Raw genomic sequence first — 72089 nt, 5'->3', positions numbered from 1 at the left:
GTGTAGCATATATGGATTTGTCCGAATGCAGTGATGCCTCCTTGAGCTACTGATACTGATACTGTCAACCTTGTGCAGAAAATCATACAAAATTCTAGCCACCTCTTCTGTACTGTACGTCCTGGCATCCATGTGGACACGCTTAACAGCTTTTCACTTCACTGAAAGCAGAAGAAGAAAAAAAAGGGGGGGGGGGGGGGGGGAACTGCATCAAAATCAAGCCCAAACTTGCTGAGATATTGCTTCGAACACTCATCAAGGCAGTCGCCATTACCAGTGAAGTAAGTGTATGCAAATGAGTGGTTGGAGACTTGATAATGCTGTTACCCCTCAACTGCAGATATATCCGTGATTGGAAGTGAACGGTTTAATGCAGTTGAACAGATGGGCAGTCCTGATATGGCTGTGTGTGGTTCACGGGTCTATAAGCAACAATAAATGATGAACAGTGTCCTAGCATTGCTCAGGCACAGGGTTGAAAGAGTTAATACCACTCTTCCAAATCATAATATCAGTCAAGCAGGAAGTAGGGAAGAGTATTGTTAATGAATGAGTATTAAAACGCAGACTGCATTTTAAAAAATCCTCTTTGCCTACACAGCCAGTGCAAACTACATACTACTTACCAGGCTTAAGCCAGGTATGTTGAAAAACTGGGTCAGGTGTGGACCAGAGTAAGTCCATGTTGTGAAGTAATGGAATAAAATCAATATATGAAAATGAAATTTAATTACACATACTTAACCATGACCCAACTAGTGCAGACTCCAGCAGGGGTCTGACATTCCTGTCCTGTGCAAACTACTATCCGCCTATGCGGACAAACGAAACTACAGCCGATAACCTCCCGGAAGTAGGTAACCTCCCCTTTGTCCCGCTGGCTAGCGCCCTCTTTTTCTGGCAGCCATTATGACTCCTGTTCCTGTGCTCTCCATACGGCTAAGTTTTTTTTCGTATTTTCTGTTTGTCTGTCGATTCTCTGGCGTTCTTGTTTTTTGTCAAATTTTGTCTTCAACCAGGTCACATAATTATATGGTTCGATTGGGAGATCGGGCTAAAATTAAGGCGCGATCGCAATCAATTCGCGGACACTCTGGGCCCTCTATTTCTGGCCCTCTCAACAACGCCAGTCTGCCGCCTCCTCCACTCCACTTCCTTTGCTCCCTCCGGTCAACTCCAGACCTCCACCACCTCCTACACCTTCTCCGGCGACTTCTAGGGGTACGTTACCCCATACTCAGGTCAGTGGTGCCATTGATGCTATTCTTTTCAATTCGCGAACGAAGTCGACGCGATCTGCGTTTCTCGGCCCTGCCAGTTGGCAGGACACCCGAGTCGATCTCCTCTATCACTTTTCCCATGCCAACAATGGAATGTGCCATAATCCCTTTGGAAAACAACACCATACACTGGCTTTGGATCCGCACGCTAGACTGGGCCCTATGTGCGATGCGTCCGTGGCGGCAGCCGTGACATTGGCTCACGCGCCCCCCACGCAGCATGCCTCTTCCGTCTCGGATCCTATGGCGACCGAGGCGCTTAGGGATGCCCTCCCCAGGGGTAGGGAGGAAGGTGGACCACTAGGGGACACGCTCGCCCATGTGCATGCATGCTCCCCATGTACCTATTTTCCGATCCAAGGGAGACAACTTCTGCTTCGGCACCCTTGCCGGTGAGCACCGCAGTTACTTCCCTTTACCAGGACGGCCCCTCGCCAACAGTGCGGGTGCGTGCATGGTCCCTTCAAGCTTTGCGGTGATGACCCCATCTGCCACACCGCCGGTTGCTGCTGTTTCCCATCCACTAATGGCGTCTCAGCAAGCTGCTCAACCAAACAACCAGCAACCCATTGTTAACTTGCTGCAGCAATTATGCACTGGTGCCACACCTAGCGCCTGCTCCGCCCCTTGCCCACAGAGCAGATGCGTGCACAGCCCATTGAACTTCGGCAGTGCCAGTTTTTTTTCTGCCCCACTGCATATCTCCACTGTTACCCAGACTAATATCGGCAATTCCACGTCGGAGTGCCTCTTGATAACTCGATCCTGCCACTCAGCAGGGCTCGAGCTGATCTTGTCTATCCCTTTATCTGTCAACACACAACAGTTGAAATTCGGTCCTCTCGCAGGAACTATTCGCGAGATTGGACCGCCGTTCACCTACAGGGGGATGCACATCCCACAGCAAGCCAACGGACTTGCCACCCCCTAGTCCACGACGCCCATAACACTGGCTTACGGTGCCGTCATGCCACATGTCCCGACCGTCTCGCGTCCGATGGCGACCGATTCGGGTAGGGATGCCCACGGCACTAAGGGACATTATAATTATTCCCCTTGCGGCCGTATTCACCTGTATTGGTTACGGTTGCATCGAACCACGGACTCTCAGACGCAGCATGACACTCCTCCCTCTACAGCGAGGAAACGTCACACCAGGGGATATGTGCTCTAAAGACACCATCCTTTTCGCCGAATATCGGCACCAAGGGAGGCAACTCCGCATTTGTAGCCGACACAGCACGTCACTCCTGCCCCCTGTGCTGTCCACCAACGATGTTTCTTCGATTTCTCATTGGGTCCTGATGCCCATTCATGGACTTTACACAACTTTGCACAGCAACTGCACCTTTCTTGCTGTTTCTCAGGCTATTGGCGACTGAACTTTTGTATTCTTCATCCCCCCACACAGACACACAGCCCTCTGCAGGCAACCAGTCCTATTACCATTCTCTTCTTGTTTTACACAATAACAGGAAATAAATCACAATATTTCCCCTTCTATTCTTTTTGATTTATTATCACAATCAACAACCACGAAACACACACACAAAATATATATATATATATATATACACAATATATATATATATATATATATATATATATATATGAGATGTCTTGCTACATTTTTACACATACACAGATTCCTTTCCATTACTGATTATGCACACTTACCTATTTACTTGGCTATATCTGTGCACGCTACATGTATGCTTATACAGCCGCTTATTCCTTGTGTCTCGATCTCTTGTCATTGGCATATTTCTGACATCATCACTTGAGTTCATGGAAGTTTATAATCCCTTTGCACATATATGTATTCATTTTCATATATTCATCCATACCTTGCTTTCAGAGGGCGACTGCACTCACAGACAAAACTGCCTCATTCACGCCTGAATGTATGCTCCTTCACATTTTAGTAGTGGCTGGTCTTTCGGGACCCACACACACCCCCTTCCCACCCACAGGGCTAAGAATGCCCTCTCTTGGTGCAAGGAGGGATAAGGCAACCCAACTCATTTGCTTGCAACAATCAACCATAGGGCTGGAGATGCCCTAACTTGGTACAAGGAGGGATGAGGCAGTCCAACTTAGAGGTGCCACTCCAGACACACATGCCCTTCATTCCTTCCAAGTTTGTAAGGCATCCCTTCTTCCTCCCCTTGCCTACAACAACCCTTGGTTTGCACCACTGTGGTTGTGACAACAGCTCCACACGGGCCCTACATCCTAGCCAGCCCTCCCATGAAGGGGTGTCTATCTTTGCCTTCCAAGTTTTAGCAGACCCAAAAACTGCCCGCTAGGCAGGAGACAATCACCCTAAGCCCATCTCTTCCACTCCTCTCTAGTAGCAGAAGGCCTGGGTCATAATTGTTTTCCTCTACATTTGGGAGAAAGGCATATTGATGAGGACGGATGCGTCTCAAAAAGCACAATGAACCATCCATTAGCCACAGGGGTGTACCTTACTGCCCACTCATACCAGCACGGCAGATGCCGCATTCAAGCCCATCAGTTCGCCCCATCACCTTGCTTGAACAGAGATCCAGCATCGACGTCTCAAACAATTGGCATTTGAAAGCACTTTCTGCACTTGGCCTTCTCTGCTCGATCCTTTCAGCTTCAACACACAACCACTGCTGTGGTTACAGATGGGCATTCCTTCTCAAGTACTGTCTTTCCAATGAGACACTTCCAGGGGTTTCTAGCCTAGGCAGGCTATCCCATCATGGAGCCCCAGCCTTCAGTCAAGGGCCTGTCAGAGGATGACTTTGTTGTCACTTCGGAAGCAAGCACCATGTCTTTCAGACACACGGTTGCACCACAAAACCCCATCAACTCCTTCCGGCTTCCTTACATTGCAACATAACCTGCATGGTGGACACCATCCCCTCAAGCACACAGCAGCTGTTTCCTAATTTACCCATGTCCTCCTAGGAACAATATATGAAAATCAGTTGTGTACGACAGTCACCATCAGAACAGCAAAGGAGGCAACTGCTGTCCCGACTATTTGGACTGGAATTCGATTATACAATTTATAGTAGAGAGTGTTTTGCCCAAGTTGCATCCCCAGTCCCTTGATCTAGAGGGCCTTAGGACTCATCATTGGGATGGATCCCAAAGGCTAGTTAGGCCCAAGGCTACAGCACTAAGTCCCAGTGCAATTTGATTTCTAATCTGAGAGACATAGTCATTCATGAAAGACTAAGCTGCAAATGATTTCCCTTTGCAATTAAGAAACCACTGATAATACAGCTGTCACTTTGCAGTTGGCCATACTGAAAACGTATGTCAGATCAGTGCTTTGATGTAAATAGCCAGTACAACACATCTTGAGCCACTCACCTCCCTGCCCCCGCCCCGCTCCATCCCAGACTCAGTGCGCACCACACACAGCCAGAGGCCTGTCATGGATCCGGTCCCCTTTCTCACTGAAGAACCTTCAGCAAAAATTTTCCCCATGGAAACCCTCTTCCATTAGGAATTCCACCACAGAATGAGACTCAGTGACCTGTGGGCACATGAAATGCACTTCCACAGCCTGATCCAACCCAGCCATTGACCCAACAACTTTCTGCAGGTTGCTCCAACATGCCACACTCAGGTAGAGAAGCCACCAAGCCTTCCGTAAGCCCCTTCGTGATGATACCTACCTGGGCAATTACACAACCCTGTCCCAGAGACACCAGGGACATCAAGTCTTTTGTTGCCAAATGTCTGCCATTCTGTGCATAGGCAACATACAAGTGCTGTCATTTTTTGGCAACGACAAAAAAGTGGTGGGGGGAGCGCCCATCGCCTGCCAGCTCACATGGAGGAGCTCTACAGATCTGGCTGTCACGCCTAAAGCAAACCCAACATGGTGGCCTACCTCTGTCTCGTGCCACAGTTTCCTTCAAACACATATATCACTTCCACTATTGGCCCACATCCGATGTGGAATCATCAGATCAAACCACATGTGCACCTCCTTGCGTTGACGCTCAACCGCGCTCAAATGTGACAACCCTATAAGGGTACGTGTTTCCTTCCCTTCCTTTGATTCGAAGGGCTCTCAGTAAAGTGTGGATTCAACCCACCGACCCGATTTTCTTTGCGCTACATTTATCAGCACAGCTGTGGTCCACAGACCTCCCCCACAATACAGCTGCGGACCTCTGTCTTCTTTGCCCGCACCAGTATCCTTAGGTGACACAGTACACTCTACTTTCGTCGAAGTCTACTTGAGGGACATCTATCACTTTAGGGATGATGGCTCATCGACTTCTACCAGAGACATCGCACGCCTGCGGGATGATGGCTCAAGAGGCATCGCTTCTGTGGTAGTTGCACAACAGGCCATCACAGCACACAGACAGTAGAACAGGCGAGCCCTCCACCTTGTCACGCTATTCTGCACTAGTTGGGTCACGGTTAAGTATGTGTAATTAAAAGGAAATTTTCTATCTAAAATTACGTTTAAATAACATACTTACCGTGACCCAAATTTAAGACCCTCCTGTCCTCCCCGCTTCCTGTTCTCCCTGCTCGCTGCGCTGGTGATGGCATATTGCCGTCAAAAGAGGGCACTAGCCAGCGGGACAAAGGGGAGGTTACCTACTTCCGGGAGGTTATTGGCCGTAGTTTCGTTTTCTCCGCATAGGCGGATAGTAGTTTGCACAGGACAGGAATGTCAGACCCCTGCCGGAGTCTGCACTAGTTGGGTCAGTTGGGTAAGTGTTATTTAAACGTTATTTTAGATAGAAAATTTCCTTTTAAACAAAAATCCAATGACTGTGAAATAGTATATTAAAAATGATAAAGGTTTACATGTTCTTACATCTTGTACAGAAAATCTTTTGAGAGGTTGGATGACATAATTCAGGTGATATGCGAATTGTCCAACAAAAGATTTATTTCAGTGATTGTATGTTTGATAAATTCATGCACCAGTGTGTATGGAAGTTTTGGAGAGTGGTGAAAATGATATGTTACAATGCTGTTTGCATAATTTTGCTGTTTATATCTGTAAATGAAATAAAAGGAAATATGTTTATAACGATCACAACTCTTACAGACATACAAGTGAATAACCATCCTGACAATGACAAAAAAATGTGGTAATTGGCTTCTGCATGCAGCACAGGGCAGGGAGTTGCTTCTGTTTATGTTTTAGAATGCAGTGTGACTCTGAAATGACTCTGAAGTTGAACTGAGTCATCACTCTAAAGAGAGCAATACATAGTACCATACTTTAAAAGTACCAGCAAAATGAGTTGAAGTTGTCTTGGGAATGTCATGTGATACAGAGGAACAGCCATGAGTGATCATCAGCTTTAATGCTGGATGTCCAGAAAGAATCCAGAAAATGACAGAATTGTCAAGTTTGCAATACTTCGGGAGCAAAGTAACATGTTTTGGAAAAGAAAAATGGTCTTCTCAAGGCTGTCAGAGCTCCTCAGCTGTTTGCCCTGTCAAGCGTTTCATTGGGTTTTTTAACACTGCTGACAAGATGTGCTTGTATTTATTCTGGTTGTTTTGTGTCCATGTCTTAAAGTTTGTTTAACCTTTTTTTTTCTTTTTTTCTTTTTTTTTTTGCCCAGTTTGTGTTTGTTTTTTAAAGTTCATTTTATGACTCTCTGTGCTCTCAAAGTTTCATTTCCTGCAAGAGAAAGTGAAGTCATTCTTGGTACTTGGCAGCATCTTACTTTTGTGAGGACATTATAATTAAACCATGTTGTCTGCTGTGAGATAGTGCTTTATTTATCTGTGATGATTCATGACATAAAGGATGACAGAAATCCAAAATTTTCCCTGTTTTTCGTGTTTACTTTTCCCCTCCTAGATTTGCGTTGCAGAAATCCTATGTTGCACACAGGGCACAATTGATGTCATATTAACAATGAAACACAGTGGATTGCTTCTTAGTTAATTTACAAAAAAAATCATGGTAAGTTGTGATGTCCATTGATTTAACCATATGAGGCCAAAGTATGAAACAAAATCTTTAGAATATGATAACATCAAAATAGGATAACATCAAATGAACAAATAAAACAGATTATATAGCCCAGATGGATTGACAATTTTCATCTTTATTGTTTTGAAAACATTCAATATATTTTGTAATAATATCGGGTAAGATTTATTTGTGTTCTTTTACAAATAAGCATACACACATGCTGCATACATACACATGCCCTACACAGTTACATAGCAGTGAAGAAGTATTTATTAAATAACTACAGTCTAGAGCTGGGAACGTTTTGTTTGTTTTTTTGTTGTTGTTGCCTCATGCATGTATGGACAGTCACCTGGTCATGCACAATGCATCTAAACACATATAAAAAATACATGTCTACATATTGAGCATTCATCCTTCTGAACTAAAAAGAATGATTTTTGAATGCTAAAGAATTTTTTTTTAATATTCCGTATTTTACTGTTACATTAGTCTTTGATAAAAAGTGTGAAACGTAAGTTTTAACAATAATAATAATAATAATGATAAGGATGGACATTCATATCGCATATTTCTCCAGAAATACTGCTCAAAGCACTTTACATTTTGTTCCCCACTCCCCACCTCCCCCATCAATACTCCTCTCCACCCCCACACACACATGGAAGCAAGTGCCAGAAAACTCTCGCGCAACTAAACATTGGAAACCACCCACCCACTCATGACACCCTCAAGAAACGCATCCGTGCAACACGCACTCAGGCACACACACACACACAAACGCATGGACACTCACCATCACCCAGCCACACATGCATGGCAAACAGCCTCTCCACAACCAAACGTACCTAAAACCAGATCACACCAAGATCAGGACCACACCAAAAAAAGAAAAGAAAAAGAATAATGATTTTTAGAGAGGCAAGGCCTTCAAATACTCACTTGTGATACACATTTAATCAAACAAGTGAATTGTGAGAAGAAGAAAAAAATATTGCAAAACAGATAATCTGGCAAAAAGACACACTTACAAAACATTGGTGTTCTAGCCTTAAACAAATCAATAAATTGTATACCATGTTGAATGAATATTGGATGAAAATCTAAAAGGTCTGTCATGCTTTTACATTTTCCCAATAGCTCATGTTGTGACTTTGACCTCTGACCCTGGTGTGTCAGAAAAAAGTATTTTATAATCAAATGCAAGAATTCTTGTACTCGGTTCACTGAGGATAGGACAATGGAATTGCTAGCAGAGGTTTATTTTGGATTATCTTTTAAGCCTTGAAGACAAGGCAAGCATAAACTTTCTGAAGTTTGGGAGATCCAGCCAGAGGTCGGAAACAGTAATCAAGGCAGGAAAGAATCCAGGAAATGATGATGGTTTTGTTTGTTTCAAGTGTGGGGACCTGTCAGACAGATCTTAGTCTGCTCTTACAAAGTTACGTTATTTTTGTTAGGATTCAACATTCTTTGTTATTACAACATTTCTGCTTTAAATTGTACTGAATAAATGTTGTTTCAGTGAAAATTACTTTTTATTTCTAATAGTTTCAATTTGCAGTTGTCAACTCCATTTGTTTTTAGTAATATTTTAAATTGTATAGGTTGTGCTCTGTCATTCAAATGATAGTATTATTTTAGAAATAGTGGCTGTAGATACAGACCCACCAATTTGCCACAGCAATGCTTTTTGTTGTTGTTGGTCAGACTTATATTTCTTTGCTATTTCTGGGTTTTTTTAGTCTTAGAACTCATTCATTTTTAGAAAGACACTTGGTAAATATTATCATGAGCTTAAAAAAAAAAGAAAAAAAAAGTGTGCATGAGTCTGTGTGTGTGTGTGTGTGTGTGTGTGTGTGCGTGTGTGTTTGTTTGCAGGATTTGAGGATGTGTACATGAAGTGTGCATGTACTGGTTGAAATGAGGGCAGTCATACATAAAATGTTGCATTACAGTTTTGTATGTAATATATATTGCAAGTCACAAAGACTGAAAGTACTTTATTTATACATTAGAAATTGACTTAATTTATTGTACAACCATTTATGTTTGTGTCTGAAATCTTGCATTGTACATTTTATCGAAGAGGGAATAAAACATGCATAGAACATTCAGTCATGGATGTATGTTTTTGTGTGTTTGAAGAAGTCTGTGTGCATGCAGGAAATGTACAGATTCTCTGTCAAAATGTGTGAACACAGATTTGAAAATCTTCATCTCTGATCCGATACCTTCTGCTCCTGCAGAGCAACTTATACTTTCTAAGAAAAGAATATAATTACTGCACCAAATGTGGTCTTGTAGAAGAAAAAAAAACATGTCCTGCTTGGAAGAAATTCCAAAATTCTGCATTCTGCCCACATTCACAGATTTCAGTCTGTAGATTAGTTATTTCTGTGTAAACAGTGCATCACCTGTCCTGCAGCCAAATACTTTGCACATGTGTTAAGTTCATGTGTGTAATTGTAAGGTGTAAGATGCATATGGTCAGATATGTCATGTCCTTGTTATTACAGTACAATGCAATACAACACAATAAAATACAATATATGTGTGATATCATTTGAAAGAACTCGAGCACAACAGTCACCATTTTGCTTCTGACAATCAGAAGTAACTAAAGACTTGTTTTTACATGATATTAGAGTTCCTTCACCAGCAGCCCAATTTGCATAGCAATGTCTGTTGACCAAAAGATAACTGATAAAAATGATTCTTAAACATTACAGGTTTGTAACATGTGACCATATGCATCCCACACCTTACATGGACATGACATGTCTGACCAAAATTATGCTTCTTACATCTTAAATGAAACACATGACATATATACCTTACAATCAAACTTCTGCATCCGTGGGCCGCAACTCCCATGTTCACTCATATATAAGCGAGTGGGCTTTACGTATATGACCGTTTTTAACCCACCATGAAGGCAGCCATACTCCGCTTTCGGGGGTGTGCATGCTGGATATGTTCTTGTTTCTATAACCCACTGAATGCTGACATGGATTACAGGATCTTTAATATGCATATTTGATCTTCTGCTTGCGTGTACACACAAAGGGGGTTCAGGCATTGGCAGGTCTGCACATATGTTGACCTGGGAGATCGTAAAAATCTCCACCCTTTACCCACCAGGTGCCATCACTGTGATTCGAACCCAGGACCCTCAGATTGAAAGTCCAATGCTTTAACCATTCGGCTATTACGCCCATCTTACAATAAAACAAAATGATAAACCAACACAAGTGTTCAAACACCACCTGTTTTGCCCATAATGGTGTGAAAGAATTGACTGCTGGATTTACAAAGAAAAGTTTTTAACAGTCACAAAGAATTGTGAAGCAGGTTCTGGGCCTGTGTTCCTTGCAGAATTCGTGAGGGGCACAGCATTGGCACCTGTGTTGTGTAAGGTCGTTATTAAAAGCACCCAGCGTTCTGGGATAGGTTTATCTGCAGTAGAGTTGGCACTAGCTGCACATACACTTCTGATTACCCACCCCAGCACTGTTATTACTGTTCGATCAAACTGCTTTTTTCTCGTTAATGCTGCTGACAGTATGTCAGTGGAAGAGGTGAAACCACACGTGCTGGATGGAACTGGGGGTCACTGTTTCAACTCTGCATGTAGGTGGTTCAGAAGTATGATCGCTTGTTGTACTGGGCAAAGCCCTGCTGGATGATTTTTGAGTAAAAACCAGTATTGTTTAATGTTAGACACAGTGGTATCTATGTAGGTACTTATCAAATTTGCTTTGGTAGCGTGCACGTGGGTGTATGTGTGCACACAAATGCACACACACACATATATATTCACACACACACATATATATACATGTGTATATTTAGATAAACATATTCTCTGTGTCTACGTGATATTCTGTTGGGAGAAAAGCTGACTGGTGTGGTTGAATGTGTCAGATAAGTTTTATGTGTGTGAGTTGTGAGATGTCTTTGTTGCAAGATAATGTGTGAGTTGATTTTGCTAAGTTGTCATTTGCTCTCTGGATGGGGAAAGAAAGTGCAGAAGAGAGAGAAAATTACGAAGTTTTTCCCCCACTCAGGTGGTAAGGGGATATTCTGTTTTCTTGTAATAGTTTGTGCTTGTGTGTATCTGAGGAACAGATAAATAAAACAATAAATGTAAATAACCATATGACTTAACATATTTTTTCAAATGGTTTGGTGTAGAAATTTATTGATGATGTTGAGTCAGTTTTCCAACTCAGCGGTAATGGAAGAGAAAAAAAAATCAGTTTTTTCATTGTTTCATTATTGGATTGTTCTACTCAAATGGATAGTTTGTTGTTGTTGTTGTTTTTTGGAGGGGGGGGGTCACAATGGAGGATCAAATAAGGGAGATATTTTTGTTTACAGCAGAATTTATGAGAATGTATGATTTGGTTTAATGAGGTATAGATGCCCTTCTGAATTAATGACAAAGGGAAAGATTCATGTTTACAAGATATTTAGAAATATTCTTTTGAGAAAAAATCTTTGATAAATAAAACTCATACTGATGTAAATAAAGAAATTTTATTTCATTTATTTGATGTCTAATTCAGGAAGTGGCAAGTGATTCAGCTGTAATGGAAGGATAGTGGATGTGTATTGACTTTACTGTGTGTCTATATTCATGCTGTCTCGTGTTTGTGAATTAGTAAACATAATGTAAAACAAAGAAATCAACATGGAGAAAATACATGTAACAAAGACACAAACACTGATACTGAAATCAAGTCTTTAATCTTCCCTGTCCGATGTACAGTTTGGCGTGCCACAAGGCTCCATGCTTGGGATCATTCTGTTTGTTCTCTATATACAACTGATTTCCACCATTGTCAGTCATCATTCATTGTCCCACCATAGCTTTTCCGATAACAACCAGCTGTATCTGTCGGAACCTTCATCTCTCCTTCCCTCTCTCACGGACTCTACTCAGGCCGGCATCTCCGATCTGAAGATGACGGAAAACAAGCTAAAATTAAATGAGGATAAAACTGAAATCATGATTATCACCCCACAAAGACTTTGCCACTCAGTCTCTCTTCCTTCCTCAGTCTCCCTCAGTGACACCAACATTCCTCTTCCGTCCGTAATCTTGGTGTCATACTTCACCAGTCTCTCTCCTGTCACCAGCATGTTGCAAATATGCAAATAGTGTAAATTTGCATCTATTCACATCTCCTGACTGAGGATGCAACCAAAACTCTCCTCTGTGTCTTTGTGCTGTCCCGCCTGGATTATTGTAATTCCTTGCTTGTTGGTTCACCCAGCTACCTCATTGCTGAAGCTGCTTGTCTTGTCTTTTGTTCCTCAAGATTTGATCACGTCCCTCCTCTCCTTCATACTTTACACTGGCTCCCAATACAAAAAAGAATTATTTACAAAGCCGTCTCTCTTTGTTTCAAGTCCATTCAGGCTACTGGTCCACAGTATCTTTCTGATCTCATTCATCCTTACATACCCTCTCACTAACCCCACTCTTCGTCTGACAACCATCTGCTTAGGATCCCCCCTGTTCGAAGCAAAACATATGGCCAACGCAGTTCTTCATTCCCGTTCTTTGGAATCAACCTCCTCAGCCTCTCCGTTGCTCATCTTTGCTGCAATCTTTCAAATCCAGTCTGAAGACCCACCTTTTCATCTCCTGAATAATTTTTAATGTTTGGTATCTTTGGTCTACAATTCTTTCCTTTCTGATATTTATGTGTGTGTTCTATTTGTAAACACCTAGGGCTTACTTTCGAGAGTAAGCGTTAATGCTCATAATAATAATAATAATAAAGTGATGAAGTAAGTAGCTTTTTCATATAAGTAGATGTGTTGAGGCTTTAAGTTTTCCCTGGGTTGAGCAAATGTGACAGAGGAAATAACTGAGTTCTGTGTCCTTTTCTTCTCATCTGTCTGCGTTTCTTTACAATGTGGTTTGCTGATTGTAAGAACTCCATGTGAATTTCAAATAAACTACTACTTTTTAAGTAAATGTCTTACATAACACTGTAAATAGTGCGGTGTACAGTATATCCACTGTGTGTGTGTGTGTGTGTGTGTGTGTGTGTGTGTTTTATGTTCTTTTTTCGCTGACAAATTCTAAAAATAAAAATAAAACTAAGAATATAATGCTGAAGTTTATGCACTTTCAGACTTAAATTAACTTTATATTTCTCTTGTCATATACATACACAATTTCAGTTTTAAAATGAAATGTAATAATGTTTGCATTGCTGCATTCTCAGTGATGTTCTTGGTGACAGAAGACAATGAGAAATTAAGTCGTGTCCTGTTACATGTGGTTAACACTTCATAACAAAGAAAACTTAGAGATGCTTGTTCAGACCGATAGTGGCTCCCAGTTTTGGCGAGTTACCTATTTCCTCCCCCCTCTTTCCCCAGCCGGCTTCACTTATACATCTTTGTTCTGTATTCCACTCCAGTTCTTGTATTTTTAAACCTGCAGCCAGTTTATTCGCAAAAGTCTATTTTTTGCTACGGTTATAAGCTTAGTTTGTGCTTTATCTGTTGAATCTGGCTGCATTGGTGTTTCTTTGAATAAAGTTCGTCAAAAAAATAAAAGAAAAGCTCTCAATATTTCAGCATTTTCCAGTGTAATTTCAAAATCATTCCCCTGTATTCACATTAATATTTACCTCAGTATTAAATATGTTATTGAGTGTTTACATTTTTAAGAATGTGTGATATATACACGCATGTTTCTGAATTTCACTTGGCGACCAATGATGAAGGATACTTGATAATCAAATAGTCAGCTGAACTGATTGAAAGATTAGTTATACAGCAGCTCAACGGACAGACATTAATCTTCACACTGCAAACACACCCTGCTAGTTTCTCTCTCTCTGTTGCCTGCTGTAGACATAACCAAACTAAACAAAAACAACAAAAATTACATTTTTTATTTCCAGGTTGATCAAACATTCTTTTCTTTCAGAGGAGTCAGGGCAGACAGTCCTATCCATCCACTTGACAGTCATTGTGAACAAATAGATCTACACACATAGGTACTCATGCTTGCCACATTCACTCACACTTTACAAAATACAGAGTCCAGTAGCTGTTCTCATACGTTTAAAAAGGCCAAACATCCAAAACAAAGCTGTAAGGAATTATACACAGTTTGCTCTGCAAATATTCTGAAATCTTTTCTGTGAAAAGAGATTTTCTTCAATACAGAATAAAATTTGCAACTGAACTCCCTTGTTCAGAACATATTCCAAACACAGTCTTATCATTATATTCTGAATCTGTTTAACAACTGATAAAGATTTGACATTGATCAACAACAGGAAAAATGCACACTACCAGCAAAAACATTTTGAGACACATCCGTCAGTTTTTAATATTTGACCTCCACACCCTTCCCCAGACCCCATTTTTGACTACATTGACCTTTTCTGTTGTCAACAACTTAAAACAAACAGGTGATCATGAACAGAGATGAGATGAGAATCAAATGCTGGCGTTTACAACCCAGCCAACCATTATGGTAATTCCATGACTTTCAAGTCTGGCATTGCACAGCCATTACAGCTTCAGCAACAATAAAAGCTACTCACACATGACATGAAGGTGGCAGAATGGTTAAAATTCTTTTCAGCCAATACAGAGTCTGTGAAAGGTGGGGTGCAAATCCAGTCTTACCCTTTCTCCCAAGTCTGACTGGAAAATCAAACTGAGAGTCTAGTCATTCAGATGAGACGATAACTTAAGAACCAGTATGCAGCACTCACTTGGCACACTGAAAAAGAACCCATGGTAACATTTGTGCTGTCCTCTGGCAAGATTCTGTAAAAGAAACCCACTCTGATAGGTACAAATATATATGCATGCACTCATTGGGTTATGCAAATGTCAGGCATCTACATAGCAGATGTGGTGGGGAGTACATGGATTTGTCCGATGCCTACTTGAGGAACTGGAACTGAAACACATACCCCCGTTCCATAATGGTTACCAGCAGGCCGCAAATTTGTTCTCCTTTGGTACCCGTACATATGCAAATGAGAAATGTGGAAGAATTTTCTATTTTTTCTTCTCCCTCCCCCCCACTGCTTTACATCTCTGACACATCATGCTGACATTAAGGACTGAGAACTACAGGCTTAAATTGGGAGAGTTTGAGACTTGTTTAGATTTCCTACGCACCACTGCAGATGTCACATTCTCTTTGACCTGGTTAACGTGCACACATGGACAGAGTGGAGAGTGAAGTGGTTGGTGTCACATACAAATGGAGGATGTGGGTTCAAGCCCCACAATGGGGACTGTTCATCTCACGGCCAGCTCCTACTCAGTACTGAGTGCTATGGGCTTAAACAGGAAGACTGGGACCACACAGCCACAGGACATCCACTTCATGGATACATTTCTTGGAGTGCTGTTCAATTTTCACTGTGGCGCCATCATCATTCATTAACAAGTATAGACAAAACAAAATGCTCCCCATTTTTTCCCTTTTTTCTTTTCTCCCCCTTGCCCTAAACATTCTATTCTCAAGACTGGATATTTCACAATGACCACTGTACAGTATTTCCACACACATCACATATGACACTGTTCAAATTGATAACTAATGTTTCGAAATTACAATGATACTAGCTGCATTTTCTGAAAGCCTACAACGTCTTTGGCCTTATGTCCCTCCGTCTTGCAGTGACCTCAATGTTCTCTTTCCGTCCACTTCCATGCTTCTGAGTTTCTTCCATGTTAGCAGGTTTATTGGGGACTGTTGTTGGATGTCGCAGATGTGGTGACATTCCACTCGTGATGGAGTCCATCTGGTTCTGTGACTAAATGATTATTGTCATCAACAACAGTGGACATAGATGGTGCCCTAAGATGTTGAATAAGAACAGGTGCAGTCTGACCACCACAGAAGTGACTCAGCAGTAGTGCAGGGGCTCCTCTGGTGTCTGGCCTCAAGTAACCCACCTTTGACAGCTCCTGTGCTAGGACTGTGGCACACAAACCTGGCCGTGTATAGGAAATTCACACATATACTTAACTACCACTACACTTCTCTGAAGTAACTATTGCAATATTTGTACATTTGCTTCTGAGCAATGGGGGCTTTCAGATTTCTTCACAAAATCGACCAACATTTGAATCAGTCTCTCTGATGCATTCGTGAACAATTGCAATTCAGTTCTGACATGCACTTACTATGCACATACAAATGTAGAGCACCTTAACTATGCAGACCTTACTAGTGAAAGAACATTTGGAAGTGACAGCAGAATGTGCAATATATGATTTGAAGCCAAACTATGTCACGACTCTTGAGAATACTATAGGAATTAGAACAGCAAACATTTCAGAATTGTTTGTACACCATCCAAGATCTGAGTGGGAAAATAGTAGTCACAGGTTGACATACTATTTATCAGATAAGACATTTATATGCTTACAGCTGGACCAATATCAAAGTGAGAGCTGTATGATAATAATAATGATAATGGAAATTTATGTAGCACCTTCCAACACTCAAGACGCTTTACAGTAACAGCAAAAAGTAATACGAAACAAAGAAATAATATGGTATGGTATATAACGCAAAAAGATAACATATCACACACAAACACACCTACCATATTTATCACACGACACACACTCACACACAAGTGCACGCACACACACACACACACTCACACACGCACATGCACACAGACACTCACCAGACACACACACACACACACACACACACACACACACACAGAGGCAACAGCACACACACTCCCTCTCTATAGTAATGGGTAAAAGGGATGATTTTAGGCCTTACCTGAAAGACTCTAGGGACTGACTGTGTCGGAGAGAGTGTGACAGAGAGTTCCGGCTCGTTGGCCTTACTGTTTGCATGTGAAATTAGGAAGCTGAAAGAGCCTGGTGTCAGCAGAGGGAATGTATATATGGAAAAGTTCTGATAGATACTGAGCAGCAGAGCCTGTGATAACTTCTGAAGCAGAGAAAAGTGATCAATGACTTCTCCACTGCAATGGGAATTCATTTACAGATTAGTCTTTTGTGAAGGACTATGACTAAAACAAGGAGGCAAGATTGCACTGGCTCTTACTGCTGCTGCTTTGCAGCTAGTTGGCCTTTGGGGGACCATCCCAAAGCCAACTTTCTTACGGCCCTACTAAGTGGGGTATGTAACTTTGGCAAGACACTCTCCACAATAATCAAATTCCAGCCCAGTTATGACAGCAGTTCTGATGGTCACAGTCATACAAAACTGACTATCATATATTCAGTTTGGTATGGAAACAATCACAGAATCTGGTACTGTTTTGTTCCCTTGTACAAAACATCTGAATATAGTATAAACTTGACTGAAAATAGTACTGCTGATGTTGGATTAAAAAAAAATCATGTTAAGATAATTCTGGTAACATCACTGAGCTTCCTTTCTTTTATAAATATTTATTGAAGTTAAGAAATTTTTTTGAAGGATTATACTGCTGAAAAGTCTTAAGTTGCTGAAAAATTGAGCAGATGGTTCTGTGAAATCATTGTGCAGGTGGGTGGCTGTGGGTCTGTAAATACCAAAGTTCTTCCTTGCTACACACAGTAGACTGGAATATATAACATGGAACCAATGATCACAATTATTCACACCACCAAACATGATTTCAGTCACAAATTACTAATTCTCACCACATAAAGGAAAGTTAAGAGAATTCTAAGATTCCAGTGTGATATTTAATTTTCATTCCAAGTCTAGGTATGTGCATACATGTGTGGGATCATGTGTGTGTGTGTGTGTGTGTGTGTGTAAGCGCTTATGTGTGTAAATGCATGTGTGTGCGTCTGAGTTAATATGTGTGTTTGTGTACTGATCTATTATTACTTATGTACTCAGTCAACCACAAAGGCTGTATAAGAGCTGAGAGCATCTCTGTGCTACTTACATATTCTTAACTAATAGCAACCTCAGCTTATATCATTTTTAGGAAATAACAACCCATTAAAAAATGACAGCAGATTCTTACACAGTGAGATCAAATACTTATTGGACAAATGATGTCTAATCTCACTTACACACATGCATGCAAATACACATGCACTATTACCCTTACTATCTGTTTTGCTGGTAATTCTGATTCTGATAAACTTAATTGCAAATACCAGCTATACACAGAAACACACATACATAAATACATAATATATGGGGTGACGCAGCATACGAAAACATGGCTAAGTTGGAATTTCTCATCTTTGACATTCATGTACTTTCAGAAAGTTTAAAATCACAGATTAATATACAAAAAACAAAATTTCTTCAAAGTTGGTGTGCCCGAAAAGAACAAATGGAGAAATCACCTTGTGAAAAAAAGATATTTGCCTGCTTGAAACTTTATAATAATGATTATCTTGAACATATATGTGGTATCAAAAAATTCAGAATTAAGTAAACTATAAATTTCAAAATGAAAAAAAAAAGCACAGGAAAATACATATTTTCTCTCTGCTCTCAAACGAAGTCAAGAATGGTGAGTGGAGGAGTGACATGCCATGAAAGAACAGTCAACGGCGACAGTGAATGTTCAAATGAGAGACAAAGGTTGTATTTGTGTTTAAACAAATAAATATTTCCTGTAACACTGATGAGTCTTTTCAACTTTGGCTTTAGATCCCAGATCAAAATAATGTTTATAAACTGCAGTCATTAAGTGTATTGCCACATCATTGGCTGACCTAATTTTAGAAAAGCCTGGAGTCAAATGCACTGAACATAGCAACTAAAGTGATGAATGTGTGCAGCAGTACCAAAAGCGTATGTCTCTGAAAACATTAAAAATACCACAGTTTCTAGCAGTATTATGCTAAAATACTTACTAACAACAAAGGTAAGACTTCAAAGATACAAAATTTGTAAAATTCTTTATTTTCATTACTTTGACCCTAATGACATGTTTTAGTGCATAGCTAAGAATAGCTGGTTGCGATTTTAGTGAGGTTTTCTCATGCAGCATCATATAATATATATATATATATATATATATATATATATATATATATAGTTTTCTCATGCAATATCATATATAATATATATAGTGTTTCCTCAAGCAGCATCATATGTAATATATATATATATGTAACAGACCGTGAAAGGGTTCCAGGCCCTGTTGTTCCACGCATCTTCCTGACAGGTGATAAATAACCATCTTCCTAACACGTGATGAGAAAATATGTGATGCAACATGCAAAAACCCGGCTACAGTGGGAATCATTTTTGACATTTTATACAGGTACTTTTAGATAGTTTAAAAATCACAGACTGACTTAAAAAAACAAACAGATTATTTTGATCTATCAGTTTTTTCTATAATTTTGTCAAAGTACCTTATCCCAAAAAGAACAAACTGGAGAAATTGGCTCAAGAAAAAAACATACATTAAAACATACACTTGCCTGCTTGCAACTTCAGAACAAGAACTATCTTGAACATGGATGTGGTATCAAAAGATTCAGAATTAAATAAAAGGAAATTTTCTATCTAAAATTACGTTTAAATAACATACTTACCGTGACCCAACTAGTGCAGACTCCGGCAGGGGTCTGACATTCCTGTCCTGTGCAAACTACTATCCGCCTATGCGGAGCAGACGAAACTACGGCCGATAACCTCCCGGAAGCAGGTAACCTCCCCTTTGTCCCGCTGGCTAGCGTCCTCTTTTGACGGCAATATACCATCACCAGCGCAGCGAGCAGGGAGAACAGGAAGCGGGGAGGACAGGAGGGTGTTAAATTTGGGTCACGATATGTATGTTATTTAAACGTAATTTTAGATAGAAGATTTCCTTTTAATTGCACATACTTAACCGTGACCCAACTAGTGCAGAATAGCGCGACAAGGTGGAGGGCTCGCATGTTCTACTGTCTGTGTGCTGTGATGGCCTGTTGTGCAACTACCACAGAAGCGATGCCTCTTGAGCCATCATCCGGCAGGCGTGCGACGTCTCTCTGGTAGAAGTCAATGAGCCATCATCCCTAAAGCGATAGATGTCCCTCAAGTAGAATTCGACGAAAGTAGAGTGTACTGTGTCGCCTAAGGATACTGGTGCGGGCAAAGAAGACTGAGGTCCGCAGCTGTATTGTGGGGGAGGTCTGTGGACCACAGCTGTGCTGATAAATGTAGCGCAAAGAAAATCGGTTCGGTGGGTTGAATCCACACTTTACTGAGAGCCCTTCGAATCAAAGGAAGGGAAGGAAACACGTACCCTTATAGGGTTGTCTCATTTGAGTGCGGTTGAGCGTCAATGTAAGGAGGTGCGCATGTGGTTTGATCTGATGATTCCACAATGGATGTGGGCCGATAGTGGAAGTGATTTTTGTGTTTGAAGGAAACTGTGGCTCAAGACAGAGGTAGGTCGCCATGTTGGGCTTGCCTTAGGCATGACAGCCAGATCTGTAGAGCTCCTCCATGCGAGCTGACAGGCGATGGGCACTCCCCCCCAACCCCCCTCACTTTTTTGTTGTTGCCAAAAAATAACAGCACTGGTATGTTGCCTATGCATAGAATGGCAGACATTTGGCAACAAAAGACTTGATGTCCCTGGGACAGGGTTGTGTAATTGCCCAGGTAGGTACCATCACGAAGGGGCTTACGGAAGGCTTGGTGGCTTCTCTACCTGAGTGTGGCATGTTGGAGCAACCTGCAGAAAGTTGTCGGCAGTCAATGGCTGGGTTGGATCAGGCTGTGGAAGTGCATTTCATGTGCCCACAGGTCACTGAGTCTCATTCTGTGGTGGAAATCCAAATGGAAGAGGGTTTCCATGGGGAAAATTTTTGCTGAAGGTTCTGTAGTGAGAAAGGGGACCAGATCCATGACAGGCCTCTGGCTGTGTGTGGTGCGCACTGAGTCTGGGATGGAGCGGGGCGGGGCAGGGAGGTAAGTGGCTCAAGATGTGTTGTACTGGCTATTTACATCAAAGCACTGATCTGACATACGTTTTCAGTATGGCCAACTGCAAAGTGACAGCTGTATTATCAGTGGTTTCTTAATTGCAAAGGGAAATCATTTGCAGCTTAGTCTTTCATGAATGACTATGTCTCTCAGACTAGAAGTCAAATTGCACTGGGACTTAGTGCTGTAGCCTTGGCAGTTGCCGCCTCTGCTGTTCTGATGGTGACTGTCGTACACGACTGATTATCATATACTGTTTCTAGGAGGACACCAATCAGCATGGGCAAATCAGGGAACAGTTGCTGTGTGCTTGAGGGACGAAGGTGTCCACCATGCAGGTTATGTTGCAATGTAAGGAAGCCGGAAAGAGTTGACGGGGTCTTGTGGTGCGACCGTGTGTCTGAAAGGCATGGTGCGTGCTTCCGAAGTGACAACAAAGTCATCCTCTGACAGGCCCTTGACTGAAGACTGGGGCTCCATGATGGGATAGCCTGCCTAGGCTAGAAACCCCTGGAAGTGTCTCATTGAAAAGACAGTGCTTGAGAAGGAATGCCCATCTGTAACCACAGCAGTGGTTGTGTGTTGAGGCTGAAAGGATCGGGCAGGGCAGACCAAGTGCAGAAAGTGCTTTCAAACGCCAATTGTTTGAGACGTTGATGCTGGATCTGTGTTCAAGCAAGGTGATGAGGCGAACTGATGTGCTTGAATGCGGCATCTGCCGTGCTGGTATGAGTGGGCAGAAAGGTACACCCCTGTGGCTAATGGACGGTTCGTTGTGCTTTGTGAGACGCGTCCGTCCTCGTCAATATGCCTTTCTCCCAAATGTAGAGGAAAACAATTATGACCCAGGCCTTCTGCTACTATAGAGGAGTGGAAGAGATGGGCTTAGGGTGATTGTCTCCTGCCCAGCGGGCAGTTTTTGGGTCCGCTAAAACTTGGAAGGCAAAGACAGATACCCCTTCATGGGAAAGCTGGCTAGGATGTAGGGCCCGTGTGGAGCTGTTGTCACAACCACAGTGGTGCAAACCAAGGGTTGTTGTTGGCAAGGGGAGGAAGAAGGGATGCCTTACAAACTTGGAAGGAATGAAGGGCATGTGTGGACTGCCTCATCCCTCCTTGTCTCTCTGCACTCAAACAAAGTCAAGAATGATGAGTGGAGGAATGACATCATGCCATGAAAGAGCAGTCAACGGCGACGGTGAATGTTCAAATGAGAGACAAAGGCTGCATTTGTGTTTAAACCAAAAATATTTCCCATAATGCTGTTGAATCTTTTGAACTTTGGCTTTAGATACCAGATCAAAATAATGTTTATTAACTGCAGTCATTAAGAGTATTGCCACATCATGATCATCTGCTGATGTAATTTCAGAGAAGTCTGGAGTCAAATGCACTGAACATCGCAACTAAAGTGATGAATGTGTGCAGCAGTACCAACAGCACATGCACCTGAAAACATTAAAAATACTACAGTTTCTGGCAGTTTTATGCTAAAATACTTAACAACAGCTAAGATAAGACTTGAAAGATGCGAAATATGTAAAAATATTGATTTTCATTATTTTGACCCAAATGACATGTTTCTGTGCATAGACACAGTGTGCAGTGTCACATATGGTAATGCTATAACAATTCTTTAAGGGGAAAAAGGTATAAAATCATACAATGGTGTCTGCTTTACACATTTCACAATAATATAAATACAGAAGAAGCCAAGACATAGTGATGCCTACATTTACTGATAACTAATTCAATTCTGTGAACAGTCAAGACACACAGATCTCACTGGGTGAAAATACAGGATGAAAATTACACACACAGATAACTGGAAAGTAACAATACCTTCTACACACCTTGTTTTTATATCAAACAATTTCAAATTCTATAATATGTTCAATCAAACAACACAGTTTAATTATGTACACAAATGTGTGATCCATATAATAGCAGCCCAAATGCGGATTTGTGGTTCGCATATATGGAATGTTGTTTACCCGGAAACCTGTTTCAGCAGTGTTTGTAGCAAGACAACAAAGCAGTTACCAGTATATGGCATCAATACTATTTATCTACCCTACCACTGCCTATCCTTTACTGTACAAATCAAGAGACCAAAAAAACAAACAGCAAAAAATAGCAAAAAAAAAAAAGAAAAAAAAAATTTAAGAAAAAAGACATCACCAGGATATCTGCATGGAGTGTAATCTGTAGCGACACTCACTTCCCTATCCAATAATGCTCCCAGAACACCATTCATGAATACAATAGATACATCTGTTCAATATTTTACTCCAAAAATGCATTTTCCAAATATACACATCATATCACAATCATTAAGATTTAAAACTCAGAGTACAATTTTCAAGTTTTCAAACGAAAGAGGAAAAAAGGATCTGATGATCAACATAATAACATCATCTATCAGTTGAAGCAGGTACAGCAAGACAGAACAGTGAAACATAATGCAACAGATCCCACACTTATTCACAATGCTGAAACATCTTAAGTCTTCCACCTTGCATAGCAAAAGCTGTACCTCAAGTACAGAACACAAACACACACAAATGCAATCTACACTCACACACACTACACACGTTTTGCAGAGCAAAGTTAAGGAAATATACCATCAACAAGACAGAGTATATCTAGACAATATTTATGAACTGGCAACAGTTAATCAGTCAAACATGTGCACACATATTCATATTGAAACAGATTTATGCATTATCAAACAGAATATAGCTGAATGCTCTTGTAACGAAATTCAGCAAAGATGCTATATGCATATGTGGAGAGATTATTTCTAGTGAAATCATAATACTTGAAGCATTTTTATCTAACTTTTCACAAGTTCACTCAAGTACATTTTTTTGACAATTTCAAGACATTAACTTATATTGCAGATGGTTTGCTGCACATTATAAGGGGACATTTCATATAGCTGTTTGATGTTCCAAACCTTTCTCCTTTTTTTCAACCCAAACATTCATTCTCTCTCTCTCTCTCTCTCTCTCTCTCTCTCTCTCTCTATCACACACACACATACACATATATTGTGTGAGTTTACATACATCTATTCCTCAATCACCCTTCCCTCTCCCCCACTTCTCTCACCAGAATATCCCCACTTCTTTTTTCTAAAATCAATTTCAGCTGAAAGACATAAAATTGAAGACTTCTACACTACACTAGACACACACACACACACACATACACACTATGTGCACATCATGCAATACACACACACACATACTACAAAACACACATATGCTATAATATCACACAAACATACATGAATCATTCAGGAAGTGACTTCCAAAATGGTCCAAGGTAATTTCAGCATTCCTGTAAATAGCCCAGTAGTATCTATAAACATTAAGGGGCAGTGGGAACAAATCACTGTATAACAACCAAGTCAGATACCCATTCACACCTGGGTGGAGTGAGTAAAATCTGAGTACAGTGCTTTTTCCAAGGACGCAACACCAGACCAAATTGGGGATCCAACCCTGACCAAAGGCTCAGAAGTTCAATGCCTTACTAATTCTACCACAGCACCCCTGCCACTTCATTTAGTTTCCAGTAAAAACCTCTATTCCTCCCAGTGATACATCCAATGTTTCCCAAGATATTTCTCCAATTTCTGTTTCATGGAGGTGTTAAAGCATGGAAGCTGATCCATATACATTGCTTCACACCTGTTGGTTGTAAAAAAAATAAGGAGCAGATGCCTCATTTTCACATAAACCCAACACACTGGACAGGCTTTAAGAGCCTACGCTTCTTCGTCTTCTTCTCCCTCAACTCTATGAAGACGCATTGGGGCATGGCAAAGAAGAACAATTCACCAAATCCCTCTTGGTCTGTTGGTTGTGTGTCAAAGCCTGGATCTCTGCAAATGGGTTTCTTGTCCATTCTGAAATTTGTCAGTCCATCATTTTTTCTGTCATCTCCTCCATCTCCCTCCCCTAACAGTTCCTTGGAGGATTGTTTCATCAAGGCCAACAGATTTTGTTATGAAGCCATACCAGCATATCTTTTTTCTGAATGGATGTCAGCAGATCTCCATATGGTCCAATGTGCTGCTTGATGGTTTGATGCACTTGTTCATTGGTGATGTGATCAGTGGTTCTAATGTTTAGTATCTTGCGATAAAACTTCATTTCCATGGCTTGAATTCTTCTTACGAAATCCGTCTTTAGGGTCCATATTTGGCATGCATACATGAAGATGGAATATACAAGTGCACCCAGGAGACTGATCTTGTGTAATGGAGACGTTGCTGTCTTTTCATGTAGGTTTCAGTCTGGACAATGCTGATGTTATTTTTGCTACCCTTGGGAGGATATCTGGTTTGGATCCTACATTGCTGATGATGGATCCTAGGAACTGTTCAACATTTACCAGCAAGACAATTATATCAGCAGTAATGGTGGTATTGTGGCTGGCCATCAACTTGGTCTTTTTGGTGCTCATTTCCATGCTATATCTCATCTATGTTTCATCCAGTCTTTCAACAAGCTGGGCAAGTTCTTGCTCTCTGTTGTCTGTAAAGCGAAGGTTTGTAATAGTTCTTTCTCCAATGCTGACTGTGCTAACATGACCTTCAGGTGCGTCAAGGAGTATGTTGAACAGTATGGGAGACAAAAGGCAGCCCTAACAGACTCCAACCAAAGTATAGAGCCTATCTTTGGTTTATGAAAAATAGTATCATAAAATGAAAAAAATAATAAAATAAACAAAATAAACAAATAAGTAAATACATTGTATATATATATATATATATATATATATATATGTTCCTCCATCCATCTCCACCATCATGCATGTCTGACCAACTGCCATCTGCTTCATGACAAACCCATCATTCTTTGTCATGCCAGTTTAAATCATCTATTCAAAGATGTAAAAAGCAAAACAACACTTCAATTTTTTTTTAAGGAAAAAAGACTGAAAACAAAAACGCAAAAACATTCAAACAAAAACAAAAAATCTCTGTGATTTAGGGACTCCAAGGGGCTTTAATACATAAGTATGACCCTTGTGAAAAACTGAGGACTCTTTGATACACTAAGTTCAGAGTTAAGTTCAGCATTATCTCCCATTGCACCACCTCTCAAACTTGGATGCTTATGACATTTCACCCATCATCATGGCCAGTCCTACACAAGTGATTTAAAGCTCATCTATGCCTTCTTGAGTAATTCTACAGGTGGTATGTGCATTCTTTTCGATCTTTCTGTTATGGTGTAAATATTTGATTTCTGACAGTTTCTGGAATGCAATAAAAACCCTGTTTTCAAAATAAAATTAACATAAAGGCTCTGTGTGCTTTGGAAAATGAAAAAAGTGCATTCATCCTTCACGCTGTGAAGAATCAATGCAAAATAATCAAACAAATGTCAAAGCAGAATGCACACAGTTCAAATCTGGAAATAGTTTGATAATCATTGAGCTCTGCTAAGTGCCTGATGCTGATGCCTGTCATGATGCTGAAATCCAGGCCTTTCACATGGAAGGCAAAAGCCACTGCTCTCATTGCAAGTAGTGGAAAACAGCTTTTGGACTTCGAGTCCTTAAAATGAATGAAGAAAACTGGCTTTAATAAATTCACTCTACAGCTTATGTGTGACTACAATCACTTCTTATTTGTGACAGCCTGCAATGTTAGTTTGAACAGCTATGTGATAGAATTCCTCATATACCCACTCCACTAAAGTGCTCCCGCAATGCATATTGACACAAGTCTCCCAAACAGATCCAGGCAAGGACTCCTCCTGACCAACCACATGCTGCTATCCTCTCATTCACCCACGTCAGCGTCTCTGTCCCCAATCATGTAGAGGGCGTAAAAGGCCAAGGCCAAGAACCCTGTGCCCAGCAAGTCCCCAATGGCGGTCAGATAAGGAATGACTTCATTGTCTGGGTCGTCCCCCTTACTCCACACCAAATGCACCATCCAGTGGGAGATGTACAGGAGGAGGATGACCTGCCCACAGAACAGTTTCAGCTTCTCAAGGAGGTGTCACTGCATTTGGACAAATCCATAGATCTGACACCACTTCTGCTGGGCAGATGCCTGATCAGTGGCATAACTCAATGCACATAGTCAGGCCTTGAATGCATGCCTTTGTGTGGATTTTTTCTGCAGATTTCTACACTTACACCGCATGGGTTCTTTACCAGTGCACCAACTGTGTGCTATACCCGGGACCTCAGTTTACTGTCTCATCCAAATGACGTGAAGCTCAGTTTGATTTTCCAGTCAAACTTGGCAAAAAGGGCAGGACCAGGATTCGAACCTAGACTCTTGTGGACAGTATTGGCATATAAGCATCTTAACCTTTGTACCACCTTCCTCCTGGCAGAACAATATCATGGAACTGACCAGCTGACTGACTGTTTGACAGCTGACAGTGATTTGATGTGACTGGTTGGTTAACTGACATAAGACACAATAAACATAAATTCACAGATTTTAAAGAACTCAACAATATAAACCTGATGAAAGCCTGTGCACAATCTCCCTATTATTGCCCCTTTTTGTATTCATTTTCAAAGTGAAACTTAAAAAAAAAAGCTTTTCATTTTCTGTCATTTTTGGTGGTGGTGCTGTTCCCTCTGAAATACAAGATCTACCCCTGCTGAATATGTGCTTACCTGCAGTAAGGCCGCTGACAGGTAGAACAGATCAAAGAGGATAGTGATGGACGTGTGACCGGCCCCCATGTGGTATATAGTGTAGATGAAGATGAGATGGCCTGGAATCACCAGCATCAGCAGAACCCGCACTGCTCTGGCTTTCACACCTGCCATACACCATTCAGAATATCACCACACAAACAGCAACAACAAAAAAGTCTGAATTTCAATCAAGGACTGTTACGGAAAAAGGTACAATGAAAAGACATCTAACCTAAAATGGAATATTAAAAACATTCCCCAGAAATAACTTCCCAAAATTCTCATGCACCTTCTTAGCTACCTACCTGGAAGATGTTTTGATCAGTGTTTTGATACAAAAGCACATGATATGTTAGTGAGATTTGTCTGGTACACATCACATAATGCCACAGTTGTGAGACAGAGTGAGGGCAAGGAAGGAAGGTGGGTAGAGGGGAAACTGTTTCTTGCACTTGGAATAATTTCTGCACAAAAAATGGCAACCTAATGATCAGACTTTTCAAAGACCTATTTCCTTTGTATTATTCATTGGTTACCAACATTTCAAACATGAAAAATATTAAATTTCAAAGACCTGTTGGAGTCCACTATGAATAATGATGATAATAATATATAATGATAATAATCATGGATACTTATATAGCATGCTATCCAGAAATCTGCTCTAGGTGCTTTACAAAACACATGGTTTTATACATAACACATTGTATTGATGTTACTAATACACACTAAAAATGTAACTAGCAAATTACACACACACATACATAAATACAATGCATACATACATTTAAACATACATTCAAACATACATATATATATACCAGCCCCTCCCTACACAAACATACACACACACACAAACAAATGTGTGTCTGTGTGTGCGCGTGTGTTGGCGTGCATATTTGTGTGTGCATATGTATGCTTGCGTGTGGAAGGGGGCTGGTATATACATATGTATGTTTGAATGTATGTTCAAATTATTTCTGATGTGAGGTATCCTGAGAAGTCAAGCAGCAGAGGAAGAATGGAGATGGCAAGATGGAGTATAGATATGGAAGAGCTCAGAAAGATACTCTGGGCCAAACCTACTGACAACAGGAAAAGTCAGAGCGGATAGCTGGTCTATTCGATCAGAAACAGGCAACCAGCGGATAGACTAAAGAGAAGAGCGGAGAAAAGATCAAAGAGGACAGTAATGGACGTGTGACCAGACCCCATGTGGTCTGACTTAGAAACTCTGCCAAGGAGTCTGACAGCACTATTCTGAATTCATTAAGTCTGTCTAACAGATATTTGGGAAGGCTGGCCAAAAAAGAATTGGTGATCCATTCTTGAGAAAAGCACACACAAATGTTTTGGTTGTATCAGTAGAGAGATAGTGGTGGATAGAACTGATCCTATGCAGTTCCAGATAGGCAACTTACAGATACTTGAAATGTGCTGTTGGAAGGAGAGAGACTGGTCAAGGGTTTATATTAAGACTGCAAACAGAATAATAACAATAATTTACAAAACACCGGAAAATGGATAACACCCTCAATTGTGCTGTACAATGTAAATACCGATATCAAAAGCAGTGCATTTACACACTAAAATGAAAAAAAGAAGAAGAAAGTGAAATAGATGTACTATTCATCAGAAAAGAGTCAGGACAGGAGGAAAGGAAGGTTGCTGACAAAACGTTTTTTGGACAAGCTGTCACAAGTTAGCCTAATAGGAAATTTTCTATCTAAAATTACGTTTAAATAACATACTTACCGTGACCCAACTAGTGCAGACTCCAGCAGGGGTCTGACATTCCTGCCTGTGCAAACTACTATCCGCCTATGCGGAGAAAATGAAACTACGGCCGATAACCTCCCGGAAGTCCCGCTGGCTAGCGCCCTCTTTTGATGGCAATATGCCATCACCAGCGCAGCGAGCAGGGAGAACAGGAAGCGGGGAGGACGGGAGGGTGTTAAATTTGGGTCACGATATGTATGTTATTTAAATGTAATTTTAGATAGAAGATTTCCTTTTAATTACACATACTTAACCGTGACCCAACTAGTGCAGAATAGCGCGACAAGGTGGAGGGCTCGCCTGTTCTACTGTCTGTGTGCTGTGATGGCCTGTTGTGCAACTAGCACAGAAGCGATGCCTCTTAAGCCATCATCCCGTAGGCGTGCGACGTCTCTCTGGTAGAAGTCGATGAGCCATCATCCCTAAAGCGACAGATGTCCCTCAAGTAGAATTCGACGAAAGTAGAGTGTACTGTGCCACCTAAGGATATTGGTGCAGGCAAAGAAGACAGAAGTCCGCAGCCATATTGTGGGGGAGGTCTGTGGACCACAGCTGTGCTGATAAACGTAGGGCAAAGAAAATCGGGTCGGTGGGTTGAATCCACACTTTACTGAGAGCCCTTCGAATCAAAGGAAGGGAAGGAAACACGTACCCTTATAGGGTTGTCTCATTTGAGTGCAGTTGAGCGTCAATGCAAGGAGGTGCACATGTGGTTTGATCTGATGATTCCACATCGGATGTGGGCCGATAGTGGAAGTGATTTTTGGTTTTGAAGGAAACTGTGGCACGAGACAGAGGTAGGTTGCCATGTTGGGCTTGCCTTAGGCATGACAGCCAGATCTGTAGAGCTCCTCCATGCGAGCTGACAGGCAATGGGCGCTCCCCCCACCACTTTTTTGTTGTTGCCAAAAAATGACAGCACTGGTATGTTGCGTATGCACAGAATGGCAGACATTTGGCAACAAAAGACTTGATGTCCCTGGTGCCTCTGGGACAGGGTTGTGTAATTGCCCAGGTAGGTATCATCACGAAGGGGCTTACGGAAGGCTTGGTGGCTTCTCTACCCGAGTGTGGCATGTTGGAACCACCTGCAGATAGTTGTCGGTGGTCAATGGCTGGGTTGGATCAGGCTGTGGAAGTGCATTTCATGCGCCCACAGGTCACTGAGTCTCATTCTGTGGTGGAATACCAAATGGAAGAGGGTTTCCATGGGGAACAATTTTTTGCTGAAGGTTCTGTAGTGAGAAAGGGGACCAGATCCATGACAGGCCTCTGGCTGTGTATCGTGCGCACTGAGTCTGGGATGGAGCTGGGCAGGGGCAGGGAGGTAAGTGGCTCAAGATGTGTTGTACTGGCTATTTACATCAAAGCACTGATCTGACATACGTTTCCAATATGGCCGACTGCAAAGTGAGAGCTGTATTATCAGTGGTTTCTTAATTGCAAAGGGAAATCATTTGCAGCTTAGCCTTTCATGAATGACTGTGTCTCTGAGACAGGAAGTCAAATTGCACTGGGACTTAGTGCTGTAGCCTTGGGCCTAACTAGCCATTGGGATCCGTCCTAAGGCCCTCTTGATCGAGGGACCGGGGATGCAACTTAGGCAAAACACTCTCTACTGGAAATTGTATGATCGAATTCCAGCCCGAATAGCTGGGACAGCAGTTGCCTCCTCTGCTGTTCCGATGGTGACTGTCGTACACGACTGATTATCATATATTGTTCCTAGGAGGACACCAATCAGCATGGGTAAGTCAGGAAACAGCTGCTGTGTGCTTGAGGGATGAAGGTGTCCACCATGCAGGTTATGTTGCAATGTAAGGAGCCGGAAAGAGTTGACGGGGTCTTGTGGTGCAACCATGTGTCTGAAAGGAATGGTGCTTGCTTCCGAAGTGACAACAAAGTCATCCTCTGACAGGCCCTTGACTGAAGGCTGGGGCTCCATGATGGGATAGCCTGCCTTGGCTAGAAACCCCTGGAAGTGTCTCATTGGAAAGACAGTGCTTGAGAAGGAGTGGCCATCTGTAACCACAGCAGTGTTTGTGTGTTGAGGCTGAAAGGATCGGGCAGGGAAGACCAAGTGTAGAAAGTGCTTTCAAACGCCAATTGTTTGAGACGTTGATGCTGGATCTCTGTTCAAGCGAGGTGATGGGGCGAACTGATGTACTTGAATGCGGCATCTGCCGTGCTGGTATGAGTGGGCAGTAAGGTACACCCCTGTGGCTAATGGACGGTTCGTTGTGCTCTGTGAGACGCATCCGTCCTCGTCAAGAAGCCTTTCTCCCAAATGTAGAGGAAAACAATTATGACCCAGGCCTTCTCCTACTGGAGAGGAGTGGAAGAGGTGGGCTTAGGGTACTTGTCTTCTGCCCAGTGGGCAGTTTTTGGGTCCGCAAAAACTTTTGGGAATCAAAGATTGACACCCCTTCATGGGAAGGCTGGCTAGGATGTAGGGCCCGTGTGGAGCTGTGGTCACAACCACAGTGGTGCAAACCAAAGGTTGTTGTTGGCAAGGGGGGGAAGAAGGGATGCCTTACAAACTGGGGAGGAATGAAGGGCACGTGTGTCCGGAGTGGCACTTCTAAGTTGGACTGCCTCATCCCTCCTTGTGCCAAGTTAGGGCATCTCCAGCCCTATGGTTGATTGTTGTAGGCAAATGAGTTGGGTTGCCTTGTCCCTCCTTGCGCCAAGCGAGGGCATTTTTAGCCCTGTGGGTGGGAAGGGGGTGTGTGGATCCCTAAGGACCAGCCACTACTAAAATGTGAAGGAGCATACATTCAGGCGTGAATGAGGCAGTTTTGTCTGTGAGTGCAGTCGTCCTCCGAAAGCAAGGTAGGGATGAATTTATGAAAATGAATACATACATGTGCAAAGGGAATATAAACTTCCATCAACTCAAGTACTGATGTCAGAAATATGCCAATGACAAGGGATCGAAACACAAGAAATAAGCGGCTGTATAAGCATACGTGTAGCGTGCACAGATATAGTAAACGGGTAAGTGTGCATAATCAGTAATGGAAAGGAATCTGTGTATGCACCTAAATATGAGATGTACATACACATATGAATAAAGTGCAGTACGTAGGCGCAGAGAATTCAGGGCATTGTGGACAGAAGGCCGCAAATGCAAGTGTGCCTATATTGCTATGTAGGGAATCTCAATGAATAGATGTCAATGAATAGAGATAGAAGTATCTCACAGATATATATGTACATGTGTGTGTATATATATAGATATATACATACACACACACACATATACCTACATAAATATATACATATATATATAGGCTTTTTTTTTTTTTTTGTATATATATACATACATACATACATATAGATATACATATATATAGCTATATATATATATTTCGTGATAGTTGATTGTGATAAAAATCAAAAGGACATAAGGGGAAATATTGTGATTTATTTCCTGTTATTGTGTATCACAAGAAGAGAATGGTAATAGGACTGGTTGCCTGCAGAGGGCTGTGTGCGTGTGTGGGGGATGAAGAACCCCAAAGTTCAGTCGCCAATAGCCTGAGAAACAGCAAGAAAGGTGTAGTTGCTGTGCAAAGATGTGTAAAGTCCATGAATGGCCATGAGGACCCAATGAGAATTCACAGAAACATTGTTGGTGGACAGCACGGGGGGCAGGAGTGACGTGCTGTGTCGGTTACAAATGCGGAATTGTCTCCCTTGGAGCCGAGATTCGGCGAAAAGGATGGTGTCTTTGGAGCACATATCCCCCGGTGTGACATTTCCTCGCTGTAGAGGGAGGAGCGTCATGCTGCGTGCGAGAGTCCGTGGTTCTATGCCACCTTAACCGATAATAATAATGTCCCTTAGTGCCGTGGGCATCCCAACCCGGATCGGTCGCCATCGGACGCGAGACGGTGGGGACATGTGACATGATGGCGCCGTAACCAGACAAGATCGGCCCGAGCACTGCCGAGTGGCAGAATCGAGTTATCAAGAGGCACTCCGACGTGGAACTGACGATATTAGTCTGGGTAACAGTGGAGATATGCAGTGGGGCAGAAAAAACTGGCACTGCCGAAGTTCAATGGGCTGTGCACGCATCTGCTCTGTGCGCAAGGGGTGGAGCAGGCGCTAGGTGTGGCACCAGTGCATAATTGCCGCAGCAAGTTCCCAGTGGGTTGCTGGTTGTTTGGTCGAGCAGCTTGCTGAGACGCCATTAGTGGATGGGAAACAGCAGCAAATGGGGTCATCACCGCAAAGCTTGAAGGGACCGAGCACGCACCTGCACTGTTGGCGAGGAGCCGTGCCGGTAAAGGGAAGTAACTGCGGCGGTCACTGGCAAGGGTGCCGAAGCAGGAGTTGTCTCCCTTGGATCGGAAAATCGGACAAAGGGAGGGTGCACATGTATGGGCAAGCGTGTCCCCTAGTGGTCCACCTTCCTCCCTACCCCTGGAGAGGGCATCCCTAAGCGCCTCGGTCGCCATAGGATCCGAGACGGAAGAGGCATGCCGCATTGGGGGCACGTGAGCCAATGTCACGGCCGCCACCACGGACGCATCACCCATAGGGCCCCGCAAAGCTTGAAGGGACCGAGCACGCACCTGCACTGTTGGTGAGGAGCCGTGCCGGTAAAGGGAAGTAACTGCGGCGGTCACCGGCAAGGGTGCCGAAGCAGGAGTTGTCTCCCTTGGATCGGAAAATCGGACAAGGGGAGGGTGCACACGCATGGGCAAGCGTGTCCCCTAGTGGTCCACCTTCCTCCCTACCCGTGGGGAGGGCATCCCTAAGCGCCTCGGTCGCCAAAGGATCCGAGACGGAAGAGGCATGCCCCGTGGGGGGCGCGTGAGCCAATGTCACGGCCGCCGCCACGGACGCATTGCACATAGGGCCCAGTCTAGCGTGCGGATCCAAAGCCAGTGTATGTTGTGTTTTCCAAAGGGGTTATGGCACATTCCCAGTATGTGTAATTAAAGAGGTTATGGCACATTCCATTGTTGACATGGGAAAAGTGATAGAAGAGATCGACTCGGGTGTCCTACCGACTGGCAGGGCCGAGAAACGCGGATCGCGTCGACTTCGTTCGCGAATTGAAAATGAAAGCATCAATGGCACCACTGACCTGAGCATGGGGTAACGTACCCCTAGAAGTCGCCGGAGAGGGTGCAGGAGGTGGTGGAGGTCTGGAGTCGACCGGAGGAAGCGAAGGAAATGGGGAAGGCGTCGGGTTGGCGTTGTTGAGAGGGCCATAAATAGAGGGCCCAGAGTGACCGCGAATCGATTTCGATCGCGCCTTAATTTTAGTCCGATATCCCAATCAAACCATATAATTATGTGACCTGGTTCGAGACAAAATTTGACAAAAAACAAGAATGCCAGAGAATCGACAGACAGACAGAAAATACGAAAAAAAAACTTAGCCGTATGGAGAGCACAGGACAGGAGTCATAATGGCTGCCGGAAAAAGAGGGCGCTAGCCAGCGGGACAAAGGGGAGGTTACCTACTTCCGGGAGGTTATCGGCCGTAGTTTCATTTTCTCCGCATAGGCGGATAGTAGTTTGCACAGGCAGGAATGTCAGACCCCTGCCGGAGTCTGCACTAGTTGGGTCACGGTTAAGTATGTGTAATTAAACATCATTTTAGTTGCAGGTTATTGAGAGTCAACCAGTCCTGTATATCTGCAATTCACTCCCATGTCTGAACCATCAGTGTATCAATTTCGGCTATGGAGACCGACTGATTAAGCTGAGTGTCATAAGTAAAAATTTCATGCGACATTAAGTGATGACAAATGATAACTGAAACAGGAGCCACATACAGCACAAAAAGAACTGGATCCAGAATGGACCATTGCGGGACATCATATCTTCAGACAGATATACTTTTGTATAATACAAGTCTTAAATATTTGTCAATGACATTGTCACTGGTGCTGAAACCTGGTTTGGTCATGAGGGCACTGCACTGCTGAATGCATCACCAACATTCTCCATTTCTGGCATGGGACAGGGGCCCGAGTTCCAGGAAAGCTCCTCTCTGTCCACTTAAAGATAATGCCTGCCTAATTCTTTTGCTGTTTGCCTTGTTTCCTATCATCCTGAAGGATGGTCTATCAGATCTTGTCACATGGCCATACCATCTTATTTCAAATATCCAAGAACATGAAAAAAAATCAAACATTAAACACACACAAAAAAAACCCAGACAAAGATGACATATACCTTTGCCAAAGAAAAAGGTGAAGGGGTTGGCACATCCCTTCTTGACACTTGCTGGCAGCTGTCCTGGAGATCCCCGTCTGTGCAGGTATGTGGAGATGCGACTGGCATGAACTGCCACCAGGTTTCCCCCAACACCTGCACAAACAACCTGCCACTTGGTTATGTGCATAACCCTGCACACACACACACACACACACACACACACACACACACACACACACTCACACACACACACCACACACACACACACGTTTCAAGTTAAAATTATCCTTTTGGAGGACTACTACAAAATAATGATTTCATGCCCAGATTAAACATTTCCAAGTGCTCAGCAGCATCACACAGAATCAGCATCACATAAATGTAGAGAAAACACAAACGTCTTTTAATCCCAAATGACTAACTAGACATTTCCAATTTAATTAACTTAGTTGCAGCTTCAATGATTTTTAGCTTCGTTTGAGCATATTACAAAATAAAAAATTGATTTCAGAGACAAGTATTTTTTAGACACATACCTCATTTGCGATTGATCATACTTGGGACATTACATTATAAAAAGGAACTCATCCACAATAACAGACATGTTACAAACCTTACATCATCATATTAATCCTAATGATAATAATAAATAGTACTTGCATGATGCAAACTCCTCATATAATGGGCTCTCAGTGCCTCACATGAAACAATACATATATATACATAATAGCGCATAATAACATACCTCTGCACATAAAATATCTACACATATATCTATCTGTACAGCAAGACAATATTACAAATTGCAAATATGTACAATCTCTCTCTCTCTCTCTCTCTCTCTCTCACACACACACACACACACACACACACACAGACTACAAATGCCCTGCACATGCCAACACAAGCTCGCATACACACAAACACCCACCCACAGACACCCACCTGCTGCATGATTTCAGTAGAGGGTAAAGTGGAATGGGTAGAAAGAAGAAGAATGCAGACAATTAGCTATGCTTCATCACACCCAAAGGCCTGTTTGAACAGGTGGGTTTTCAAGTTTGTTTTTAAGAGGAAAGAGTTGGTAAGTGACAGAGATCCAGACGAAGAGAAATCCAGACAGAAGGTGCTTGATACTGAAAGACCTTTTGGTCAAGTGTCTTTCAAGAGGCTTTAGGGATTCAAAGAAGTTTTTCAGCAGAAGACCTGAGAGAACATAACCACATGGTATGCCATTGCATCTCCCTATTTTGAAATCCAACTTATGATTACTAATTCAAATTTTGAAGAAACTAATATTCAATAACATAATTATCATGCATTTGGCTTATGTATTTTTCTCTATCAAAATTACATTTGAAATTTTGATAAAACATTTATTACTCGCCTCTGAAGCCTGCCTCCAAAAATTATGACAATTATTTTTCAATGCTATGTTGACATTCTTGCAGAAAGATTCCCTCTCTAAGAATTGATCATCCCAAACACAGTCATATGCTGTTTCTATCAAAATTTGTCTGATAATACTCATCCATTTTGAATAATAAATGCCAATTCCATAGAAACTAAATAATATCAAGTATATTTTTCCACACACACACACACACACAAATATGTGAAAAATTTGTGCACAGATACACAAACAGACATACACACACACACACTTACTTAAATTGAACAATCATCAAGCAACATTTGCTCTCTCTCTCTCTCTCCCCACTCTGTCTCTCTCTCACACACACAAGCATGCATGCGTGTGCAAGCACACAAACTCGCAAACACTAAGCCATCAATCTGATGTAAATTTTGTTGGCCTCAGTAGCTCAACTCAAAGCACTACTTAAGGATTTCTTCAGTACGACACACATTCAAGTAATTTTACTGGACATGCATTTTTTCAACAGTAAACAAGTATGATGTTCGTCCTTCAAAACTGAAGATGACCATGGCTTCAAATATCAGATGGAAAATCGGTGGCTGTGGGTCTGGAGGTGACTGATGGGGACCTGAAGTCTCGCCCACATGTGAGACACAAGTGAGTGGGTGCTGTTGTGGCAGTGGATGCTGCTCGGGCCTTGTGCACAGCATGCTTTCGTTGTGCCTCAGTGATGTGACAGGCTTCAACTGCACAGGTTCCTGTGGCAATCTTGCTGCACCAAGGTGGACGGTCCAGAGCAAGCATCACCCATGTATTGATGTTGACGCCCAGGTCTTTGAAGGAAGCTTTGAGGCAGTCTTTGTAGCGTTTCTTCTGCCCAACTGAATGCTTGCCCTGACACAGTTCTCCGTAAAGCAGCTGCTTAGGCAATTGACTGGCATTCTGACCACACGTCCAGCCCACCTGGCTTGGGCTTTCTGCAGGAGGATGTAGACGCTGCAGAGGCCAGCTCGTTCCTGGACTTCTGTGTCGGGGACTTTATCCTGCCACCTGATGTGGAGGAGTCTGCAGAGACAGCTCAGGTGGAAGCGATTGAGCTGTTTGGCATGTCTGCTGTAGACAGTCCAGGTCTTGCTGGCATAAAGGAAGGTGGTAAGGACCACCGCACAGTAGACCTTCAGCTTGGTGGTAGTGCTGAGTCCTCTCTGCTCCCAGATGTTCTCATGGAGTCTCCCAAAGGCTTTGGTGATCCTGTTATTGACCTCAGTGTCTATGTTCACTGAGCTAGAGAGCGTGCTGCCTCGGTAGGTGAAGTTGTCAACTGCCTAAAGCTTCTGCCCATTCACTGTGATATGTGGCTCCTGGTATGACTTTCCTGGGGCAGGGTGGTATAAAAGTTTGGTCTTTTTGGTGCTGATGGTGAGACCAAAGTTGTCGCAGGCTTGTGAGAAGCAGTCCATTTCACATTGCATCTTCTGCTCTGTGCTGGTGTTGAGTGCGCAGTTATCAGCAAACAAGAAGTCTCTGATGACAGTCTCTTTCACCTTTGTAACAGCCTGCAGGTGCCTGAGGTTGAACAATCTCCCGTCAGTCCTGTACCTAACATGGATTCCTTCTTCGCAGTCATGGAGGGCATCTGTCAGCATGGCAGAGAATACTATGCTGAACAAGTATGACATCGCCATCATTTCTAAACAAGATGGCGCACACAACTTCATACTAGTGTTACTTTGTGTTTCCCAGTAGTTTGTGAAGCTGAAATAAAAGGTACAGAACAAAAAATTGTAACATTACACTTCTTTCAGAAACATTTCAGCAACAAAATTGAAATGGTTCATATTTTCACATTTGAAACAAGAAACAGGCATGCACTAAGACTGCAGAAAACATGACAGATTTACACACACCCCTCCCACTTATTACCCACGCAAAACTGCTTTTGACCAAAAAAACTGCTGCTGCACCCAGCAGAAAAGCAAACATTTGTTCAATCTGATTTCAGAACTCTGACCCCTAAAGTCTGATCAGTGCAATGGGTTTATACAATGATAGACATCTGCTGCTGCTTTTTAAAAAATATTTTTTATAGTATATGTGGTGTAGTGTATATGGATCAATCTGCATGCTCTGAAACCTCCTTGAAACAGAAACTGACCGTTAATGACAGGCTGAAAGACTGCGAAACCGTGATACTTGGTGACAGTTGATTCCAGGATGTAACCACCCCCCAAGCTGATGACCATGGCACACACGACTGGTAACCATCCACTGAAGACAATGTCACTGGTGTGCTTGTTTTTCAGTGCCAGTATAATCCAAACGGGCAGCAGGAAAAAGAAGAAGACGATGATGGTGGGGGACAACCAGTGGTGACTGCCTGAGTGAGAAAATACAAGGCATGAAGGCACTCACCAGTCTATTCCACCACAATGAGCTGGCACTGCATGCACATGAACAATTGAAATGACACGTTCCAGGCTGGCAGAATAACATTTATCAGCAGTGTACATTTAATTTATACTCACAGTATACATTTATGCGCATTCAACTTGTTCCAGGCTCACAGCATACATTTATGAGCAATCAATATTCTACAGGCTCACAGTATACATTAATAAGCAATCAACATTTCCAGGCTCACAGTAATCAATATTGCTAAAGCAATCAATATTCCACAGGCTCACAGTACACATCTGTGAGCAGTCCACATTCTACAGGTTCATAGTATACATTTATGAGCATACAACATTCTTCAGACTAACAGTTTTCATTTATGAGCAATCAACATTCTGCTGCCTCACACTATACATTTATGAGCAATCAATATTCTACAGGCCCAATATACGTCAATAAACAATCAACATTTTCAGTCTCACAGATGAGCCTGGGTGAGGCTGTGTAAGTGGGACTGGGAATGAGCAGGATGGGAGTAATGCCACTGAAACAGCAGCAAAAAAAAAGAAAGAAAAAAAGATCCAGGCTGGAATTCTCAGGATACCTCACGTCAGAAGTAAGACACAGATCATTTTCTTTTCAGTCGCCAAAGACGTCGAACAAGCTCCCTGATAACCTCTGTCATTCTGATTCCCTTGTGTGTGTGTGTGTGTGTGTGTGTGTGTGTGTGTGTGTGTGTGTGTGTGTGTGTGTGTGTGTGTGTGTGTGCATGCGCACGCACCTGTGTTTATGTATGTCTGTGCGTGCCTATGTGTGTGTATGCGTTGAGGGTAGCTGTTAGGTACACATGCATGTTAAAATTATGTAAGCACTCTGTGTGTGTGTGTGTGTGTGTGTGTGTTAAGTCACGTTTTGGTGTGTGTATGTAACATTGATGTAATGTGTTATGTTAACAAAAGTGTTTTTGTAAAGCATCTAGAGCAGATTTCCGGATAGTGTGCTATATAAGTATCCATTATTATTATTATTACTGTGTACATTTATGAGCAATCAACATTCACAAGGCTCAAAGTATACATTTTTGCAAGTCAATATTCTACAGGTTTACAGTATATACCAATGAGCAATCAACATTTCCAGGCTCACAGCTCATATATATATGAGCAATCAACATTCTACAGGCTCATAGTATACCCTTAGAAGCAATCAGCATGTTCCAGGCTTATACTACAGTATACATTATGAGCAATCAAAACGGTACTTGCTCACAATATACATGTATGAGCCATAAAAATTCTACTTGCTCACTGTATACATTTATGAGCAATCAAAATGTTCCATACTCACAGTATATATATATATACTGTGAGTATGAAATATTTTGATATTTAATATATATATATATATATATATGAGCAATCAACATGTTCCATACTCACAGTATATATTTGTGAGCAATCTATATTTTACAGGCTCAGTGTACATCTGAGATGAGATTCTACAATTTTGAATTCACTAAAAACTGGTGTTTGGAAGTGGGCAGGGGGGAAAGAGGGGGTCAGGGGTTGGGGTGCGAAGCACTGCATTCAGCGATGCCTCTGGCCGGGATCAGGGGGCAAAGTCTCCTTAGTCTGAAGACCTATAGAACAGTGTGTGAAAAATGTGTCAAAATGGCTGGGTAAAGTTTGAAGCTCAATCAAAAATATGGTTTATAAGGTATTTGTGAGGCTCTCCTGCAATAAAATAGAAAATATCACCTGTGTGTGTGTGTGTCTATATATATATATATATTATATATATATATTATATATGCAGAACAAAGTACTCCAGACTATCAGCATGGACAAATACAAATGTGTCTGAAATAAAACAGTTCTTGGATCTGTCTTTACTGGTGGGCATGATGACTTTTTTTCAAGATACCTGATTTGACTGAAAGGATTCGAAAATCACATGCAATTCTCACTTACAGCAGTCACACTGAATCATGTATAAGTATTTTTTTTAACCATTATTGTGGCGGTTCTGGCACAATACGCATGTAGTTTTAATCCATTTGTTCAGAAAATATATTACTGTGAAAATAACCAGACTAATTAATGTTCTTTATGAACAAGTTGAAAATCTGACCCAATAAAATGAAACACTAATTTCAAAACAAATGCATGTCTTTGGAAAAGTACAAAATTGGAAAATATCATGTGTTTTGTATTCTTTATTCAATTACTTTTCAGAAAATATATACTTTAATGAGTCTCTATCCAATAACAAAGCCCACATAATATTTTGAAAATTATAAAATATACCTGTTTTTTGTGAAATAACCCTGGCAAACAGATTCCACTTAAATCGTATTTCCTGACATTTAAAGGGTTAATGTTGTACTGCCATACTAACTTATCACCCACAAGCCAATTTTCCTTGTATATATATATATTTTTTTTTTTTTCTTCCTTCTTTTTTTTTTTTTTTTTTTTTTTTTGATGAGGACATTAAAACTGGTCTGACTGATTTATATGCAAGACCTCATCTGTTTTGTACCTTTAAGCTCCTATTCCTTTTTATACTTTGTGCAGGAGGGCGCTCCTGTGGGGGCCAGAGGGGGCACTGAAGGGACTCACTACAGACCTGCCTCAGGCACTGCGGCACTGACCCAAGCACATGGGGGGTTCAGTCATTCAATGTCATTGCTTGTGACGAGCAGGGAGATCTGCAACGCCATTCTGAAACACCAGTGAAGCAGGGGGAGGGCACTTGATCCACCTCTACCACAGCAACACCAGCTGCACCCCTGTCCCCACTGCCACAGACACTTCAGAGCCCGGATTGGACTTATCAGCCATTTACAGACACACCCAGTGTAAAGCTCATGCTCATTTCACTTGCGAAGGAGAAACAACATTATTATATGTCATTGTAACTGTCACTTTGGACCTCTCAATCCTGAGCTGAACACGATCATTTTTGTAACCATAGTAACTCACTTTAACAAGTCATGAAAATAGGATGTAAGACATGAACTCTATTGATATGTTTTCTGTTAATGTATTGTGCCAAATAATGACCTTGACCTCTGACCAATCAGTCTGCCATATCATAATGAAGGGAATGATTAGAAATTAACATTAACTATCCTACCCAGTTTGGTTCCAATTCACTACAGTCTAATGTGTTTACTTGTTTATTTTGCCTTAACTCATTTCATTTTCATGTTACTATTTTACACAAAGCTAGGGCAGGGTCTCAATGCCTGATCAGCAAATTGGGTTTATGTTAAGGTAAGCATCTGCTGTCTTTTCTTTTTTCTAACATCAGATGGGGTGTACCATGTAGGATCAGCCCAAACACAAATCCTTGAAACTGAAACTGAAATTATTCCATGGGCAGTTTCTGGGAAAACCCCAACATTAAAATTTATCAGCCACAAGCACAGACAGAAAATCGAAATTGTACACACTCATTTTGTTTACACATGTGTGAGTCAAACACAGCAACAAAAACTTGCTCACCAATAGCAGAGAACAGAAGGGCAGCAACACCAGCCAGCATGGCAAGGGTGGTGAGGTCCCCTAGACTGGCAGCGATAGGTGTGGCCACATTGTCTGGGTTGATGTTCATTCTCCGTGATAAAAGCACCACCCCCACCATCAGGGACCCTTTAACAGCCAGAGACCACAACCTAACTACCACTGCCAAACTGAGGACCCATTATTAACAGGACATGACCCTATTACCCACTGCATAGCTGTCGAGATCAGTGAGTAGCCCCAATCATCTTGTATTGTTTTAATTGCCTGAAGCTGAAATAAAGTCTTTTGAATTAGAATTGAATTATATTACCAATACTACCTACTGTGTGTCAATCATGATCAGTACATAACACTACACACTGTGTACGCATCATGATCAGTACATAACATTACACACTATGTACCCATCATGATCAGTACATAACACTACACACTATGTATCCATCATGATCAGTACATAACACTACACACTATGTACCCATCATGATCAGTAAATAACACTACACACTATGTATCCACCATGATCAGTACATAACACTACACACTATGAACCCATCATGATCAGTATATAACACAACACACAATATGCCCATCATAATCAGTACATAACACTACACACCATGTACCCATCATGTTCAGTACATAACACAACATACCATGTACCCATCATGATCAGTATATAACACTAAACACCATGTATCCATCATGATCAGTACATAACACTACACACTGTATACCTGTCATGATCAGTACATAACACTACACACTGTGTACCTGTCATGATCAGTACATCACACTACACACTGTGTACCTGTCATGATCAGTACATCACACTACACACTGTGTAGCCATCATGATCAGTACATAACACAACACACCATGTACCCATCATGATCAGTACATAACACTACACACTATGTCCCTGTCATGATCAGTACATAACCTACACACTATGTACCCGTCATGATCAGTACATAACACAACGCACTATGTACCCGTCATGATCAGTACATAACACTACGCACTATCTACCCATCATGATCAGTACATAACACTAAACACTGTGTAGCCATCATGATCAGTACATAACACAACACACCATGTACCCATCATGATCAGTACATAACACTATGGGCTATGAACCGATCATGATCAGTACATAACACTACACACTATGTATCTCATGATCAGTACATAACATTACAGTTTACACACTGTGTACCTGTCACAATCAGTACATAACACTACACACTATGTACCTGTCATGATCAGTACATAACACAACACGCTATTTACCTGTCATGATCAGTACATAACACTACACACTATATCCCTTTCATGATCAGTACATAACACAACACGCTATTTACCCATCATGATAAGTACAAAACACTACACACTATGTACACATCATGATCAGTACATAACATTACACACCATGTACCTGTCATGATCAGTACATATCAAGACACACCATGTACCTGTCATGATCAGTACATAACACTACACACTGTGTACCCGTCATGATCAGTACATAATACTACACACTGTGTACCCGTCATGATCAGTACACAACACAAAACACTGTGTACCCATCATGATCAGCATATAACACAACATGCTATCTACCCGTCATGATCAGTACATAAGATAAGATAAGATAAGATAAGAATAACTTTATTATCTCCAACTGGAGAAATTATCTTATCTTATCTTATTATGTAGCCGTCATGATCAGAACATAACACAACACACTGTGTAGACATCATGATCAGTACATAACAATATACATTATGTAGCCGTCATGATCAGAACGTAACACAACACACTGTGTAGCTGACATGATCAGTACATAACACAACACACTATATACCCATCATCATCAGTAAATAACATAACACACTATATACCCAGCATGATCAATAAACAACAATCCACACTGTGTATCTGCCATTATCAGTTTATAAACAACACTACAAACTGTGTGTCTTTATGATCATAACATGAACACCACCACCTACTGTGTATCTGTCACTGTCCTAAATACAAAAATGAAAACTAACTGCCTCAGAATCTGCCAGGATGAGTTTAAGGTTGAATTTTATGATTCTAAAGTTATCATCCTGGAATCAGTAACTCAAACTGTGATTTATATTTTCAAAACATGAACATAATTTACACCTTAAAACGTGTTGCTGATGATCCTATGCAGATCTTTGCACCCAAATTATAAGTAATCAAAGAAAACTTTTTGTTCAATAACTAACAATGTATTCTTTTAATAGTGCCCTATCCATGCCTCATAAAAATGCAAGGCAATATGTGTACTTCCTTTCAAGTTCTGATTTTTTTTTCTTCTAAATTCTTTTATAAATGAAATTTTGATGCCTAGTCTCATGATTCAGGTTGCATGTTTTAATACCATCATGAACCAAGTTTTAATCCAAGTATTGGGCAAGTTTCAATGTTCAACACCATTTCTAATTTTGGGTCATATAAAGCCTTGGGCTAAGGAATGATCTCTTATAAAATGTCTTAACCAGTGCAGATGTTAGACATACAGAATGCATGTACACATGACCTCCCCCTTATTTCAGTAAAAGCGAAGCACAAAGCGATTTGATGAAACAATCAAAAGCAAAGCAGAATGCATCCTCCTGTCACTCATGGAAGGTTTTGATTTGCCACAGATGGATGAAAGTTAGTATTTTTCCCAAAGAGAATGAAAATATTTTTCAGCAGAAGTATCATGCTTGTATAAGATGTGTGCTAAAGTGGTCAAGAAGATAGAGTAGGGACGAGCAATCTTCATACTTTAAGACGATCATGGTTGATCATGGTTGAAATAAAAACAACAAGAGGCAAGGCCTTCAAGACTCACTTGTGATACAATAAAATAAAATTAAAAAAAAAAATCAAAAAAATCTAATCGTTAAAATGTGTTTTGTATTTGTTATTATAAAGTTCCAGGTTAAAAGAAAAAGAGAAAAAAAAAGTCCTAACAGCAGATTTGAACCCTGCGTGTTCGGATGAGAAGAAACTGTCTTATCCATTACAGTTACACTATCGTGGCTCCTTAACTGACGTTCAAAAATATAATATTTAAACATGCTTTTTTAAAGGGTGATAAATCGATTGCAGTATACGCAGTGAGAATGCTGTTTAAATCATATTATTCTGGTGTATCTTGGGCATTCAAAAAATCTTTAAGGGCAATTAAAAATTCTTTTTAAGTCTGCGGTAAAGGAGATGTGGCTATCGCCGCAATCACACTGCAGCATTTAGCTGTTTTCTCTGGATCTAGATAGATGTACAAGTTTAGTTACACCTGGTTGACATGGTCGATTCGATTTCTCTTTTATGTTCATTCTAGTTTTATAGTTTTAAAGTTGATATGAAAATTTAGCATTTTGTTAAACTAATGACATGTAGAGCCAAGTACAAGTACTTCTAAACGTCGTATGAAGTGAAAAGGACTTCATTTTGAGAAAAGTCAAGACTGGAATTTTTTACGTTTCATCAATTCAAGGGTATTAACTCTCATGGTTTATTATTTTTAACTGTGAATTCCTACTGATTCTGTGGATATTTTTATGGCAGTTTGGGGCATAATCCAGTAAGTGATGAGGCATTCACAAATCTTTCTCTGAATAAATATTTAACGGTCTCCTTCTCCAACTTTCCATCACATGATATCGTGTATTGTCGTCTGAATATAGGATTGAGCCGGCAGGTCAACAACTTGAAACAAAATGGCGTCGTTCACGTTCGCAAAGAATATGAGCACGCGCTTTGAATATGTATCAATATATGTACGCAACTGATTTTTGCCCATAACCTTCAGGGCTCAGCCAATAGATGTATAAAGTCCACTCGTCATACTGATTTTAGTATTTTCAAAAAAAGACCACTTGGGCGAATAAACATAGTGAAAGACCTGTAAACTGAGAGTAAAACACACAAGCTTTTTATGTATTGAGTATAATTTCAAAATGTAATGTTTGAGATGAGAAAGATCAGTTTAAAGCAAATCAAGCACCCTAGAATTAATCACAGATTAATTTCCCTTTTTTACTATCTGCACCAAAGACATGCAAAATAAATATAACTTCCATGCTTAGCAAAAGAAGTTCCTGTTTGAACAAAAAATGATAAAAATGACTGCTCTTGTTGTTGTGTCAGAATATCAGATCAAAGTTCCAAGTTTACAGAATAACAAAAAATATATAAATATAACAGTAAATTCAGTTTGCATATAACTTGGCTTCTTTTTTTATTTTTTATTTTTTGGTGCCCATCCCAGAGGTGCATTGTTTTAAACAAGATGACTAGAAAGAACTGAATTTTTCCTATTTTTATGCCAAATTTGGTGTCAACTGACAAAGTATTTGCAGAGAAAATGGCAATGTTAAAGTTTACCACGGACACACAGACACACACAGACAACCGAATACAGGGTTAAAACATAGACTCACTTTGTTTACACAAGTGAGTTAAAAACCTTAATCATTTATACACCAAAAGTAAACAAAAATTGTTTACTATTATAATTCCATCCCCAAACAAGGTCACAACTTTCATCAGCCACAGTTGTCTTCATTATGGCAATGAAGCACCTGTTCTCATGTTGTTTCCCTCCAGCTGTTACAACGTGTGTTCTAAAGCCTGTGGCGATTCTTATCATTCCTGGCCAAAGCCAACAGCAGGGGTCTGCTATGCTTCTGTTTTGAGTGGTTAATACAGATGTATGTACATGTAATAAACGATGCAGGTCTTCCTTTACAGCCAGTATACGATTTTTTTTTTATTATCAAAAATGAAAACAAAGGCTTTTGAAGACTGTCCATTCTTTTTTTTTTCTTTCTAGAAAACAGTGAAAAAGGCAACTAGTGAGTAGTGTTCTATCACACTGATGTTCTGCTCTGCTGTGTAGTGTTGTACCATCAATATCAAACTGGATAAATGAAGATTGTCATTTCACAGAAAATTTCAGTGGAATATTTGGACAGAGTCTGTTTCCTTCTATAACTTGAAAATAAAGTGAATGAAAGAAATTTTCACACGTTGACAATCAAGAAATAACTGATGAGTGAGAGAGTGAAGGATGGATGGAAAGATGGATCAATCTTTTGGCTGACACTGTTTGACTGACAACTGATGAACATATTCAATGACTGATTGACAGGACTGACCTGATGGAGTGGCTTTTAAAATACTGAATTTAAAGCTCTGAATGAATATAAAACGTCTGACACTGACAAGAAAACAAATAGGAATATTGTACAACTGTCACAGAGCATAATTTCAGTTTTATACTAAAAGGCTTTTCCAAAAGAGTGACCATCTCAGACACAGAAACACACACAAACTTGTGCAATGTACACACACAAACATACACACTCACACATACAGTCACACTGGTCACTCCTAAACATGCAGAACATGGATACATTATTGCCTATAACCTAACAACAAAGGAGGAGGTTATGGGTGTGGGCTTTTATCAGCAATAACACATCAAACATTGCAATGTCAACACCTGAGGCTGAGTATAAAAATATATACATATTTTTTGCAGAGGCACACAACAAAAACTACCAGTATTATTATATAATTATTGTATCACTATCATTAACAGAATCAATAACAATAACAACAACAACAAAATAAATTAACAAAGATCTGTACAACAAGAACTAAAAAAGTGGCTGAAAACACTTAAATATGGCGTGCCTGATGCATAACATAAACATGATTTCAGACACAAAACACAACACACACATTGAATGATACCAACCCAAAATAAAACTGGCGACAGAGGCTGTGAAAATACTACTGGCACACAGCAGGAGGGCATGGTTCAGTGAGAACCCTCCATTTGGGATCCATTTTATTGCCATTGCAATCATGGATGCTAAAAAGGCCACCACTATAGCCTGAACCTGAAATCACATATCATTCCTAATACATTGGTCATACATCCTCGTTTCTCAGTATAATATAAAATGTGCATTTACGTGTGTGTGTGTGTGTGTGTGTGTGTGTGTATGAATGCTCGCTCGCATATGTGTGTGTGTGTGTGTGTGTGTGTGTGTGTGTGTGAGTGCACAAACACATGAAGACCACAGATCAATATCTCACCTGTTCACAACAGAATATTTAAGTTTTAACTGTACAGGCTTAGTCGGAAAACAACTATCACATGCTCCAATTTTCTTCTTTTTTTTGCAAACGCATAGAATCCTGCCCTTGGAAGCACACTTAATTCGCCATAACTGTCACTATTTCCCAATATCAAGCATCATAAAACTGATCAATAATAATATAATATGCATATATGACTGGCACAGGGGGAAAATGAATACATTATTACATGTATCCCTGAACTTGTCTACATAGGCTTCATATTTTATTCAACACTGAATACAGTACTGAATCAATCATCATTAAACCAAGAAAGAGTCACTGTATAGAACTTTGCTATTTTCTGGTTGTTTGCAATGACTATTCTTTAGGATATATGTACATGCATGTATAAAACATGATACACATAATTATGTATATGTAGGGTTTAGGTATGGTTCAGGACACAATTGGTCATTTCACCCATTTTCAAAATTAACCAATCAATAAAAACCCCTTATTCCCATCCCCAGTGCCCCCATTAGGCCAGTCAACACACCCAAAGTTTGTAACTGAATTTGTACTTTGTCCATCATGCTCAGTGGTATGTGAAATGGTTCACACACACACACACACATATGTATGTGTATGTGTGTGTGTGTGTGTATAATTTCATCTATCTATAGATGTGTGTGTGTGTGTGTATGTATGTGTGTGTGTGTGTGTCTATATGTGTGTGTGTGTGAGAGAGAGAGAGAGAGAGAGAGAGAGAGAGAGAGAGAGAGAGAGAGATGGTATGTAGAGACTATGTGCGAATGTTTGCAGTATCATGATGAAAACTGAAAATACAGTTTAGTATCACTATACTTTATTCTGCAATGCTGAAACACTGATTTATGCCGACTGCTCTGAACAGCATGCTTTTACATAATGATCAAATAAAAAAGATAAAGCAGAAACAATAGAAAAGCAGTAAAGCTGAAATACATCTAGTTAATGTCACTGTCACTTGCATTGATCTAATACTTCTTATTTTGTGGGCTGCAACTCCCATGTTCACTGGTATGTACACAAGTGGGCTTTTACGTGTATGACTGTTTTTACGCCACCATGTAAGCAGCCATACTCTGTTTTATCTAATACCCCCCCCCCCCTTTTTTTTTTTTTTAAAGTAAAGCACTTTCTTCTGTTTTGTGGAAATCCAAGTCTTCACATTTGCAAAGTGTCTAAAAAATTTCCCAAAGTACCAAGGCAGCATAATGTGCAGGCCTGTTTAATTCTATTTTGTGTGTACACAGGAAAAAGATCAAATTTGTGCATTTTGAAGTCAGTATCTGCAATTTAAAATTGGGTTGTGGAAACACAAACACACCCTGAAAACGAAGTACAAATGCTCAAATGACAAAATGAAAACAGCCATGCACAACATGTGACAGTGAAAGGTCTGCACATCCTGCTCTGTTCTCAATTTTCCTCAAACAAAACTTGTGCGCTTGCATGGCGAACCAGCGGCAATTTGTGTAGCATCAGAAATATTAGCGAATTTTACTGTTTTTAGTCTCAATACATCTTTAGAAATAATATAATTTGTTTTCTCAAGTGTTCAGTTACAGAAAAACACCCACGTTATCTCTTCTTGGTGAACGATCAGCGTAAAAATACCTGTGTATTGAAGGTGACATGAACTAACAAAAACCGGAAGTGAACCCTGATGAGCGGGATCGACAATTTCTTGAACTAAAAGTGTGGCAACTATTCAAGTTAGGCCCCCCAAGTGCCTTGTGCTACAGATTCCCTTCTTTGGAGGAATGAATACCACAGTGTGAACATGCCCAATCGCTACTTCAACTACCGACAAATCAGCAAGCGACATGTCTGGTGATAAGAAAAAAAGCCAGCAGAACAGTTCCGCAGGACGCCAAGGCACGCAACAAGGCAGCAAGAATTTGCAGAATGGCAAAAATCAGAATGGAGGCAACTGTAGCCAGGCAACCCAAAGGCAACCAGAAGTCCTTCTTGTCTTATATTAAATCCAAGACAAGCACGAGAACTGGCATCTCTGATCTCAAACAGGAAGACGGATCAACAGCCAGAACAGATAGCAAGAAGGCCCAGACAATGGACAGTTTCTTTCAGAGCGTATTCACATGTGAACCAGAGGGGGATCTGCCACCACCACCCCACTTTAACCTAGAAGATACCTTGATGGACATCACAATCACATAGGTCGTCTTCTCAAAGGTCTAAAGACAAACAAGGCAGCTGGCCCAGACAGCATACTCCCTCTCCTCCTTGCTGAAACAGCAGACCAACTGGCAGCACCCATCTGCACCATCTTCCAGAATTCCTTGGAGGAATGCTGAGTACCAGAAGACTGGAAAAGAACGCACATCACCCCCATTTTCAAGAAGGGTAGCAGGCAGTCACCAAACAATTACAGGCCAGTCAGCCTCACATGCATACTATGCAAGGTGATGGAAACCCTGATATGAGGATAAGTGATGAAACACCTGCTACGGAACAACCTCAAATGCCAGCAACAGCATGGTTTTACACCGGGCCGATCATGTACTACCCAACTACTGGATGCCCTTGACTGCTGGACAGAGATTCCTGACAAGGGCAGATTGATTAACGCAGTATACATGGACTTCCGGAAGGCCTCGACTTGGTACCACACCGCAGGTTCATGTTCAAACTGCAAGCTCATGGAATAGCTGGAAGGACACATCACTGGATCAAAGACTTTCTGAGCAACCACACCCAACAAGTCAATGTCAACAGCGAAATCTCCGCAGAAGCAGCAGTTATGAGTGGAATACCACAAGGCAGCGTACTGGGTCCACTGTTATTTGTCATATACATCAATGATCTGCTACAACACATAACAAACCAGGTGCGCATCTTCGCCAACAACACCAAACTATTCACACAAAGTGACCGAGAGGAAGCAAGACACTCGCTACAAGAAGACCTGGACAGGTTTCAATGATGGTCCATGGACTGGCTGCTAAAATTCCATCCCAAAAAGTGCTGTGTAATGCACCTGTGCCACAACAATGAAGATCACATGTACACCATGAAGGAAACACACAGATGGAGGGGAAGACAGGAATCAACTAGCACACACAGAAGCAGAAAAAGATCTTGGAGTGGTGACTGACAGGAAACTATCCTTCAGGAACCATGCTGAACAAGCCACGGCTAAAGCAAACTGAACACTGGGAGTCATAAGACGAACTGTCACGGCTCGTGACGGTTGCTATGCATGTGTTCATGTACAACTCTCTTTTCCATCCTTCTCCCCCTTTTTCTCCCCCCTTCTCTCTCTCTCCCTTCTCCCCCTCTTTCCATCCCTCTCCTTCACCTCCCTCTCTCTCCTTCATCCTTTTACACGTGCATATCTGAGGATATGTGTGTGTCATGTTCCTTCTCCTGAATGTTTTATGAACTCTGAGCGAGTTCAGGAGTTTATCTGGTGGGGAGAGAAAGATTTCCCTGGGCCTTTGATGCCAAGCTCTGTCAAGAGACGGATCACCGTTCCAGCGTGGGAGCTGTTGGGTGTCGTCTAACAGAAGTAGTGGGGTGTGTTTGTTGTCACCCCCTTCTTTCTGTGTGTGTGGGTCTGAGTTTCACCCTGGGCCAGTGGTGTGCCTATTTACCTGGTGACAGGTGAGGGAGTCTGTGTTTGTCTGCGTAATATTAATGTAGTGATGTGAATTGTGATATTGGTTGACATCAAAGTGAGGTTTAGGTTGCTTGCAAGGTCGGGGTGATTTTTTTTTTAGTGGAAATCTTTTAAATCCAGCATTCTTTTAACTCTAAATATTTGGGGGGAATTAGTAAATTTGTTGTGTTTAGGTGTATCATTTTGCCATAATTATATTCAGCTTGGATTGTTTCTGGTTTGTTTTCTTTATAATGGAGATGGTCTTATTGCAGTCTGTAAATTTTCCCAACATTTTTGTGGGGATGGAAATGTGATGCAATTGTAATGTCGCCCGAATGGTGCTGTTTATATTATTCGGAACTAGCATGATAGAAACTGAAATACTGTTATTGCCATTTGTGGTTAGTCATAATGTACGTTTGGGGCTGTGTGTTGGTTTAACCCTTTTATTATTTGGAAAAGCGAAAATAGACGGATCAAATACTTTTCACAGCAATAGTTTTGTACACTGAGGCTGATAGTTCATGTAAAAGGTTATCCACTTGCTTTGGTTAGAGTAATGTATATTGCTTAAGGAAGAGATAAGTGGGGACGGGAGGCGGGGAACGTACTCTTTTGCAACTAGTAAAAAAGAACATAGTCTACAGAGCCAGCGAGGTGTTACAGGTTTTCCTGTGTTTCCCTCCCTTCCGTGCCACTGCCTTCGACGGGTCTCCAGGACACAAGTCTGGAATGGTCCTCGTCCCCCTTCTAACGTGTCACCCCGAAACTCCCTCACTCCCGTTCCCGTTCCCACTTTCCCTCTTGCCCAACCAGCTTCAGCCAGCAAACTACCAGCGTTGTCCGTCCTCAGATGTCAGCATGTGTCTGAACTATGGCAGCATGTTTGAGCATAACTGGCGCTGCAGTTGACTGCAAAAAATTGTAGAATTGGGCTGTAGTGAGACTGAGGTTATCATTTTTGTGTGTGTGTGTGTGAGTGATGCTTGGGTTTGTGGCGTTCATTTGTTTATGTATTTTTGGCATGACTACAGTAAAATGAGCTGAACTCTTCTGTGTCTCTGTGTTTGTGTTGTCGGGACGTTAGCTAGTCTGGGAAGGGGCGGGGGTTCATGGGCAACCCCTTATGGGTTGTGACACGAACTTTCGACTACCTCTCCGACCATACATTTGTCCAACTGTACAAAACGCTGGTCAGACCCATGCTGGAATGCGGGCACTCCATTTGGCACCCATCCCCAAAAGACACTTCAAAAGGACATTGAAGACGTACAACGAAGGGCCACAAAGCTGATATGGAGGCTCAAAGACAAACCCTACTCTGAACGTCTGAGAACGCTGAAACTGCCCAGCCTAGAATATCGCAGACAAAGGGACGACATGACTGACACCTACAAGTATCTCACTGGGCTCTACACTACCTCTAGGCCACAACTTGAACTGCACAGTGGGTGAGAAACCAGAGGGAACAGTCTAAAACTGGCAAAACACCACTCCAGACTACGACTACGAAGCTCCTACTTCTCCCAGAGGATAGTCTCTTTATAAAACAGCCTGCCCGAGACAGTCACTGTCAAGATTAAACTTGACGCCCACTGGGCCAACCTCCCAATCCTGTATGACCCGGAGTGCAGTCATTGAGCAATATATAACCAGTGGAAATATAGACATTTACCAAATAGCCACACATGCGGCACAGTACCAGTTCTATCGAAGGAAAGTGAGCAGGCCTAAACAGCCTTCAACACTAAAGTTCAAGTTCAAGTTCAAGTTCAAAAAGGCTATAGTCTTGCATAACATCAACAAAGTAAACATGCAGGCTAAGTTGCCCATGAATGCTACAGACTCTCCAGGCGTGTGCAAAATGGAAGAGATTCCAACTGTTCTGAACACTTATTCGACCTGACTAAACATTAGGCAGCTCCTTTTGGCTGCATGCTCCACTTCACATATCATGATTTTTTGCAGCGAAATATTCTTCATTCATTGAAGCCATCCTCAAACTGAATCAAAAAGAAAATGCGGGCAAGTAAAAAGCTAAACTGGCACTGTATTCTTCCACCGTTCACAATTATATGCACATGACAATGCCTTTGTGTAAACATACTCGTTTTGTTTCCCGGTTCAGTTCAAGTTCAGATATTTTCACAATGTTTGTCTGCTCAATGTCGGACTCTGACAATAATGATTATATTCTTATTTTTCATAGTTTGAAACTGCAATCTTTATTGCGGGAGAATGAGAGAAATCTACAAAAGCCCTTCCAGCATGACTGATTTTATGAAAAATTAATAAAAGTGACCAACTGGCTGCCACATGGTCGTGTTATTTCAATTTGTATGCATCAATGATCAATGACTGACATGAAACCTAAACCCTGTATATGTATACATAGTTAGGTCAGTATGCATTATGATTCTGCATCAAGGACTTCACTGTGACCAGAACAGACTGTCAAACTCAATTTTTCATCAAAACATGCACCTACCACACACCAATCTCCCCAAACACCCACCCCCACCCCAAAAACATCCCCCCAAATATAAAGAAAAAAAACCTGACTCATGTCTGCCAGACCTACCTGTATGAGCACCATGTTGCCAAAAATCATTTTCAGTTTTTCACGCAATGTGTCCATGTTGCCCAGGTTGGCCTGTGTAGAGAGTCGGGAAGCCAGTGTCATTTCCAGATTTCCCTTCAAGCCAAGCAGGGCTGGCACCAGGATAAACAACTCCGTCACCGTCACAAACACTGCAGAATGCTGTCAGTTTCAAATGAATAAAAAGAGAAAAAGTTATAAAAGTATTGAAGTGTTAGTTGCATAGTTTCATCAAATAATTTCAAAATATACATTTTCATACATTATGATTATGTTATAAAATCAGCTATCCACGCAGTTTATTATTACAGAAGAAGTATGAATTTTAAAAAACAACAACAACAAAAAAACAGTAAAAAGGTGTGTACAGATAGATAGAGAGATAGATATGGGATGGGAAATCATGTTTTTTATTTTCTGGAACATCCCTATACTTCAACATCAGTATGCAGATCTGCAGATCTATAAAGGATTAATATCAATGAAATTAAATTACAAATACATAATTAAAAAAATATATCAATGTATATATTAATGTGCATCAATATACATGATGATGTACTGGCGCTTTGACCTCCATGAAGGAAAAACCTGGCCAAGTCGGAGGGAGGTCAGGTCCGACTTGGGTGTCAGTCCCACCAGAAGACCGGCGGGCTGACTGCCCAGAACCGCCTGATGCACGGGCCTCCCCCAGCAGGGGAGACCAGCCAGATAGTGGGAAGACCTGCAAAGCCCCTCCCGTAGGGAGACTGGGGTGACTTGGCCCAGGGTGGGCAAAGTAGAGGTCCCTCTCTGGAACTAAAACTTTCTCCCCCACAGAGGTGGGGGAAGGGTGTCGGCAGTGGAGGGAGGAGGGGGAACAGCAATGGGGCCCCTGAGGGCCATCTCTAAGTGGGGACCAGGGTAATGGCCGGGCGCAGCCTCCACTTGGGAGTTCGTGTCTAGCCGTGAGTCCCCACCGTCAAGAGAGGACTTGCCACTCCCCCTTTTTCCTGCCTCATGCTGGGACACCTCAGGAGGCAACACTCATACCCCTTTCCCCACAGTCCCCTTCATGACCGTTGTAATGGTAGGAGTGTCGCCTCCACGATCCGTGTCTGAAGACGCATCACCATGGTCCCCTTCGGGAGAATCATGAGCTTCGGGCCTGGGAGAGGCTCTTGCCAAGTCTCAATCCCAGCATCATGATTCCTGCCACTGTGGGATGGCATATGAGGCATGGCAACCGCGCTTAGGCACCCAGTGAAAATCCGATCCCCTACAGAGAAAGGAAAGACAGGATCAACAGAAAGGTAGAGAAAAAAGTATGATTCGATGGGGCAGAGTCAAATTGAGTACACAAAAGGTAAGAATACAATAAAATCAAGCCGCATGCAGCAAAATAAGGCCAAATGAACACACTTAATAGCCAAAAAAAACGAGACAGAGACAGAGCGTAAACCTGACAAGATGGCGTCGAGAGCCTTGGCCAAAGGAATAATTCAGCGCTTGTAGCTTTTAGCGGTGTTTGATTGGCTAAGAGCAGACCGGGCAAGACGGGTCGTCTTTTCACTATTACCCACGCGAAATTTAGCCAAGCAGAGCAAACCAATAGGCCCAGTTTGCATCAGTTTGACATGGTACAGTATATGACACCAAAAAGTGGTTCTACAAGTGCCTCTCGTGCTTCTTTTAACCTAACATGTTTTGTAAAATTCTCATGTGCCCAATACACATCTTTCCAGAATCTATTAACATTCAACGTTTACAAATTTTCTTGGTCCATACAGATCCTGGGAGTTGATTTCTGGGGATTTGACTAAGAGTTTGTTTTTTCCCACACTTTGTTGTTCCTGTGTGCAGTTTCCTAATCAATGTTATTTTTAGAGCCTCTATGTACTTCTGTATATTTGGAATACCCAAACCTCCATTTCCAACATTATGATTATGTTCTGTATATATTCTTTTAATCTTATCTGTTTTATAATCCCATATAAATTCATAGCACGGCTTCTGCAGAAGATTTATCTCTTTGTCTGGGGGATTGAGGAGAAGAATCCATAAATATTAGTAAATAAGTTTTGAAAGTATAAATGATTTTAAAATAGCAATTCTACCAAGGGATATACATATACATTTTGACCAAACCTTAAAATGCTTCTAAACTTCTATCAATTTATCTCTTGTATTCACTTCAGTTATTTTTGATAGATCTTTTGTGAGCCAAATGCCTAAAAGTTTATATTTTGGGGGGTTGCCATTTCATTTTCTTTTCAAGTAGATACCGGCATTTTGAATTCTTCATTCTCCCTAACCAGACATTCAATGTTTTATCATGGTTAATTTTTAGCCCTGAAAATTCTTCAAATCCCTCTAGTGTTTAAAACGACTTTTCATGTGATTCTTTACCTCCTTCTAATGTGAATGTTTTATCATCAGCAAACTGACTAATTTTAAAGATAGTAACTAATAAATTTTATGCCTTAATTTCTTCATCTTCCCTAATCTCGCACGCTAGGATTTCTGAACATAATACAAACAGATAGGGTGAAATTGGATCTCCCTGGTGGCATCCGCTTTGTATTTTCAAGCCATTGGATACTTTACTGTTCACAATGACATATAATTTTATATCCTTGTAAAAGGTGTGAATCCATTTACATCAATCTAAACCAAATCCATAGGCTTTTAATACTGTGTTCATATATGACCAATTTAATGAATCAAACGCTTTTTCGAAATCTACTGACAATCTACAAGCCTGGGCGATATATTCATTTTCTAAGTTATGCATAATGTCACACAGGGTTCTTATGTTATCACCAATACATCTACCTGGAATAAAACTTATCTGATCTTCGTATATTAACTTTGGTAAAACTTTCTTGATTCTATTAGCTATCCATGCAGATCCTATCTTATAAGTGTCGTTTAGCAATGAAATAAGTCTCCAGTCCTGTAAATATTCTCTTGGTTTATCTCCCTTTGGTAAACATGTAATTATCCCTGTAAGTTTATAAAAACAAATCACAGCTCATGCAGACAGGTAAGTGAATCACTATCCCAACAATGGCAAAAGTGGGTATAGTCAACGTAACAGGTCAATCACGGTCTCAGAAACTGAGCTGGCAAGCTTTTTGACAGCTAAGAGCTTTCGCAAGTGAGATTTTGAAATTCTTTGATGACATTCACTCCTTTCAAGTTGCGTGCCGATTAAAGTGTCTGCAGTGCATCCAGCTTGCCACCTCTTCAAACAAGCCAACCATCTGATTCAGTGAAAAAAAGCTTTAAAAACGAAAAGCACATGTTTCACATCCAATGCAGGTTCAACCCTGCATTTTGTGAAAATCTTGGAGCATTGGCGGTTGTCGATGTCCTATAGTCTGCATTGAAATGTGTGTACACTGTTTCTCAACTGCCATGCCCACTTCACAACCTCTGGCTGGCATTCGACCTATCATCTTACATCACTCCTCTCCTCTCCTCCCCTTCTTCCAGCACTCGCTGCACATATTCTGTCAGTCATAGCCACTTCTTCAAAAACACTGTCTGATTGGATGGACAGACTGAATTACTATCAAATGGGCTGTCAGTTTCATCACTGTCATCATTTACATTCGTATTCAAACCAATCATCAGACAAAAGAGATCTTTCTGCATCGCTCTAGCTGTCCATAATCACAAGCACCACTTTCAGAATTGTGTAAATCTGCTGACTGTGACCACTTGCTTTACTGCACACAGTTTTCAATGCATTTTTTTGCACGATGCAACCCCCTTTTCCACACGCTTATCACATGATCAGTTAAGCAAATCATTATTGAGTAGAAAGGGGTTTTCTACCTGATGTATGTTCATTTAAATAGTATCTTTATAATCCAGACACATCAAACTAACCATTCAGAGTCTGTTTATCGTAACTGAACCAAACTCCAATGAAGGAAACATCGGAACATATGCAGGATGTCAGGGGATGTCTTATAGGCACTATGGCAACACTTTTTGTAGGACATCAGCTGACATCCTACATGCAATCAACTGGTTAATGAACAGCTTAAACTTGAAGAAGTTGGGCAGCACCACAGTTAACATTTTAATATTTCCACACATTGTCCAGAGGGAAAAGCTAATGTGGATTGCAGGAACAACAGAAAATGTGGAAAGAGGAAGACATCTCCACACAGAGAGAAAAAGAGGGGGGGGGGGGGAGGGGGAGAAAGAAAGGCTGGTGACACAAAGACAGAGAAAAAGAGAAAATCAGAATGGAAAGAGTGGTATATATGAGCAGCAGTGTTGTATATGATAAAATATATAAGTCACTGGACTATCTTTCGGAACTGTTAACTTTTGAACTCTTGATTGAACTGATTAAGATTGAGTGGGTCAAACAGATGTTCAATCATTAGATTATTTCTTGGGAAAACCAGTCAAGGCCCAATTCATGCTCCTGGACAAACCATAATGTTGATGGTTCTTTTTTAAACATCAGCTACCACTACTGGTACAAGTATAGAATATAATGAATCAATTACTTCAGCCTTCGGACTTCAGCCTTTGCAATTAACCAGTTGAGCGCCAGAGATTTTTTTTTTAAGTGCTCTCCCCTTGACAGCAAATTTTGAGGATTTGGGGGTAAAATCTTCTTTTTTTTAAATTCTAGTATAAAAACTATGGGAGATACAGAAAGAAAGTAAATGCTTATGTGAAGGAAAGTGAATGCAGATTCTGCATCTGGGCTTTCCCCCAATTAAACTGATTGTAGATAACTGTTCTGGTATTTAAAGTCAACATAATAATTTTTGTGCAAAAAATGACAATGGTGGGTATAGTCATCGTAAAAGGTCAATCACGGCCTCAGAAACTGAGCTGGCAAGCTTTTTGACAGCTAAGAGCTTTCGCAAGTGAGAGGGTGAAGTTCTTTGATGACATTCACTCCTTTCAAGTTGCACATGGGCCGATTAAAGTGTCTGCCGTGCATCCAGATTGCCACCTCTTCAAACAAGTCAACCGTCTAATTCAGTGAAAAGAGGCATAAAAGACAAAAAGCACATGTTACACATGCAGTGCATCCTGCATTTCATGAAAATCGTGGAGCATTGGCAATTGTCCGTTTCCTGCAGTATATACTGAAATGGGAGTTCACTGGCCTCCAACTGCCACACCCACTTTACACCCTCTGGCTGGCATTCAACCTATCATCTTACATCACTCCCTCTCCCTCTCCTCCCCATTTTCCAATACTCGCTGCACATATTCTGTCAGTCATAGCCACTTCTTACAAAATGCCGTCTGATTCCATATACAGACTGAATTACCATCGAATGGGCTGTCAGTTTCATCACTGTTGTTGTCAGTCACCTTGTTCAAACCAATCATCAGACAAGAGAGATCCTTCCCCATTACAATAGCTATCCATAATCATAAGCACAGTTTTCATGATTGTGGAAATCCACCGACTGGGACCACTTCCTCTACTGGACAAAGTTTTCAACTCCTTTTTTGCATATTATGCAACCCCTTTCCACATGCGTTCCACCTGCTCCAGTTAGAAAAATATCAAGTAGTGAGGGGTCTTCTACCTGATGTATGTTCGTTTAATTACTATTTTTATAATCCAGACACATCAAACTAACCAAACTCCGATGATGGAAAAATCAGAACATATGCAGGACGTCAGTGGACGTCTTATAGGCACTATACTATGGCAACACTTTTTATAGGACGTCAGCTGTCTTATTGGTACTCAACTCGTTAAATATGTGTCTGATATAAGTCTGTCAGACCATTGGTGAACAGCACCATATTGTTCTAATATATCAAAATATATAATTCAATTTTGGTGTTAAAATGTTATTGAAACTGAATGCATCTTTTTTGATGTGTAAATATATAAAGTTTAAGCCGCTGACTGCTGGTGATGATTATGTTTGTCAATAAAGGTTGTCATCTCACTAGATCACTGTGATAAAACTCAACTTAGACGTATGGATGTCAGTCACCAGTTTATTTGGGATTCTTCCTACTGGGGTTATATTTCTCTTGTACAGTAGAATCAAGTACACACTTAAAAGTACACAAAAGGTTGTAATTGCACCAAAGACTCATGTCCTAAATGTTATTATTTTCGTAAGATTCAGCAGTTAAGGGGTTAAATTTTGATTTCTTTGACCAGTGCAACCTCCCACACGACAAACATGTGCATTTGAAAAATTAAAATGTTGTTTTATGGACAATGCAGAAAGTAGCATGACATACACACTCACTGTGACATTCACATCCTCTCTCTCTCTCTCTCTCTAGGTCTCTCTCTCTCTTGCTCTCTCATACACATACACATGCACACTCAATCAACAGTGAAGAGGACATAGCACTGAGTAAGTGATTATTTAAAAAGAAAAACACTAGACAGAAAGGGCTTGGTCAATTGATTAAATAACTGTAATAACAACACAACTTTTATCATTTTCAAACAAACTATCTGTGGAGCTATACATAAATTTCCCTTACCTGTACAACATCCAAAACCATACCAGCCCCCACCATGCCAAATCCTGAGATCAAGTAGGGTAAAAGCACCTGAAGCAAGATAGACAAACTGGTTTCTTTCTCTTCTTCTGCTTCAAGCAGCGCTCTGTCTGCTTCCTCCCCTTCTCCCTCCTCCCTCTCCTCCACACTCCTGGCCAACAAAGGCTGTCTGCTGACATCTCCAAGACCAAGTACATCATCTTCATCATCTTTATCATTCGCTTCTGCTCTGGCTCCCCTATCTTGTACTGAGAGATTGTTTCCCACAGTCACAAGGCCATTCTGCATCATGGCCCCCTCAAGCTCATGGTCATTCAAAATATTGGCCGGATAATTAGCAAATGGACTGTTAAGGCTCTGCAGGGTGTTCTGACAAGCTCCAGTCATCCTATTCCGGTCCCCTCCTCCTGTGTCCACCAGTGTCTGCGTCCCAACATAATGAACTTGAGGGAGCTCTGCTCCAGGACAGTTCAAACAATCCATTTCCACCATTTCCCCCTCACACTCTGTCTCCTCTTTCAAGGGCATTGGGCTGACACGTGGCACCATGTTTTATTTTTATGCTGTCCAGGTTACTGGAGGAAGCTGCCACTTGTCATGATGTTGTGACTGTGTAAAGAAACATCATAGCATGAATTTGTGGTTACACCTATAAAAATATTTCATTTGCAAAACTAAAATTTGCTTTTGTCATGAAATGAAGCATATGCATGCATGCACACACAAACACACATACAAACAAGCACACAGTATACGCATCCACACAATGTAAATCAGTTCACATGCATACTCTATATATTATATGTATACAGTTCACACACACATACACTTAAAGTGGCACACAGTGGCAATGTTCTGTGTTCCTTTAATTTTCTCAAAATAAAGCAGTTCACAAGAACATAAAGATGCTGAAAATCTGTTGTTGTTTTTATAATCCAGACTGAGTTAGAAATCATTGCTCCTGCTTATGCAAAAGTAATTCATAAACTAAAGTAGACTAAACACTCCTCCAAAACATTCAGTGTTAAAACTGCAAAGCTGATGTCAACCAGAGTAGAAATAGCTAGGTAGTTCCCTACAAACATCAATTGTGATTTGAAAAATAATTTATAAATTATATTCTAGATTTGTTTGGTTGGCTGGCTGGCTGACTGGTTGTGTTCACAAAACTGTGTGTGTGTGTGTGGTGTGTGTGTGTGTGTGTGTGTGTGTGTGTTGCACTTGTATGGTTTTCTGCATTGTCCACGGATTATCCAAAGTTATGGACAATGCTGAAAACAGTTCAGCACACTCTGGCTTGCTGGATATTTGGTTGGTCGATATGTGTTACTATTTTGTGTATATTACTCTGTCACTGTGTGTGTGTGTGTGTGTGTGTGTGTGTGATAGTGTGTGCGTGTGTGCATGCACTAAGCTTAGTGGTGTTGTGTGAATGTGTCCTTGTGTATTCTAAGACTTTTCAATATTAACAGTTTCAACAGTGTGTGTGTGTGTGTGTGTGTGTGTGTGTGTGTGTGTGTAAGCGCGCGTGCGTGTGTGTTCTTAAACGAATCATGTACTGTTCATTGTACACAGCAGTGTAACTGAGTTCTGGGCAAAGACTGAATATTTTCAATCAACAAAAACCAAAAATGCTGATCGCTGGTTGCCCAAATTACAGATTAAGTCAGTTACTTAACTATAATTCGAAACAGGTGTGTTACTTTCATTTATCGGATGTGTTGAACTTGACAGCATGGGTTTGTTTCCTACCTTGTAAAGAATAATTATGGTTAATGTTTAAGAAAGAAAACTTTTGCCGAATAACAGATCTACTGACCGGATCAGAACACGCCCAAGCAAAACAGCTGTTTTGTGCGTGATATCACTGACAGATTGTCAATACTCACCCAAGTGGCTACGAGAGAGTGTTTTCGTGATCCCGACCTACCAGCATAAGCCAGAACGCCAGCACATCAACTACCTCTTTAAATAATCTCTAGTCTGTTTTTGTTTCATCTTCAATTATTGTTTCCCAAAAATGTGTTGTTTTTGCCTTTATTTTTGTAGATTAACGACTAAATTAATTATTTCGTAGCTGTGTGCATTCTCGTGATCTGGAGAGTCATTAGTAAAATGTATATTACAAGAAACAATTTGTTTAGTCACTTCCATTGGTTGCATTCCGCAATTTCTTCCTCCAACTCCCCACCATCACCCTATCTCCATCCACCCACCACTCTGTGTGTGTGTGTGTGTGTGTGTGTGTGTGTGTGTGTGTGTGTGTTTCAAAGATATTACTATTACTGCACTGTTAATGATGGAAAACAGTGGATGGCAGGGATTTTTTGATGGCCGCCTTAAATGCTGTGGAAGTCCCAAGGGGCACACAACTCCATCATCCGGCTGATTCTCTTCTGCCCTTGTTTTTACGAATAATGAGTTACTTAGTTGGTCTGTTTTGCAGAATGGAATTACAAAACCCTTGCTAGTTCTTCCTCCTTCTATGTTGTCTGTTGAATGTGTGATCTGTATAAGAAGTTGGTCTGGATATTCTGCTGGTCTTGCTAGCGTAAGTGTCAAGAACTTTTCTTATGGTAAAGCTGTATTGTGGTGAGGCGGATGCTGGATTTTGCGCCGATCTTCCAGTGGTGGAAGTCTGTTTTTGTAGCATGTGCGTCACGCAGCCTGGACCCCTTGATCGGTAATCTTTAGTGATGAACCGGGCGGCCTGGTCACTGTACGAGGCCGGGTCCACCCACGGACGTATATAGTAAAGTTACTGATGATTATATACGTCCGCCGGTGGGGTCCACCTCTCGGAGCCTTTCAATATCTTTTCTTGAGATAGGGGTCTTTAATGATGCACCATACTCCAGCGTGGAGCGGACGAGTGAGGTGTATGCAGGCTATCTGTCGACACTCTGAAGGATTCATGTTTCGTCTGAGAAAGCTGATCGAATATGCAGTTGACTCTCAGTTTTACAGATCATTGACAAGTCGATTTTTATTGTACATGTTTTATTTATTTTGTTGTAGCAGTTTTGTTGTTCATGTTTTAATACCACTGCATTTAGTCAGATACCCAGATGCACCCTTCCACCGGCTAAGAGGAGACAATCTGACTAAAATCTTCAATCCCACGGCTTTCGTTCAGTACCAATGGGATGACTCGAATGGCTGCTGGGTTAAACAGTCACTAACTGTATGCAGTCTGGCCTTAGGGCGAGTGACACCAGGCTGACGGACACCACACAGATGGACATCTATTGCCCTTCCCTGATAAGAGGCTCTGTCAGGGCGACCGACTGAATATTTTCCCTCACCACATAGAACACCCTTCTATGGATACTAACAAAACCCTGTCTCGCGTGCACCTCGGGGATCAGCTGCATACAGTAGCACGAGACATAAATTCAGATCCCCAAAACCCCAAAACAGGCGTGGCAAAAGAGGTGGGAAAAGATTGTGCTTAGGTAGCAGAATGACAAAAGCAGAGCGGCTGTCAAAGAAATTCTTTAGAATCGGCAGTTGGAATTGTTCCAGCGCGAGAATGAGAATCTCAACAATTGAGAAATTGGCATATGATTTTGACATTTTATGTCTCCAAGAGACCAGGACAAGTGCAGACAGACCAATACATTTTGAGAATTTCACAGTCTTTCAAAGGAATGAAGGAAGAGGAGTAGCAATCATACTGAACAAAAACCTAAAAAACAAAGTTTCCACCATAAATCTAGAGAAATGGTGTAGCAACTCATGTGAACTAGTGGGGGTGCGTCTTGAAAAACCTGACGGAATTCACAAAAGCATCGTGCTCATCAATGCCTATGTTCACCCAGGAACCTGCACAACAAAAGAGGATTGGGCCTTTTTAGAGGAAATAGAGAACGAACTTCAGTGGAGACTCAGTCATTATCTGTGGAGACCTTAATGCAAGATCGAAGTTATGGGACCAGCGGAACACCAACCCACAAGGACTCGCACTTGAAGGAATGATAGGGGAAATTCTTCTTAGCCCATTAACAACCACATCCCCAACTCGCCTTGGAACAAGACAAGGGGACAGTGACAGTGTGATCGACATCGCTCTAACATCTCCAAAATTCAGAGCAGAAATGAATGCAGAGATGCTTCCACACCAAGGCAGTGACCACCTCCCGGTAGTTTTCAGTCTACAAAAACTGTCAGATAAACCCTGTATGAAACCGCGTGATCCATTTCAGTATGAAATCAAAGAGACAACCGTCATCGAAAAATTAAGACGCAGAAGAAACAAAACAACGGCACCGAACAGGACTGATGCAAACTATTCAGCAAAAATGAAAGAAAAAACTAAACAGTTTGAAGTCATTGCTCAAGAGGCCAAAAATGACAAGTGGAAACAGTTTTGCGAGGCACTCAGTTATGACTCAACATTGACAGAGTTCTGGCAATTTTATCGTCGCATGGAAGGGAAAACGTGCACAACAACAACCCCAGACATGTTAGATACTGACGGAACCAAGCTTAAGACAAACGAAGAAAAAGGATCCGCCCTGCTCAAACGTTTCATCCAACAGAGCGATCAAAGAAACTTAGATGAGAAAAAGAAATATGTTGAGGAGTTAAACCAAACCCTTATGCAGACTGGACCCGATGATGACTTGACAATAGATGACCTAACGAAGCAATAGCTAAATGCAAGAAAGAATCGGCTCCTCAGTGGCCCAGACAAAGTTCGCTACGCGGACATCAAGGATCTATCGGAAGAAGACAGAAGCAAACTTTTCAATCTATACAAAACAGTTTCCACAATGGACATGTGCCGGAGGACTGGACACACAGCTTCTTAAAACCCATACCAAAACCAGGAAAGGACCGTCGTCAGGTAAGCGGCTACCGGATCCTAATCATGCAAAACATTGCTGGAAAACTCATGAAACGCATGATAGCCAGGAAACTTGCAAGGGATCTTGAACACAGGCACATTCTCCCTTCAAATCAAGATGGCTACAGAACAGGCAAGTCCACATGGGAAAATGCAGCTGCTTTTGCATATGAGGTGTATGAAGGATTTCAAAGAAAAGAAGAAACACTAGCAGTAGCAATCCACCTTGAAGATGCCTACAATAAAGTCCAGCCTGCGCACCTCATGGAGCTGCTACTAAGGTATGGAGTAAGTTTGACACTGACAAGATGGATAGCAGCAGCGCTTCAGGAAAGAACCGTCGTCCTACGCCTCGGAGATTGGATGTCTGCACCTTCTAAACTATCCATGGGACTGCCACAAGGGCCTCTGCTCTCTCCTGTCCTCTACAATGTCTACACGAAGGGCCTTGCAGACTTAAACAACAATGGAATAGCTCGGGTGCTTACTCTTGCGGATGATGGCCTGGTCTTCAAAACTTCGAAAGATGCTCAGGAAAGAACAAAAGCCGTCCAGAAACAACTAAACAATATTACTCAATGGTGCAAAGACACAGGATCTTCCATCAATCCAGCGAAAGCCCAAACGTTGCTGTGCACCCTCAACAACAGAACCGCGAGCAAATCACCACCACCTGTGTCATTCGACGGGATTCAGATCGAGAAAACTGAATGCCTACGCTACCTAGGAAAACACTTCGACAGGATGCTGACCTTCAGACAACATACGGAAAATACTGTCCTCAAATGCAAAAAGGGCCTTTCAGGCTTAAAAGCAATGGCAACCAAAGGTATTGAACAACGCCACCTCTTCCTGCTATACCAATCACTCGTCCTCAGTGTGATCGACTACGGACTTGGGCTAACAACACCATCTCAAAGCAACCTCCTAAAATTAGAAATAGTTCAAAATGAAGCTATGAGGCTGATCCTTGGAACAACAAAAAACACGCCCACAGAAACCATGCGATACCTGCTTGACCTTCCTTCAGTGCAGGCCAGAAACAAGTTAGAACAGGTCAAGACCTACTTCAAAGCATTAGAAAACCCTCAAAACCCACTGCATGACGCAGTCAAAGAACCAATAGGCAGCCGTCTAGGACGAGGAAGATCATGGATGGGGCAAGCAGAAGACACAATCCAGCTAGTATGCCGACTACAAGACCTGAAAGAAACAAAAGAATGGGAGAAAAACCCCAAAAACCTCAACCATCTATTCAACACAGCCATTTCACCCACTCTAGGACTGAAGACATTGTCGGGAATGGCCAGAGGGCAAAACTGATGTGGAAGTGAAGCTACTCATAGAAGAAAACAGCAAAGGAAGAGGACATCATCATATACACAGATGGCTCAGTCACCAAAGACCAATCCGGTTGGGGATTCACTGCGAAACAAAATGGAAAAACAATTAGGGAAGAGAATGCTGTCTACAAAGTCACAACCTCCAGCCTAACGATGGAAGTTGAAGCTGTGACACATGCCCTCCAGTGGCTATCGTCCATCCATACGCCCGGAAACCAACATGCCATGATTCTAACCGACTCAATGAACCTTATACAGAAAATTGAAAACGGAATGGGAAGCCCAGAGTGGCATAAGGCAATGCGCAACTTTCAGATTAAAAAACTTACATGGTCATACTGCCCGGGACATGCAGGTGTTAAGGGAAATGAGCGAGCTGACAGACTTGCTGGTAACGCAACACCAACGAGCGGCCTACATCTAGGAAAATCGGAAATCCTCAGAAAAGTCAAAGAATATCAAAAAGAACAGGTACAAGGCCATCACACCATCGATCGCCTCAAAGAAATAAAAGCAGAGAGAGGGAGCGGCCGTAAGTCTAACATGAAAGGTGGAGCACGATGCTTTGCAAATCAAACAAATATCGGCATCATTTCCAAACCAACATTGCGCAAATTTCTTCAAAACGGAACACAGTCTCTGTGGGCTTTTCCAAATACAATAGACTGAGCAACACACTAGACGCCACGTTCTTGGCATCAGAGATCTTTTCCCATCCCTCTTGCGGCCAATCAGTGGCAGCCTCTGTGCGTGTGTGTATGTGTGTGTGGGGGTCTGTGTTTTTGAGTGCGTTTGTGCATGCGCGAGGGTGTAAGTGTACACAAGTGTCAGGAGAGTTCTATGCACGTGCGTATGTGTGTGTGTGTGAGGGGCCGGTGGGGGTGCGGGAGGGGGGGGGGGGGGGGGTAGAGGATGAGGTATGTGAGTGTATGCATGCCTACACTGTGGGAGCAACAGGATATTGGAACGTGCGGGTGTGTATATATATATCTTTGTATATATATGTGTGGGGTTGGGGGTGGGGGATATGGGCGTATGTGTGTGTGCTTGTACAAGTAAGTGTTTATGTGTGTGTGTGTGTGTGTGTGTGTGTGTGCCGTGGAAGCTGCGATACGTAGCCTAGAAATGAGTAGAGGAGGTGCAGGGTAATGTGTGTGTGGTGTGTGTGTGTGGCTGTGTGTGTTGGGGCTCATGTACGTTTATGTGTATTTGACTGTGCTTTCATATCTGTGAAACTGCATGTTTGGTGCATATCTGTTATGCATGTGTGGGTGTATGTGTGAATGTGTGTCTTCATGTTTTACATTTATTTGCTTATTTATCATCATTGTTGTCTTATTTATTTATTTCTACTACCCCTTTTTTATATATTATAATTATTATTTATTTATTTATTTACTTATTTATGTACGCTTATCTATTATTTATTCACCTTTTTTTTCTTCTTCTTTTTTTCTCAAGGCCTGACTAAGCGCGTTGGGTTACGCTGCTGGTCAGGCATCTACTTGGCAGATGTGGTGTAGCGTATATGGATTTGTCCGAACGCAGTGACGCCTCCTTGAGCTGTTGAAACTGAAACTGAAACTGCATTTAGTCGGTAGAAGAAGGGTGATTTACTTTTGTTGGATAGGCTGTAGCATTTCTGTGTATTGAATCGCATTCCGCAATCTTTCGCCCAGGCCATACTTCAAGTCTGTCCAGATCTTTTTGTAGGATGATGTGGTCTATGAAGGAGTGAATTTCCCGGTCAGTACAGAAGGCACTCACCCACAAGAAGGCGCATACCGTTGATTTTGCGGATTTTGCAGGTTAATTGTGAATATAGCACAGAAAGAATAAGGGACCCAGGACTGTGCTTTACTGAGGAACACCTGGTAGCACTTCTGTAGTTTCCTCTTATTTCTCTTTCTCGAGAAGCACCCTCATTTTCCGTCGGGCAGATCGACTCGAAGTTCTTGATCTAATTTTGGATGGTTCCTTCGCTATTCAAGTTCCCATAGTGGTGACCCAAGACTGTGCTTTAGGAACACCTGGTAGCACTTCTGTTTCCGGCCTCTGATTTCTCTCTCTCAAGGACCCTCATTTTCCGTCGGGCAGATCGACTCGGAAGTTCTTGATCTATTTTTGGATGGTTCCTCCGCTGTTCCCATAGTGGTTCAGCTTGTATTGCATATATAGTAGCCTGTCGTATGGTGCTATCAAAGGCCTTACTGAAGTCCAATATTACCTCGTCTGTTTCATGTTCGCATCATGTGATTTGAAAAGGTCGTGCATGGTGGTAAGCAACTGGGTCAGTTTCGCCCGAGTTACCTCTCCTAAACCCATATGGTTCCTATCTGTCAGGATGTTGTGTTTCTCGACTGAGGTGCTTGTTGAGATGGCAACAGATAATAAAATGTCACTGAGTTCTAGCAGTTTGCAAGCTACCGAGGTTAATGACACTGGGCGGTAGTTTTTTGCTCGATCCCCGTCGCCTTTCTTGTACGAGCCAACTGAACTGTGGGGAGGACTCCACTGGTTGTATATGGACTGTTTAAATATGAATGTAAGTGACAGGGCAATGGTGGCTGCACAAGTTTTCAGGACTCTGCATGGATGGGATCCGGTATGGATTGCAGGCCTTGGAGGGGTTTGAGTTCTGTTGTAATATCAAGGTCAGCGACACTGGGCTGGGCTGGTCCTTCCATTGGGGGATGTGGTTTTCCATCACCACGCTTGAATACAGACTTAAATTGGTCAAAAACGATACTTGATTCGCTGTGGAGTAGCTTTTATTGTCTTGTGCCTAGCTTTGATGCATCGGCTTTGTTTTGTTTTGCTTTGCCTGTCCTATAGTTTCGTCGATGTATTGCCACTTACTCGATCTACTCTTCCGCTCAGTGCCCGACGACTCTCTTTCTCAGTGAAGGAAGCTTTAGAGTTGGACCAGTTGTTTGATTTCTTTGCTTTCTTGTATGCTCTCTTTTTCTGCCCAAGTATTCTCTTGATCTTACTGTCTATCCAAGTTAAGTTGTTTCAATTTTGTTTTTCTGACCTAGATGTCCGTAGCTGATACTGGTATGGTCCTTTTGAACTCTGTCCAGCCTCGGAGTTCGCTGGTATCAGACCCTGCATCCTGCGTGGACTTCAACTCATTCTCTATTCTAATTGACTCAGGTCGGCGTTCAAGTCATCCCACTTAGCCTTGGAGAAGAGGTAGTATTTCCTTGGTTTCTCCTTCTGACCTTGTGAGTCTCAAGTCAAAAGGTTAAAAAAATGTTCTGTTTCAGTGTGTCTTACAAAGCACATGTTTTTTGGTCACTTTTCTTGACTGATTGTGTTTCAGTTGTTATGCCTGTTTATTTGAATGATTTTCATAGTGTGTTTGAACGTATTTGACTGTCAGCTGGAAATTTATAGTCGATCAGTCTCACTCACTGTTCTAAATAGGTGGATAGCGCATCCCTTCTCTGAGCCCCTTTGCCGGCTAAGTGAAGCCAGCGGAAGTGTTCAATCAGCGGCCATTTCGTTACTCATCTCAGTGCAGCGCAAAGCGGTAACTTCATAAAGTTTGTGACACATTTGATAGTTTTTGACACATAGGTATACACACATTCTCTCTTCCTCTTTTATAAGTCTTTTCCAGTTTGCAATCTACATTCTAATCGCTGAACAGTCTTGTCTAGACTTTTAGATTCACAAATGAAAAAATTCACTAAAAAGCAGTCTTCTATGTGACCAGCCGTGTCTAGCTCAGTTTTTGTTGTTTTGTTGCTGCTGTTGTCACTTTTCATTATTTGTGGTGGAATCCTGAGGAGTTACACTTTTATGTCATCTTTTTAACAACGTGACACACATATCAATAATCTGTATCTCCGACTGAGTCACCGGCTGACAAGCGCACTGACGCA

The 72089-nt window shown here is 41.6% G+C and overlaps 1 protein-coding gene across 3 annotated transcripts; it reads right to left on the bottom strand.

Moving 5' to 3' along the window:
* Nucleotides 1-11966: 11966 nt before the first annotated feature.
* On the bottom strand, nt 11967-63985 carry LOC143284772 (solute carrier family 41 member 1-like). Of its 3 annotated transcripts, none has more exons than XM_076591748.1 (9): nt 63897-63985; nt 61990-62616; nt 55486-55665; nt 48909-49053; nt 43091-43237; nt 39343-39564; nt 35828-35962; nt 27824-27972; nt 11967-12193 (listed from the first exon to the last, which is right to left on the bottom strand). In XM_076591748.1, exons 2-9 carry the CDS (start codon nt 62554-62556, stop codon nt 12143-12145), a joined length of 1596 nt encoding a protein of 531 aa, XP_076447863.1. In that variant the 5' UTR covers nt 62557-62616; nt 63897-63985; the 3' UTR covers nt 11967-12142. The 3 variants fall into 3 exon arrangements, with proteins under 3 accessions (XP_076447863.1, XP_076447862.1, XP_076447864.1); XM_076591747.1 differs by lacking the exon at nt 11967-12193 and adding an exon at nt 12205-27152; XM_076591749.1 differs by lacking the exon at nt 11967-12193 and adding an exon at nt 12208-16226.
* Between the last annotated feature and the right edge of the window lie 8104 nt (nt 63986-72089).

This window comes from Babylonia areolata, chromosome 8, assembly GCF_041734735.1.
Source record: "Babylonia areolata isolate BAREFJ2019XMU chromosome 8, ASM4173473v1, whole genome shotgun sequence".
Lineage (NCBI taxonomy): Eukaryota > Metazoa > Mollusca > Gastropoda > Neogastropoda > Buccinidae > Babylonia > Babylonia areolata.
The sequence above is the reverse complement of the archived record's forward strand: the minus strand, read 5'-3'. Positions and strand labels throughout refer to the sequence as shown.

What these genes read in the sequence shown, in the direction of transcription:
- LOC143284772 (XM_076591747.1), bottom strand. Translation starts at nt 62,556, where the DNA reads ATGGTGCCACGTGTCAGCCCAATGCCCTTGAAAGAGGAGACAGAGTGT. An exon ending in TGGTTTTGGATGTTGTACAG is followed by an intron (nt 55,666 to 61,989) that starts GTAAGGGAAATT and finishes TGAAACTGACAG; the next exon opens with CATTCTGCAGTGTTTGTGAC. An exon ending in TGTCAGCGGCCTTACTGCAG is followed by an intron (nt 27,153 to 27,823) that starts GTAAGCACATAT and finishes TTCTGTGGGCAG; the next exon opens with GTCATCCTCCTCCTGTACAT.